Raw genomic sequence first — 72,089 nt, forward strand, 5'->3', positions numbered from 1 at the left:
TGAATCCAAAATGGCAACTTTTCAGATGGGCGTCACCCGGCCTCAAATGTTTCCCCCCTCCCATGTACTAACATGCTACAAACAATAAGGTGATATCAGCAACCACTTCCATTTTATCTTGGTTTATCCATACTTATGGCCCACCCTGTACTATAATACTGCTCCTATGCGCAAGAATATAACTACTATAATACTACTCCTATATACAAGAATATAACTACTGTAATACTACTCCTATATACAAGAATATAACTACTATAATACTACTCCTATGTACAAGAATATAACTACTATAATACTACACCTATGTACAAGAATATAACTACTATAATACTACTCCTATGTACAAGAATATACTATAATACTACACCTATGTACAAGAATATAACTACTATAATACTACTCCTATGTACAAGAATATAACTACTATAATACTGCTCCTATGTACAAGAATATAACTACTATAATACTACTCCTATGTACAAGACTATAACTACTATAATACTGCTCCTATGTACAAGAATATAACTACTATAATACTGCTCCTATGTACAAGAATATAACTACTATAATACTACTACGGTACTATGTACAAGAATATAACTACTATAATACTGCTCCTATGTACAAGAATATAACTACTATAATACTGCTCTTATGTACAAGAATATAACTACTATAATACTGCTCCTATGTACAAGAATATAACTACTATAATACTACTCCTATGTACAAGAATATAACTACTATAATACTACTCCTATGTACAAGAATATAACTACTATAATACTGCTCCTATGTACAAGAAAATAACTACTATAATACTACTACGGTACTATGTACAAGAATATAACTACTATAATACTGCTCCTATGTACAAGAATATAACTACTATAATACTGCTCCTATGTACAAGAATGTAACTACTATAATACTACTACGGTACTATGTACAAGAATATAACTACTATAATACTGCTCCTATGTACAAGAATATAACTTCTATAATACTACCTCGTGTGTATAAGAATATAACTACTATAATACTACTCCTATGTACAAGAATATAACTACTATAATACTGCTCCTATGTACAAGAATATAACTACTATAATACTGCTCCTATGTACAAGACTATAACTACTATAATACTGCTCCTATGTACAAGAATATAACTACTATAATACTGCTCTTATGTACAAGAATATAACTACTATAATACTGCTCCTATGTACAAGAATATAACTACTATAATACTACTCCTATGTACAAGAATATAACTACTATAATACTGCTCCTATGTACAAGAATATAACTACTATAATACTACTCCTATGTACAAGAATATAACTACTATAATACTGCTCCTATGTACAAGAATATAACTACTATAATACTGCTCCTATGTATAAGAATATAACTACTATAATACTGCTCCTATGTACAAGAATATAACTACTATAATACTACTACTATGTACAAGAATATAACTACTATAATACTGCTCCTATGTACAAGACTATAACTATTATAATACTACCTACTATGTACAAGAATATAACTACTATATTACTACTCCTATGTACAAGACTATAACTACTATAATACTACCTACTATGTGCAAGAATATAACTACTATAATACTACTCCTATGTACAAGAATATAACTACTATAATACTACCTCCTATGTACAAGAATATAACTACTATAATACTAATCCTATGTACAAGAATATAACTACTATAATACTACTCCTATATACAAGAATATAACTACTATAATACTAATCCTATGTACAAGAATATAACTACTATAATACTACTCCTATATACAAGAATATAACTACTATAATACTGCTCCTATGTACAAGAATATAACTACTATAATACTACTCCTATATACAAGAATATAACTACTATAATACTTCTATGTACAAGAATATAACTACTATAATACTACTCCTATGTACAAGAATATAACTACTATAATACTGCTCCTATGTACAAGAATATAACTACTATAATACTGCTCCTATGTATAAGAATATAACTACTATAATACTGCTCCTATGTACAAGAATATAACTACTATAATACTACTACTATGTACAAGAATATAACTACTATAATACTGCTCCTATGTACAAGACTATAACTACTATAATACTACCTACTATGTACAAGAATATAACTACTATAATACTACTCCTATGTACAAGACTATAACTACTATAATACTACCTACTATGTGCAAGAATATAACTACTATAATACTACTCCTATGTACAAGAATATAACTACTATAATACTACCTCCTATGTACAAGAATATAACTACTATAATACTACCTCCTATGTACAAGAATATAACTACTATAATACTAATCCTATGTACAAGAATATAACTACTATAATACTACTCCTATATACAAGAATATAACTACTATAATACTAATCCTATGTACAAGAATATAACTACTATAATACTACTCCTATATACAAGAATATAACTACTATAATACTGCTCCTATGTACAAGAATATAACTACTATAATACTACTCCTATATACAAGAATATAACTACTATAATACTTCTATGTACAAGAATATAACTACTATAATACTACTCCTATGTACAAGAATATAACTACTATAATACTGCTCCTATGTACAAGAATATAACTACTATAATACTACTCCTATGTACAAGAATATAACTACTATAATACTGCTCCTATGTACAAGAATATAACTACTATAATACTACTCCTATGTACAAGAATATAACTACTATAATACTGCTCCTATGTACAAGAATATAACTACTATAATACTACTCCTATGTACAAGAATATAACTACTATAATACTAATCCTATGTACAAGAATATAACTACTATAATACTACTCCTATATACAAGAATATAACTACTATAATACTAATCCTATGTACAAGAATATAACTACTATAATACTACTCCTATATACAAGAATATAACTACTATAATACTGCTCCTATGTACAAGAATATAACTACTATAATACTACTCCTATATACAAGAATATAACTACTATAATACTTCTATGTACAAGAATATAACTACTATAATACTACTCCTATGTACAAGAATATAACTACTATAATACTGCTCCTATGTACAAGAATATAACTACTATAATACTACTCCTATGTACAAGAATATAACTACTATAATACTGCTCCTATGTACAAGAATATAACTACTATAATACTACTCCTATGTACAAGAATATAACTACTATAATACTGCTCCTATGTACAAGAATATAACTACTATAATACTGCTCCTATGTATAAGAATATAACTACTATAATACTGCTCCTATGTACAAGAATATAACTACTATAATACTACTACTATGTACAAGAATATAACTACTATAATACTGCTCCTATGTACAAGACTATAACTACTATAATACTACCTACTATGTACAAGAATATAACTACTATAATACTACTCCTATGTACAAGAATATAACTACTATAATACTACCTCCTATGTACAAGAATATAACTACTATAATACTAATCCTATGTACAAGAATATAACTACTATAATACTACTCCTATATACAAGAATATAACTACTATAATACTAATCCTATGTACAAGAATATAACTACTATAATACTACTCCTATATACAAGAATATAACTACTATAATACTGCTCCTATATACAAGAATATAACTACTATAATACTTCTATGTACAAGAATATAACTACTATAATACTACTCCTATGTACAAGAATATAACTACTATAATACTACACCTATGTACAAGAATATAACTACTATAATACTACTCCTATGTACAAGAATATACTATAATACTACACCTATGTACAAGAATATAACTACTATAATACTACTCCTATGTACAAGGATATAACTACTATAATACTACTCCTATGTACAAGAATATAACTACTATAATACTACCTCCTATGTACAAGAATATAACTATTATAATACTACTCCTATGTACAAGGATATAACTACTATAATACTACTCCTATGTACAAGAATATAACTACTATAATACTACCTCCTATGTACAAGAATATAACTATTATAATACTACTCCTATATACAAGAATATAACTACTATAATACTACTCCTATATACAAGAATATAACTACTATAATACTTCTATGTACAAGAATATAACTACTATAATACTACTCCTATGTACAAGAATATAACTACTATAATACTACACCTATGTACAAGAATATAACTACTATAATACTACTCCTATGTACAAGAATATACTATAATACTACACCTATGTACAAGAATATAACTACTATAATACTACTCCTATGTACAAGGATATAACTACTATAATACTACTCCTATGTACAAGAATATAACTACTATAATACTACCTCCTATGTACAAGAATATAACTATTATAATACTACTCCTATGTACAAGAATATAACTACTATAATACTGCTCCTATGTACAAGAATACAACTACTATAATACTACTCCTATGTACAAGAATACAACTACTATAATACTACCCCTATGTACAAGAATATAACTACTATAATACTACTCCTATGTACAAGAATACAACTACTATAATACTACTCCTATGTACAAGAATACAACTACTATAATACTACTCCTATGTACAAGAATACAACTACTATAATACTACTCCTATGTACAAGAATACAACTACTATAATACTACTCCTATGTACAAGAATACAACTACTATAATACTACTCCTATGTACAAGGATACAACTACTATAATACTACTCCTATGTATAAGAATATAACTAGTATATTACTACCATACTACTGCCCCCTTGTGTACAGATGTATGACTACTATAATACTGCCCCCCTGTGTACAGGTCTATGACTACTACTGTATAATACTTCCTCCTGGTGTACAGGTATATAACTGCTATACTACTGCCCCCCTGTGTACAGATGTATGACTAATATATACTGCCTCCCGGTGTGCAGGTATATAACTACTATACTACTTCCCCCCTGTGTACAGATGTATGACTACTAATTTTGCCTCCCAATGTACAGGTATATGACTACTATGTAGCTCCCCCCATTCATTGTTATTTTGGCACTTCTCTGCAGGTGTGATGCGGTTTGTAGATTTGTGGTCTCTCAGCAATGCATTAATAATCAGGAATTACAGATAATTTCCCACAGGCTACAGGATGTTGCGGCGTTCTCTGCCTTGTTGGGGTTTGTAGGGTAAATCCTGCCCTTTGGGTGAGTTTGCAGTTAGATTCTACATGTGTTGGGGTTGGCGGTACATTGGAAGTTTCTTGATCTGAGTCCAGCAGCCAGAGGTAACAGCCGGGGATCAGTCACAGCATACAGTCTGTCTCTCCGCACCGTCCTGAGTCCTGCGCCAGGTTACAGGTCCTATATAGCTGTGTAGTTGTTGTATTATACCGCCATTGTATTGAGCCTTCCTTTACTGATTGACATCATGTCTGCAGTCACATCCAGAGCTGTATTTCTGCTGCTTTCATGTTAACTCTCATAAACCTGAATCTCAGGTCTCCAATATTCGGTGCAGGGTCCTTCGCCCTCTACATCCCAGCAGATATACTGTCACTCCGTCTTCTCCATCCTATCAGTCCTCTCCTGGTATTGGCTGAAAAAATACAGCTTGAAACTTGAGCCAGGAGGAGATGATACAGGCTTAGAGCCTATAGAAGTTATAGACTGAGGACCTATAGAGGATACAGGCTGAGAACTTATAGAGGGCATAGACTGAGGACGTATAGAGGATACAGGCTGAGAACTTATAGAGGGCATAGACTGAGGACCTATAGAGGATACAGACTGAGGACCTATAGAGGATACAGGCTGATAACTTATAGAGGGCATAGACTGAGGACCTATAGAGGATACAGACTGAGGACGTATAGAGGATACAGACTGAGTACCTACAGAGGATACAGGCTGAGAACTTATAGAGGGCATAGACTGAGGACCTATAGAGGATACAGGCTGAGAACTTATAGAGGGCATAGACTGAGGACCTATAGAGGATACAGACTGAGGACCTACAGAGGATACAGGCTGAGAACTTATAGAGGGCATAGACTGAGGACCTATAGAGGATACAGGCTGAGAACTTATAGAGGGCATAGACTGAGGACGTATAGAGGATACAGGCTGAGGACGTATAGAGGATACAGGATGAGAACTTATAGAGGGCATAGACTGAGGACGTATAGAGGATACAGGCTGAAAACTTATAGAGGGCATAGACTGAGGACCTATAGAGGATACAGACTGAGGACATATAGAGGATACAGACTGAGGACCTACAGAGGATATAGGCTGATAACCTATAGAGGGCATAGACTGAGGACCTATAGAGGATACAGGCTGAGAACTTATAGAGGGCATAGACTGAGGACCTATAGAGGATACAGACTGAGGACGTATAGAGGATACAGACTGAGTACCTACAGAGGATACAGGCTGAGAACTTATAGAGGGCATAGACTGAGGACCTATAGAGGATACAGGCTGAGAACTTATAGAGGGCATAGACTGAGGACCTATAGAGGATACAGACTGAGGACCTACAGAGGATACAGGCTGAGAACTTATAGAGGGCATAGACTGAGGACCTATAGAGGATACAGGCTGAGAACTTATAGAGGGCATAGACTGAGGACGTATAGAGGATACAGGCTGAGGACGTATAGAGGATACAGGATGAGAACTTATAGAGGGCATAGACTGAGGACGTATAGAGGATACAGGCTGAAAACTTATAGAGGGCATAGACTGAGGACCTATAGAGGATACAGACTGAGGACATATAGAGGATACAGACTGAGGACCTACAGAGGATATAGGCTGATAACCTATAGAGGGCATAGACTGAGGACCTATAGAGGATACAGGCTGAGAACTTATAGAGGGCATAGACTAAGGACCTATAGAGGATACAGGCTGAGAACTTATGGAGGGCATAGACTGAGGACCTATAGAGGATACTGGCTTAGATCCTATAGAGGGCATAGACTGAGGACGTATAGAGGATACAGGCTGAGAAATTATAGACGGCATAGCCTGAGAACCTATAGAGGATACAGGCTGATAACCTATAGAGGGCATAGACTGAGGACCTATAGAGGATACAAGCTTAGAACCTATAGAACTTATATACTAAGAATCTATAGAGGATACAGGCTGAGAACCTATAGAGAGTATACATTGAGAACTTATAGAAGGTATAGGCTGAGAACCTATAGATATTATAGTGTGAGAGCCTATAGAGAACATATATTGCTCCGGTTTGCACGGCCGGGGTCCTCACTTACATTGTTAGTTATTGGTTATTGATATAGATGAGTGAGTAGTAATTGATGGAATTCCTCCCCTGCATAGTTATTGGTGTAATCAGTCGCATAGCACGCGGTAAATGCAGGAAAAATTCGAGTCCCCTCCCTCCTTCTCTAATATCTATGCAGGGGTGGTATCTGATGGAATACTACTCGCTCATCTCTAGTTATTAAGTATCCACCCAGTATGGGGGAGGGGTCACACACACAACCAATCAGCTTGCAGATCTCATTATCCAGAGGCCATTTTTAAAAAGAAGTCTGCATTCTGATTGGTTGATGTGGTGTCCGCACCAAAAATACTTACAAAGAACACAACAATGTGGCCCTAACATGTGCAAGATGGTGCCTGAGTGAGGGGGCAGGAACAATAAGACTGGCATTACGTACACCAGTCTTAGTACAGTCCCAGACAGGTGCAGGGAATGGGAGATTTAGGAGGAGTCTCCGGCTGGTGCCCCAGGGTGAAGGAGATCCATTATAATTCAGTTACAATGACTATGTGACATGAGGCGTCTCCGACCAACTCCACAATGTGACGAGCGATGGAGGGGGTTGTGGTCCACATAGGTGGCACAAGAAAGGGCCGGACAGCAAATGTGCCGTAATAAGTCTGCACACCCGAAATCTGTCATATAGGAATTATATCCCCCCCCCCGTCTCTTCATTACACCCCCTGACCTCTTAGTAGAAGGATATTTGGTGCCCATTACATGTCCTTTCATTGACAACCAGTCACCGTCACCTTCATCTGTTGTCCTGAACAATAACCCTGCGCTGTACAGGCTGGATCCTCTATAGTGATGGGATCTGATGATGGTCGGGTTGGAGTATGGAGGCCTTGTGGTGGGCGCTTCAATCCTGCCTGTACTGTGGGGTGACAGACTGCCCCCTGCTGGTGTGATGATGTGGGGCCATCACATAGGACAGTCCCCCCTAGTAGTGATACAAGGACACAAAGAGCTCACTGATACTTTCATTTGATTCCAAAAACTTGTCATGGTTCTTTACTGATTGTGAGTGATGAATTGTATTATTATTATATAGTATCAGGTAGGTTATTATTATTGTTAGACTTATTATTAATTATGTTACTATTACAGCGCCGCCTCCATCTTCATGTGTCTTCTTCCGGCGCTGGCGGTCAAACTTCTAGGCTTCGGGCCTAGGGCAGAGCCGACTGCGTATGCCCACAGGCCACAAGAAAATGTCCGCTTACTTACTATGTGGCATGTCTTTATCTAAAATAGCGAAAATCCAGTGATATAGAGCCCCTTTAAGGCTATTTCTACGTGTCAATGAGAAAAAATTTGATTTTAATGGTACAATCCCTTTAATAATAGTTCCCCCCCCCCATATATATATATTTATAAGGAGGAACTATTATTACGGGTAATAAGGGGGCTATATACAAGGAGGATTTATTATTAAGGGGAACTTATTGTTACGTATATTATGTGTTATAGTTACACTATTATCTATCACTATTATTATATGTCCATTGTTATTCTGCTCTCAGTTACTCCCCCTTTCGCCCTGCTGTGGTATATATATATACCATTGGCCTCCTTCTGTACGGCGGGCCGGTCTGTACGCAGCTGCACACTCATATATAATGAATCAGTGACGAGAGGCTGACACTCTAATTAAACATCTGTATAGTGCCCTGCCCTGACCCGCTCTCCATTGTGTCCCAGCGCTGCAGGTGTTTATGAGGTCTCTCACCTGCGTCCCACACAATGGTGACATTCAGGGCGGCGGGGTCACTGGGGTCCCCTCCGTCATCCAGCCGGGGCCTGACAGAGATGTGTTATGTTTATGAAGTTCATTTACTTTCTAGACAGCTGCTGTTATCAGGAGGAGAAAACTGCAGAAACGTACAATGGTGGCTGTGAGAGGAGAAGATGGGGCGCACAATGGACCCACAGTCATGGAGCCCTCCGAACCTACGGCGTCATGGCTGCCCACCTGGACCAAGCTAGGACATAATCCTTGAAGACATTTAACACCAACCAGAATGTTCTCTCCGTTCCAACACCCACCGCAAGAAAGCAGAGCAAATCTCAATAAATCCTACAAGTTATATCAGCATAGTCACCCAGCTTTCCCAAGGTCCTGAACAGCGTATCTGCCTACTTATGCCTTCCTGGACTCCAGCATAGTAATGGAGGCCGCAGTGTTCCCAAATATAGCCGTAGACATTGACTGAGGGGCGCTACCAATGGGGTTGTAATTAGAGGGGAGCACTTTAAATTAACCTATTCATTCCTGGTGATTTCTTTCATTTCAATAGGCTCAGTGAATACTCCACAGTGTCATGGCCGCCCTCACAGCCTTGAGGCGTCCCCATAGCACAGAAGTGTAATAGAAGTAAATGACCCCTTATTAGAAACTTCCTGAGAGTCTTAAGCTCCAAAAACTTCCAAACAAGGACCCTGATCAATAATTGGGAATGACCCCCGAGCGACAGTAAAACACAGCAACTCCCCCGCCCCTAATGGCCACTCAGCTGTGCTATAGGGCTTGGGAGGATAAGTATATACCCTATATACCCAGCATCCTCAAAAAGATTCACTGTACTGTCTGGATAATCCTTAATATGTTATACGGCATCTTTACTCTAACAACCAGCCTCATGTCTAGAAAGGTTGTCATAGCCACGCCCACTGCGCTGACATCAGACTCGCCATCATGGCCATAAGTGTTGACCCTTTGGAACAAGGAAGTCATCTGATGGAACAGGCTTGATGAAACAGAATATTAAGTGTTGCAGTGGCAGAGGAAGAACAGCACACTAAACCCTGACTCAAAGTCACTGCATCACTGTCAGATGGAATATCCTCCCGTGACTCAGATGAGTGAGCTAAGTAATCAAAAATGTCATCTTCATTCTCAGGACCCACAATGATTCTGAACAGCGCCGCACCTCCCATGAGGCGACCTGAAGCGAGCGCTTCAGGCGGCGCTATGCCAGGGCCCCAGGGAGGGCGGCATTTTTGCTAACCTAAGCCAGTCCAAGACAAGCTGTCCTGGACTGGCTTAGCACCGAGCGGTGGTTTGGGAAGGCCACTGGAGCAGCGCTGCTCCAGCGGCCTCCCCTCACGCTGCTCAGGCAGAGAGCAGGCCCTCTCCGTGCCTGCTCTCTGCCGGCGAATGGCGCTAAGCCCCGCCCCCTTCGATTAGTCATGCCCCCTCTGCTCAGCCCCACCCCCGATCCACCCCCTCCTCTGGCGGGGGGGGGGGGCTTTCTGTAGTTCGCCTCGGGCGGCGAAAGGGGCAGGTTCACCCCTGATTCTGAAGCTGCTGAAGATGCCACCAAGACCAGACGTAGTGTTGCTGTTGCACACCATATTCTTACACGCAGTGATGGTGATGGTGTGACAGTAGTCTTTTTCAACGCGCCTGGATCCGCAGGAAATAATACAGACAATTATTTGGCCCAGGAACTCTATGTAATACACCACAATACAGCACTATGAATGGTACCGAACATTAGAACAATTCCTCAGGACATAACACAATAAATGGTTAGCGTTAACAAAAAACAACTTGGCTCAGACGGGCAGTGGCAAAAGCACAGCGGGCGGTCGCGGGAACGGTGGGCACTGTGTACTCAGGAAGAGCTTACCACAGGCTCTTGTCATTACAAACCAAAGCACTTGAGAAATTTGGGTTGAATCTGCTTTGTTACGACCTGGATCTCCAAGCTGTTCTGCTGAGTTACATTCCTTGGTCGATGGTGGCCATCCCTCACCACCATATAACCTCTGTATAACTGCAGGGCTGACCCCAACACTTCACTTTTCCCTTATGTCTCCTTTTTTCTCGTTTTCAGTGTTATTTCCATACCATGCTGTGTATTGGCAGATTTACTCATCGTGTGCTGATCCCGAGTCATGTCTTATGCTCCAGTCACACCCAAATCAGATATACTCCTGTCCTATCCAGAGCTGTCGTCAGAGATGTTACATCATGGCTTATTCTCCAGAGGGAAGATGTAGGAGCCCAATGAGAGTGAAGCAGAGACAACACAGACAACAGCAGCTGCAGCTATTTGTAAGTTTTCTATCTCACCCCAAGTGCTTTAGTCACATTAGTAGAAGCCAGAACTTCTCTGTAATATCTTATATAGTGAGTGAAGGAGGAGAATCGTGTTTTCTCCATGTGCTGTGTATGAGAGACATCATACTAGTAGTCTCCTGCCACCAGCTCTGAGAGAGCTGAGAATTACAGATAATCTCCCCTGTTGTGGGATAACAATGGCGGGCACCTCCTAGTGCTGGATCATCTGGTAGAAGGACCACAGATTAGACTCATTTCATGTGGTCTCGGCAGCCTCGGGCAGTGCAGATCTTTCCTGGCCATTGTTGCTCCTCCTTGGTAGTTCTCCCTTCGCTTCTCTATTTTAGGGCCCTTAGATAAGAAGAGACCCTAGTCAGGGAAAATCACACCAAAAACCTGTCCCAAGTCCACATCTGCAGAGAAAACGCTCGTCCAATGCTTATATATTGGCCCATGGAAGGTTCTAGAAGTCGTAAACCCCACCGCAACTATCTGCAGCTTCTATTAGACTTCACAATGTTTCTCACCAAAGTCGATTCGCTCTGCGCCTATCCCGTCAGTCCACCACGTCCAGTCATTCATACATCCTGAATTCACATTTCCACGACTCCTGGTTTCTTTCTCCTTCTGTCACCGGGACACTGGAGAGGTTTCGGGCCTGAAGAAGGATCCTGGGCTTGACCTCCTTAAAGGGATCCTATCATTAAAACACATTTTTTTCTCACTAACACGTAGGAATAGCCTTAAGAAAGGTTATTATTCTCCTACCTTTAGATGTCTTCTCCACGTCGACATTCGGTAGAAATCCCAGCTTTCGATGGTATGCAAATTAGTTATCTTGCAGCACTGGAATTTTTTCCCCTGAAATAGGGCAATTGGCACGAGCCTCATGGGGTTTTTTGCCTTCCCCTGGATCAACACTGTAGGGATTGTAGGGTTATAGGTTGTACTTGATGGACTAATGTCTTTATCCAACCTCATCTACCATGTAACTGGAGGTGTCCCCATTGCTGCGAGAGAACTCTCCAGTGCCGCCTCCATCTTCTTCAGGAACGGCCTCTTCACGTGTCTTCTTCCTGTGCTGGCGGTCAAACTTCTAGGCCTCGGGCAGAGCCGACTGCACATGCCCACAGACCACAAGAAAATGACCGCTTACTTACTGTGTAAGCGGCCATTTTCTTGTGGCTGCGGACATGCACATTTGGCTCTGCCTAAGGCCCGAGGCCTAGAAGTTTAGACCGCCAGTACAGGAAGAAGACACGTGAAGAGGCCGTTCCTGAAGAAGACGGAGTCGGCGCTGGAGAGTTCTCTCGCAGCAATGGGGACGCCTCCAGTGCTGCGAGAGAACTCATTTGCATACTGACAAAAAACGGGATTTCTACCGAATGGCGGCGCAGAGAAGACAACTAAAGGTAGGAGAAGAAGAGGCTTTCTTAAGGCTATTCCTACGTATTAGTGTGAAAAAATTGTGTTTTAATGATAGGATCCCTTTAAAGAGAGATGTTTTTGTAAATCCCCTCTTCAGACACCTCGTACTATATTGTGTGTCCCACTCCAGTGTTGTCCTTTGTCCGCACCGTAACTGACACCGGTCCTAAATCTGTTGCTCTTCCCCAGCACCAATCTGAAGATCCCTGCTTAGAACATCCCGGGGCCACAGCCCGCCGCACAGGTCCAAACTCAGCAGGAGCCTCAGACATAAAGAGGAGTCTGGCCAGAGTGGACAACCTGAGGCATCATGAATCCCTGAGGCATCGTACATGGAAGAAGAGTCGGCACCTCTCTACCCTTCCCAGTATATTCCCTTACAGGACATATAGATAGGGGCCCGCTGGCTGGAGGCCCCATAAGGTGCTTATTTGTTTCTGGGATGATCCGATGTCTTTGTCTTTTATCTCGTTCATCCCTCACAATGGTTCAGGCCACGCATCAAATATATGGAAGAAACCAGAATGAAAGACTCGCGGCTCCTAATGCAAAACTTACCTTGGGCCCCCTGCAGAGATTCCTCGCGACCGTCAGCGGCATTTACATTTCCTTCTCTATCCGGCCCATACCATCATGAAGCCTTACAACATGTCATTCCCATCCCCTCTCGGCGCCCCCCAGTTATTGCACCCCTTTTTGTGTCACAGACTCCCCCACAAAATCTCTCCTTGGCTATATGCTCTGACCAACTGCAGTGTTTGCCATTAAAGGGTTAATGTTCTCCTTTCTGACAGTGGCAGGCTGTGAATCATAAATCTTCTCCCTCCACCTATGGAGCGCCCTGGATTCTGGCCCTGGTGGCATCTACAACCCCTGAGACCCCATTGGTAAAAAGAAACCCATCATGGAAGTCATTACAGATTACAGGCCTCTGTGGTCGTCTGTGTATAACCCCTCCTACAAGATGGCGGCCGCCCCTACTCCTGGCTGATGAATCTTCTGACAGGCCAATTCAGGGGCCGCGCATGTCTGTCATAACCTGGGATTTCGGGAGGATTATGGTCGCGTGGGTCCTTCATGTGGTTTCTGAATCTCGTAGTCTCTGCAGCCAAGTTAAATAAGTGATCTCATCCTCGCCCAACGTTCTCTCCGAAGACGCGGAAAAGTCAATAATCATCAACCAGCGCCGAGGCTTCAGATCCCAGCGCGCTCCGTGACGTTCCAGGCCTTGCAGTGTTCAGCACAGGGATTACCCTAATCCCAAGGAACAATGGGCGACTCTTCTCCGGATCCAGAGGTAACGGCAGAACGCCCTCAATCACCGGCGCATTACCACAACCTGTCCAAATAGGAATCTTGGCTCAGAGATTTGGCAGAGAAAACGGAGCAGAAGAAGCCAGGCCCGATCCTCGCGATCTCTACGACGGTCAATGGGAATATAACAGAGAAGCGGTGTCACGTGTGACACAGGAATGGCGCCACTTATTAATAAAAACCCATTCGGAGGGCGTCAGACAACTGTACGTAGAGATGAGCAGCCTGGGCCGTAACAAGACGGATTCATTACAAATTTTCCAAAAATTTCAGTTTCAGCAAAAGACAAATTTTTGATGTTTGTCACCCACAAGTCACTGTTATAGTCGGGGGTCTCTTCAGCCCCCGGGGTAGAACAATTACACACCCAGCGGAGGTGCGGAGGCATAATATACAAGCTATGGCGGTCCTCTGGTGTGTGAAGAGGACCCTGAAAAAGACGGACTTCACGGATATTGGTGAAACTAATCTGCTGAGGTTCGTCCATCTGTGCCCATCAGGGGGCGCCACATTTTGATTTAATGCAGATCGCTATTGGCATGCAATGAGGAGGGTTAATACTAGTGATGAGCGAGTAGTATTACCTCACTGGCATAGGTATGCGTGTAATCGGCAGAACACAAAGGGGTTAAACACATCGAATATTCGAAGCGTTTAACCCCTTGGTGTTCGGATGATTACACGCATACCTATGCCGGCAAGGTATTCGATCGAGTACTACTCACTCATCACTAGTTATGGCGTGTGCCAGGTTTATGGGTCTGGGCCCAGGCACCATCTACAGCGCCATGGTGGCAGCACATGGGGCATCTACATGAAGTTCTGCCCCAAGACACCTTCAGTGCGTAAGATATTGGGATAAGACGAGCTCGCTGCCACTGACCGCACAGTAGTCAGACATCTCCGCAGTCCGGACTGGCGCCAAGTCACACACCTCCAACATACAGACATGGCTCCAATGTCTTGAGACAAGTGTCAGATCTTCTGGATTACAAGATGTCCATAGAATTGTGTCACCTCTAAGGGCAGAGGACTGTAAGGCAGACCTGGAGATACCATGTGACCCCAGAAGCCGCTGCCGCCATCTTACTTATTGTAGCAGGTTCTGTGCTCCGGATCAGCGCCGGATTATCGAACTTTCTGGATTATCAGATGTCGGGTGTCTAGGGAAAGCGTTATTATTACCGAGACGTAGAGGGGCGTCCTGAAGATACAGAAATATATAAGGATAACCATCAGCGGAGGTGACGTGTGTAAGAGGGGCGCAACGTCCTGCAGTGGAGGGGCCTCAGCACCGCTATACTGAGAAGTTCTCAGGATTTGTAAGTAAAGCTGAGCGTACAGAACCCGGCCACTAGATGGCGACATCACTCCACTCACATCAATGGAAGAAGATCACAGAGGAACTGAATGGTTATACAGGAGGATGAGCGGCAGTATATATAACAGCACAGGGGCGGGGCTGTGACTACCTCTCAGACATGATATATACAGCTGGTTGTCAGTAACAGGGGGCGGGGCTGTGACTACCTCTCAGACATGATATATACAGGCTGGTTGTCAGTAACAGGGGGCGGGGCTGTGACTACCTCTCAGACATGATATATACAGCTGGTTGTCAGTAACAGGGGGCGGGGCTGTGACTACCTCTCAGACATGATATATACAGCTGGTTGTCAGTAACAGGGGGCGGGGCTGTGACAACTTCTCAGACATGGTATATACAGGCTGGTTGTCAGTAACAGGGGGCGGGGCTGTGACTACCTCTCAGACATGGTATATACAGGCTGGTTGTCAGTAACAGGGGGCGGGGCTGTGACAACTTCTCAGACATGGTATATACAGGCTGGTTGTCAGTAACAGGGGGCGGGGCTGTGACAACTTCTCAGACATGGTATATACAGGCTGGTTGTCAGTAACAGGGGGCGGGGCTGTGACAACTTCTCAGACATGGTATATACAGGCTGGTTGTCAGTAACAGGGGGCGGGGCTGTGACTACCTCTCAGACATGATATATACAGGCTGGTTGTCAGTAACAGGGGGCGGGGCTGTGACAACTTCTCAGACATGGTATATACAGGCTGGTTGTCAGTAACAGGGGGCGGGGCTGTGAATACCTCTCAGACATGATATATACAGGCTGGTTGTCAGTAACAGGGGGCGGGGCTGTGACAACTTCTCAGACATGGTATATACAGGCTGGTTGTCAGTAACAGGGGGCGGGGCTGTGACAACTTCTCAGACATGATATATACAGGCTGGTTGTCAGTAACAGGGGGCGGGGCTGTGACAACCTCTCAGACATGATATATACAGGCTGGTTGTCAGTAACAGGGGGCGGGGCTGTGACAACTTCTCAGACATGATATATACAGGCTGGTTGTCAGTAACAGGGGGCGGGGCTGTGACTACCTCTCAGACATGATATATACAGCTGGTTGTCAGTAACAGGGGGCGGGGCTGTGACTACCTCTCAGACATGATATATACAGGCTGGTTGTCAGTAACAGGGGGCGGGGCTGTGACTACCTCTCAGACATGATATATACAGCTGGTTGTCAGTAACAGGGGGCGGGGCTGTGACTACCTCTCAGACATGGTATATACAGGCTGGTTGTCAGTAACAGGGGGCGGGGCTGTGACTACCTCTCAGACATGGTATATACAGCTGGTTGTCAGTAGTAATAGATGAATAGCTGTACTGTAGTATAAGGTGTGTAGACTCCACAATATAATATTTTAGCACATGGCGCGGCGGCCATTTTAATTCCTTCGAGCCAAATCCCCAATAGATCAGTGCCATTAAAAACCGAACATTTTAGGATATTCAGGGCGGTGCGAGGACGGTTCGCCCATCTCCTGTAATAATAACCGCGGCATCAGTCAGATATTGACGCCTATTACGGCGGATGTGTCGCCACTTCTCTCCTATACAATAATTTCTGGGGATCTCCCCTCCCCCACTATTATTATTTCTTGTTTGATGTAAGAGTCTTCTCTGCTGCTGTCAGGGTTCTCACCCAGCTTTCCCAGGCTCCTGAGTGCTGATTCTTCTGTATTATGTCTTGCTCTGGGTTTCTCCTGTGTACACATCCAGAGGTTATACGGCACTTGTCACCAGATGAAAGAGGCGGAAGCTGCGGAGTGACAAGTGGCCCCTCCACTGTAATCTGCCGCTGTCAAGGGCCCTCCAGGAGCGCTGAGGTATGTGCTGACCCCAGGAGTCAATATGGGGAGCCGCTCGTGTATAGTATACGGCGGGACATGGAGGTATATACAGGATCTGTATGGTATATAGCTGTACATTTACCACAGATGTTACACCTGTAGTCTGGATACAAGATGAGATACGGCAGGACATGGAGGTATATACAGGCTGTGTATGGTATATAGCAGTACATTTACCACAGATGTTACACCTGTAGTCCGGATACAAGATGAGATATGGCAGGACATGGAGGTATATACAGGCTCTGTATGGTATATAGCAGTACATTTACCACAGATGTTACACCTGTAGTCTGGATACAAGATGAGATACGGCAGGACATGGAGGTATATACAGAATCTGTATGGTATATAGCAGTACATTTACCACAGATGTTACACCTGTAGTCTGGATACAAGATGAGATACGGCAGGACATGGAGGTATATACAGGATCTGTATGGTATATAGCAGTACATTTACCACAGATGTTACACCTGTAGTCTGGATACAAGATGAGATACGGCAGGACATGGAGGTATATACAGGCTGTGTATGGTATATAGCAGTACATTTACTACTACTGTTAGGAGTTTGACACGTCGCCTCCTGTCCTGTGTCACAATTGTTGGATACATTAGAAACAAGTGAGGACTTATGAGAACACTTGTACAATCTGCCCCTTATAGGCCACGCCCCCTGCGCCACACTGGCAAGCGTTTACACAACTTGCGATAACTTCCGCTCGGCACGGACAGGGCCTTGTTCACATCTATGTGGTTTTAGCTTTGATGATTCGAGTGTTTCCTCTGGTTAAATATTATCTGGAAAATCCACAAGAAGCAACAGGCTGAGCATCAACCTGGAGACTCCTGCACTGCACTGGCCGAGTCATCAACAACCTGGAGACTCCTGCACTGCACCGGCCAAATCATCAACAACCTGGAGACTCCTGCACTGCACCCGCCGAATCATCAACAACATGGAGACTCCTGCACTGCACCGGCCGAATCATCAACAACCTGGAGACTCCTGCACTGCACCGGCCAAATCATCAACAACCTGGAGACTCCTGCACTGCACCGACCGAATCATCAACAACATGGAGACTCCTTCACTGCACCGACCGAATCATCATCAACATGGAGACTCCTGCACTGCACCGACCGAATCATCAACAACATGGAGACTCCTTCACTGCACCGACCGAATCATCAACAACATGGAGACTCCTGCACTGCACCCGCCGAGTCATCAACAACCTGGAGACTCCTGCACTGCACCGGCCAAATCATCAACAACCTGGAGACTCCTGCACTGCACCCGCCGAATCATCAACAACATGGAGACTCCTGCACTGCACCGGCCGAATCATCAACAACCTGGAGACTCCTGCACTGCACCGGCCAAATCATCAACAACCTGGAGACTCCTGCACTGCACCGACCGAATCATCAACAACATGGAGACTCCTTCACTGCACCGACCGAATCATCATCAACATGGAGACTCCTGCACTGCACCGACCGAATCATCAACAACATGGAGACTCCTTCACTGCACCGACCGAATCATCAACAACATGGAGACTCCTGCACTGCACCCGCCGAATCATCAACAACATGGAGACTCCTGCACTGCACCGGCCGAATCATCAACAACCTGGAGACTCCTGCACTGCACCGGCCAAATCATCAACAACCTGGAGACTCCTGCACTGCACCGACCGAATCATCAACAACATGGAGACTCCTTCACTGCACCGACCGAATCATCATCAACATGGAGACTCCTGCACTGCACCGACCGAATCATCAACAACATGGAGACTCCTTCACTGCACCGACCGAATCATCATCAACATGGAGACTCCTGCACTGCACCGACCGAATCATCAACAACATGGAGACTCCTTCACTGCACCGACCGAATCATCATCAACATGGAGACTCCTGCACTGCACCGACCGAATCATCAACAACATGGAGACTCCTTCACTGCACCGACTGAATCATCATCAACATGGAGACTCCTGCACTGCATCGGCCTAATCATCAACAACATGGAGACTCCTTCACTGCACCGACCGAATCATCGTCAACATGGAGGCTCCTGCACTGCACTGGCCGAGTCATCAAAACATGGAGACTCCTGCACTGCACCGGCCAAATCATCAACAACCTGGAGACTCCTGCACTGCACCGGTCGAATCATCAACAACATGGAGACTCCTGCACTGTACCGACTGAATCATCATCAACATGGAGACTCCTGCACTGCACCGGCCGAATCATCATCAACATGGAGAGTCCTGTACTGCACCGGCCAAATCATCAACATGGAGACTCCTGCACTGCACCGGCCGAATCATCATCAACATGGAGACTCCTGCACTGCACCGGCCGAATCATCAACAACATGAAGACTCCTGCACAGCACCGACCGAATCATCATCAACCTGGAGGCTCCTGCACTGCACCGACCAAATCATCATCAACATGGAGACTCCTGCACTGCACCGCCCGAATCATCAACAACATGGAGACTCCTTCACTGCACCGACCGAATCATCATCAACATGGAGACTCCTGCACTGCATCGGCCGAATCATCAACAACATGGAGAGTCCTGCACTGCACCGGCCAAATGATCAACATGGAGAGTCCTGCACTGCACCGGCCGAATCATCAACAACATGGAGGATCCTGCACTGCACCGGCAGAATCATCATCAACCTGGAGACTCCTGCACTGCACCGGCCGAATCATCAACAACATGGAGACTCTTGCACTGCATCAGCCGAATCAACAACAACATGGAGACTCTTGCACTGCAGCGGCCAAATTATCAACAACATGGAGACTCCTGCACTGCATCGGCCGAATCAACAACATGGAGACTCCTGCACTGCATCGGCAGAATCATCATCAACCTGGAGACTCCTGCACTGCACCGGCAGAATCATCATCAACCTGGAGACTCCTGCACTGCACCGGCTGAATCATCATCAACATGGAGACTCCTGCACTGTACCGGCCGAATCATCAACCTGGAGACTCCTGCACTGCAGCGGCCGAACCATCAACAACATGGAGGCTCCTGCACTGCACCGACTGAATCATCATCAACATGGAGGATCCTGCACTGCACCTCATCATCAACCTGGAGACTCCTGCACTGCACTGGCCGAGTCATCAACAACATGGAGACTCCTGCACTGCATCGGCCGAATCATCAAACTGGAGGCTCCTGCGCTGTATCAGCCGACTTATCAACAACATGGAGGATCCTGCACTGCACCGGCCGAATGATCAACTTGGAGGATCCTGCACTGCACCGGCCAAATCATCAACAACCTGGAGACTCCTGCACTGCATTGGCCAAATCATCAACAACCTGGTGGCTCCTGCACTGCACCGGCCGAATCATCAACCTGGAGACTCCTGCACTTCACCGGCAGAATCATCATCAACCTGGAGACTCCTCCACTGCACCGGCCGAATCATAAACAACATGGAGGCTCCTGCACTGCATTGGCCGAATCATCAGCAACATGGAGGCTCCTGCACTGCATCGGCCGAATCATCAACATGGAGACTCCTGCACTGCACCGGCCAAGTCATGAACAACCTGGAGACTGCTGCACTGCACCGGCCGAATCATCAACAACATGGAGGCTCCTGTACTGCACTGGACGAATCATCAACCTGGAGGATCCGGCACTTCATTGGCCAAATCATCAACAACCTGGAGACTCCTGCACTGCACCGGCCGAATCATCAACCTGGAGACTCCTGCACTGTACCGGCCGAATCATCAACAACATGGAGACTCCTGCACTGCACCGGCCGAATCATCAACCTGGAGACTCCTGCACTGCACCAACCGAATCATCAACAATATGGAGGCTCCTGTACTGCACTGGACGAATCATCAACCTGGAGGATCCGGCACTTCATTGGCCAAATCATCAACAACCTGGAGACTCCTGCACTGCACCGGCCGAATCATCAACAACATGGAGACTCCTGCACTGCACCGGCCGAATCAACAACCTGGAGGATCCTGCACTGCACCGGCCAAATCATCAACAACCTGGAGACTCCTGCACTGCACCGGCCGAATCATCAACAACATGGAGGCTCCTGCACTGCACCGGCCGAATTATCAACAACCTGGAGACTACTGCACTGCACCGACTGAAACATCAACAACATGGAGACTCCTGCACTGTACCAGCCAAATCATCATCAACATGGAGACTCCTGCACTGCATCGGCCGAATCATCATCAACATGGAGACTCCTGCACTGCACCGGCCGAATCATCATCAACATGGAGACTCCTGCACAGCACCGGCCGAATCATCAACACAGAGAGTCCTGCACAGCACCAGCCAAATCATCATCAACCAGAGGATCCTGCACTGCACCGGCCAAATCATCAACAACCTGGTGGTTCCTGCACTGCACCGGCCGAATCATCAACAACATGGAGGCTCCTGCACTGCACCGGCCGAATCATCAACAACCTGGAGACTCCTGCACTGCACCAGCCGAATCAACAACCTGGAGACTACTGCACTGCACCGGCCGAATCATGAACAACATGGAGACTCCTGCACTGCACCGGCCGAATCATCAACACGGAGAGTCCTGCACTGTACCGGCCAAATCATCATCAACATGGAGACTCCTGCACTGCACCGGCCGAATCATCATCAACATGGAGACTCCTGCACAGCACCGGCCGAATCATCAACACGGAGAGTCCTGCACAGCACCAGCCAAATCATCATCAACCAGAGGATCCTGCACTGCACCGGCCAAATCATCAACAACCTGGTGGTTCCTGCACTGCACCGGCCGAATCATCAACAACATGGAGGCTCCTGCACTGCACCAGCCGAATCATCAACAACCTGGAGACTCCTGCACTGCACCGACCGAATCATCAGCAACATGGAGTCTCCTGCACTTTACCGGCCAAATCATCATCAACATGGAGACTCCTGCACTGCATCGGCCGAATCATCATCAACATGGAGACTCCTGCACAGCATCGGCCGAATCATCAACAACATGGAGACTCCTGCACTGCACCGGCCGAATCATCAACCTGGAGGATCCTGCACTGCAACGGCCAAATCATCAACAACATGGAGGATCCTGCACTGCACCGGCGGAATCATCAACAACATGGAGACTCCTTCACTGCACCGGCCAAATCATCAACAACATGGAGACTCCTTCACTGCACCGGCCGAATCATCAACATGGAGACTCCTGCACTGCACCGGCCGAATCATCAACATGGAGACTCCTGCACTGCACCAGGCAAATTCACAGAGATATGGCCACAGATTCTGAAAATAAGGAGCTGGACATACATCCCGCCCACCTGACCCAGGGACCTAGCATCAATCGACCTTCCCACTCATGTCAGCCATCATGTCATCCTGTCACTATCTTCCAATCTTTAGTCTTACAGTAAGTGATGTCACTACACATGTGATGATGTCACTAATCCAAGGGCCCGATCCAGCCATGTTGTCCTTATATGCAGCTCTTATATTCTAGTGATATAATGTGCAGGATCTGGAACATTCTTTCATATGAGTAACCTAAGAAAGGTACAAAGTCCTGACATGAAATATTCGGCGTGAAGTTAATCAGCTCTCACTGTGTCCCCCGGGGCCAAAAATGTCCAGATGACCCCGGCGCTTACACATCTCTTTAGATGCTCTGATTCTAGTCTCCAAATTCTACCTGAGGCCTCAACACGTCATTGTCCTCGCCCCCCGCACTGGTGTATTTCTGGGGAAGGAATCGCTGGAGCAATTAGCTAAGTGTTCTCCCACTTTTATCTCCCTGATCTGACATGCTTCTAGAATTATCTATGGGGCAGGAAATCATGTTCTATGGGAGGTCAATGCAAAGTCTGTAACCTCACAAGTGTCCTAGTGAAATCTCTGAGAGACAGCTGTCAGGAGACCATGACAGAGATGACAAGAGAAGAGACAGACGAGTCAAGTCATTATCTATCTATCTATCTATCTATCTATCTATCTATCTATCTATCTATCTATCTAATATCTTTCTATGTATCCATTTATCTGACTCCTCTCTCTCTCTCTGACTCCTATCTGTCTCTGTCACTCTCTCTCTCTGACTCCTATCTGTCTCTGTTACTCCTATCTCTCTGAATTCTATCTGTCGCTGTGACTCCTATCTCTTTCTGACTCCTATCTGTCTCTGTGACTCCTCTCTCTCTGAATCCTATCTGTCGCTGTGACTCCTATCTCTCTCTCTGACTCCTATCTGTCTCTGTGATTCATATATCTCTCTGTGACTCCTATCTCTCTCTCTGACTCCTGTTTCTGTGACTCCTATCTGTCTCTGTGACTCCTATCTGTCTCTGTGACTCCTATATGTCTCTGTGACTCCTATCTTTCTCTCTCTCTGACTCCTTTCTCTGACTCCTATCTGTCTCTGTGACTCCTATCTCTCTCTCTGTCTCCTTTCTCTGACTCATATATATCTCTCTGACTCCTATCTGTCTCTGTGACTCCTATCTGTCTCTGTGACTCCTATCTGTCTCTGTGACTCCTATTTCTCTCTGACTCTTTTCTCTGACTCCTATCTGTCTCTGTGACTCCAATCTGTCTCTGTCTCCTTTCTCTGACTCTTATCTCTCTCTGTGACTCCTATCTCTTTCTCTGACTCCTATTGTGCTCTCTCTCATTTTTAGCTCTCTGTGACTCCTATCTCTATTGACACATTGGCATATTGTACGTATACAAGGTGTAGGTCAGGCACATTGTACATATACAAGGTGTAGGTCAGGCATATTGTACGTATACAAGGTGTAGGTCAGGCACATTGTACATATACAAGGTGTAGGTCAGGCACATTGTACGTATACAAGGTGTAGGTCAGGCACATTGTACGTATACAAGGTGTAGGTCAGGCACATTGTACGTATACAAGGTGTAGGTCAGGCACATTGTATGTATACAAGGTGTAGGTCAGGCACATTGTACGTATACAAGGTGTAGGTCAGGCACATTGTACGTATGCAAGGTGTAGGTCAGGCACATTGTACGTATGCAAGGTGTAGGTCAGGCACATTGTACGTATGCAAGGTGTAGGTCAGGCACATTGTACGTATGCAAGGTGTAGATCAGGCACATTGTACGTATACAAGGTGTAGGTCAGGCACATTGTACGTATACAAGGTGTAGGTCAGGCACATTGTACGTATACAAGGTGTAGGTCAGGCACATTGTACGTATACAAGGTGTAGGTCAGGCACATTGTACGTATACAAGGTGTAGGTCAGGCACATTGTACGTATGCAAGGTGTAGGTCAGGCACATTGTACGTATACAAGGTGTAGGTCAGGCACATTGTACGTATGCAAGGTGTAGGTCAGGCACATTGTACGTATGCAAGGTGTAGATCAGGCACATTGTACGTATACAAGGTGTAGGTCAGGCACATTGTACGTATACAAGGTGTAGGTCAGGCACATTGTATGTATACAAGGTGTAGGTCAGGCACATTGTACGTATACAAGGTGTAGGTCAGGCACATTGTACGTATACAAGGTGTAGGTCAGGCACATTGTACGTATACAAGGTGTAGGTCAGGCACATTGTACGTATACAAGGTGTAGGTCAGGCACATTGTACATACTGTGGAGTAGCTATCTGGGTAGCAGCAGTGGTCCGGACCCAAACAATCAGAGACAGGGACACAAAATGCAGCAAACTGGTTTATTTAGTAGAAACAGGAAAAACCTTCACATCAGGCAAACACAAAATAAGCCCTCCCTCTCCACAATGCTATAATGTCTCTCCAGGGGTGTAAGCTTCCTACTCAGGTCGGTGACTGGGGGGCTCTTCCTCTTGCCCGGCCGGTATCTTATAGTTTACTTCCCCCACTCTTTCAATAATCTCATATGGCCCTTACCATTTGGCCAGAAATTTACTTCCTACCATGGGAACCATGGAGCTCCGGCATCTCGGGAACTACCTCCTGACCTTCAGCATCACCAGATAACACAGACAGGGGGATCATTACCATCTGGGGTCCCCTCTACAGCTGGGGTGTCCCTGTCAGGATCACAAGGTTCAGGGGTCACCTTAGGCCAGACATTATTCACATTTTCAGGACATGGCGGTTTCTGCTTTCTCCACATATCCCAGAACAGAGGGAAATCCCTCCCTATAATCCCACTATGGAACAGGGACCTAACCACGCCCACTTTGTGAGAGGCGGGGCCAGAGGTGGTTTTTATGGAGACCTCTGCTATAGGATCCCCCTAGTTTACACAAGACCCCAATAGTTTGTCCATTGTACAGTGCAGGGTCGCCCAGATCATGGTGCACCAGGGTTACAGGAGAGCCAGTCCCGCACGCCGTGATATAGTCACAGTACACATCTGGGGTTCAATCACTGTTTCTTTTGAACAAGCGGGTTGAGCACACAGGGACACCGGCCTAGAACTGCTGCAGTCTATGGGCTCAGTCGTCAGGACAGTAGGCATCAATGTGACCCAGTTCATGGCACCGCCAACATCTGAGACGGTATGGGGCTCCATTCTGAGACCTGGGCTTGACGCTTTCAGTCCCAGCTTCCTGTTCCCTCTCTGAGTGTCCTCCCATCACAACCTTCCTCACCCCTACAGTAGTCGGTACAGTCTTACCCATCTTGGGGGTAACAGGTCTGGGAGACGTCTGCAGTGTCTCCTCGGTGGCTCGGTACCGTTCCACCAAACACACCAGCTGGTCAGCCGTTGTAGGTCCTGCTTGTCCCACCCAGTGCTGAACCTTAGGTGGATCTGGTGGATATGGTGTATTTGTCCAGTACCACTCTCTCCACCATCTGTGCCGGAGTGGCCTCCTCAGGATGAAGCCATTTCTTGACCAGATACACCAGGTCATGCATCTGGGATCGGAGTGGGAGACTCTCAGAGAAAGTCCAGTGGTGCACTCTCCCAACATGTACATGCATGTTCACACCAAGAAGTGCCAGGATCTCATCTCTCAGTCTGGAGTCGTCCTTAGCCTCTTGTTCACACAGGTCATAGTAGGCCTTCTGAGGTTCCCCAGTGAGAAACGGCCCACTGATCCCTTGGCAACTTCTCCTGTTCGGCCACTCGCTTAAAAGCCTAAGGATGTCATCTTTTGCAGGGCACTATGCACGGCTCCTCTGGTTGACCAGAGCCTTGCTGAGCTGTGTCAGCATCTCCATAAGCTGCAAGTTCACCTCCTGTTGATGCGCTTGCACTTGCTGCTGTCGCTTCTCGTCTTCAATCGGGACTTGTTGCTGCTGTGCCTGAGTCTGCTATTGCTGTAGGATGAACTGCCCAAACTGTTTTACACAGTCCTCCATGCTGGTGATCTCCTTTTTAATCTCTCCTGCAGTTTTTACCCAGGATATAGGAGAGGGGAAAAAAAATTGGTGCATGTCTCTTTAAGACTTAACTTGGGTTTGCCCACATCTGAAGCACCATATGTGGGAATGTTAGCTCGGTAGAAGCCGTGGTGCGAACCAAACAGTCAGACACAGGGACACGAAATGTGCAGCAAACTGGTTCACTAACCAAAAACCAGGGAAATAAATAAACCTTGACTTCAGGCACAAAATGAGCAAAAAAAATCCAGCCTTAACTTCAGGCAAAAACAAAATAAATCCCTGCTTGTCTGAGCCAGTAACTAAACAGAATGGATAACCTAACTATACATGTGGCTTACTACCAGCCACACCAAAAAACAGGAGCAATATAGTGTCACCGGACTCAGGGTTGCAGGACAGACCCGGCACCTCCTCTCTCACCTCATGGAACTGCCATGAACTGCAGCCTTTTCTGGCCCAGTAATGAGCCCGGGATCTACACCTGTGCTGAGGCTACTCCAGATCCGCCCTGGACCTCACATATGTCAGAGACCAGATGGAGATATACCTGGACTCCAGCACTCCGCATGTCACTTTCTAACAATAGGTGCAATCAGGTACATTGTGATCAGATACCTGCTCTTTACGCTCTCCCCATCACACTTGTGTTACCTGTGACATACCTGCTCTGTATGTTCTCCCCATCACACCTGTGTTACCTGTGATATACCTTCTCTGTACGCTCTCCCATCACACCTGTGTTACCTGTGACATACCTGTTCTGTATGTTCTCCCCATCACACCTGTGTTACCTGTGATAAACCTTCTCTGTATGCTCTCCCCATCACACCTGTGTTACCTGTGACATACCTGCTCTCGCTCTCCCCATCACACCAGTGTTATCTGTGACATACCTGCTTTGTACGCTCTCCCATCACACCTGTGTTACCTGTGACATACCTGCTTTGTACGCTCTCCCATCACACCTGTATTACCTGTGACATACCTGCTCTGTGCACTCTCCCATCACACCTGTGTACCTGTGACATACCTTCTCTGTACGCTCTCCCATCACACCTGTATACCTGTGACATACCTGCTCTGTATGCTCTCCCATCACACCTTTGTTACCTGTGACATACCTTCTCTGTACACTCTCCCCATCACACCTGTGTACCTGTGACATACCTGCTCTGTACGCTCTCCCCATCACACCTGTGGTACCTGTAACATACTTGCTCTGTACGCTCTCCCAATCACACCTGTGTTACCTGTGACATACCTGCTCTCGCTCTCCCATCACACTTGTGTACCTGTGACATACCTGCTCTGTACGCTCTCCCATCACACCTGTGTTACCTGTGACATACCTGCTCTGCACGCTCTCCCCATCACACCTGTGTTACCTGTGACATACCTGATCTGTACGCTCTCCCATCACACCTGTGTTACCTGTGACATACCTGCTCTCGATCTCCCATCACACCTGTGTCCCTGTGACATACCTGCTCTGTACACTCTCCCCATCACACCTGTGTTACCTGTGACATAGCTTCTCTGTACACTCTCCCCATCACACCTGTGTACCTGTGACATACCTGCTCTGTACACTCTCCCCATCACACCTGTGTTACCTGTGACATACCTTCTCTGTACGCCCTCCCCATCACACCTGTGTTACCTGTGACATACCTGCTCTGTACGCTCTCCCCATCACACTTGTGTACCTGTGACATACCTGCTCTGTACACTCTCCCCATCACACCTGTGTTACCTGTGACATACCTGCTCTATACGCTCTCCCCATCACACCTGTGTTACCTGTGACATACCTGCTCTGTACGCTCTCCCCATCACACCTGTGTTACCTGTGACATACCTGCTCTGTACGCTCTCTCCATCACACCTATGTTACCTGTGACATACCTGCTCTGTACGCTCTCCCCATCACACCTGTGTTACCTGTGACATACCTGCTCTGTACGCTCTCCCCATCACACCTGTGTTACCTGTGACATACCTGCTCTGTACGCTCTCCCCATCACACCTGTGTTACCTGTGACATACCTGCTCTCGCTCTCCCCTATCACACCTGTGTTACCTGTGATATACCTTCTCTGTACGCTCTCCCCATCACACCTGTGTTACCTGTGACATACCTGCTCTCGCTCTCCCCATCACACCTGTGTTACCTGTGACATACTTGCTCTTGCTCTCCCCATCACACCTGTGTACCTGTGACATACCTGCTCTGTACGCTCTCCCCATCACACCTGTGTTACCTGTGACATACCTACTCTCGCTCTCCCCATCACACCTGTGTTACCTGTGACATACTTGCTCTTGCTCTCCCCATCACACCTGTGTTACCTGTGACATACCTGCTCTGTACGCTCTCCCCATCACACCTGTGTTACCTGTGACATACCTGCTCTCGCTCTCCCCATCACACCTGTGTTACCTGTGACATACCTGCTCTGTACTCTCTCCCCATCACACCTGTGTTACCTGTGACATACCTGCTCTCGCTCTCCCCATCACACCTGTGTTACCTGTGACATACCTTCTCTGTACACTCTCCCCATCACACCTGTGTTACCAGTGACATACCTACTCTGTACACTCTCCCCATCACACCTGTGTTACCTGTGACATACCTACTCTGTACGCTCTCCCCATCACACTTGTGTTACCTGTGACAGACCTTCTCTGTAAACTCTCCCCATCACACCTGTGTTACCTGTGACATACCTGCTCTCGCTCTCCCCATCACACCTGTGTTACCTGTGACATACCTGCTCTGTACACTCTCCCCATCACACCTGTGTTACCTGTGACATCACTGCTCTCGCTCTCCCCATCACACCTGTGTACCTGTGACATACCTGCTCTGTACGCTCTCCCATCACACCTGTGTTACCTGTGACATACCTGCTCTGCACGCTCTCCCCATCACACCTGTGACATACCTGCTCTGTACGCTCTCCCATCACACCTGTGTTACCTGTGACATACCTGTTCTGCACGCTCTCCCCATCACACCTGTGTTACCTGTGACATACCTGCTCTCGCTCTCCCATCACACCTGTGTCCCTGTGACATACCTGCTCTGTACACTCTCCCCATCACACCTGTGTTACCTGTGACATAGCTTCTCTGTACACTCTCCCCATCACACCTGTGTACCTGTGACATACCTGCTCTGTACACTCTCCCCATCACACCTGTGTTACCTGTGACATACCTTCTCTGTACGCCCTCCCCATCACACCTGTGTTACCTGTGACATACCTGCTCTGTACGCTCTCCCCATCACACCTGTGTATCTGTGACATACCTGCTCTGTACACTCTCCCCATCACACCTGTGTTACCTGTGACATACCTGCTCTATACGCTCTCGCCATCACACCTGTGTTACCTGTGACATACCTGCTCTCGCTCTCCCCATCACACCTGTATTACCTGTGACATACCTGCTCTGTACGCTCTCTCCATCACACCTATGTTACCTGTGACATACCTGCTCTGTACTCTCTCCCCATCACACCTGTGTTACCAGTGACATACCTGCTCTGTACGCTCTCCCCATCACACCTGTGTACCTGTGACATACCTGCTCTGTACGCTCTCTCCATCACACCTGTGTTACCTGTGACATACCTGCTCTCGCTCTCCCCATCACACCTTTGTTACCTGTGACATACCTGCTCTCGCTCTCCCCATCACACCTGTGTTACCAGTGACATACCTGCTCTGTACGCTCTCCCCATCACACCTGTGTTACCTGTGACATACCTGCTCTCGCTCTCCCCATCACACCTTTGTTACCTGTGACATACCTGCTCTCGCTCTCCCCATCACACCTGTGTTACCAGTGACATACCTGCTCTGTACGCTCTCTCCATCACACCTGTGTTACCTGTGACATACCTGCTCTGTGCGCTCTCCCCATCACACCTGTGTTACCTGTGACATACCTTCTCTGTACACTCTCCCCATCACACCTGTGTTACCTGTGACATACCTGTCCTGCACGCTCTCCCCATCACACCTGTGTTACCTGTGACATACCTGCTCTCGCTCTCCCATCACACCTGTGTCCCTGTGACATACCTGCTCTGTACACTCTCCCCATCACACCTGTGTTACCTGTGACATAGCTTCTCTGTACACTCTCCCCATCACACCTGTGTACCTGTGACATACCTGCTCTGTACACTCTCCCCATCACACCTGTGTTACCTGTGACATACCTTCTCTGTACGCCCTCCCCATCATACCTGTGTTACCTGTGACATACCTGCTCTGTACGCTCTCCCCATCACACCTGTGTATCTGTGACATACCTGCTCTGTACACTCTCCCCATCACACCTGTGTTACCTGTGACATACCTGCTCTATACGCTCTCGCCATCACACCTGTGTTAACTGTGACATACCTGCTCTGTACGCTCTCCCCATCACACCTGTGTTACCTGTGACATACCTGCTCTGTACGCTCTCTCCATCACACCTATGTTACCTGTGACATACCTGCTCTGTACGCTCTCCCCATCACACCTGTGTTACCTGTGACAAACCTGCTCTGTACGCTCTCCCCATCACACCTGTGTTACCTGTGACATACCTGCTCTGTACGCTCTCCCCATCACACCTGTGTTACCTGTGACATACCTGCTCTCGCTCTCCCCTATCACACCTGTGTTACCTGTGATATACCTTCTCTGTACGCTCTCCCCATCACACCTGTTTTACCTGTGACATACCTTCTCTCGCTCTCCCCATCACACCTGTGTTACCTGTGACATACTTGCTCTTGCTCTCCCCATCACACCTGTGTACCTTTGACATACCTGCTCTGTGCGCTCTCCCCATCACACCTGTGTTACCTGTGACATACCTTCTCTGTACACTCTCCCCATCACACCTGTGTTACCTGTGACATACCTGCTCTCGCTCTCCCCATCACACCTGTGTTACCTGTGACATACCTGCTCTCGCTCTCCCCATCACACCTGTGTTACCTGTGACATACCTGCTCTGTACACTCTCTCCATCACACCTATGTTACCTGTGACATACCTGCTCTGTATGCTCTCCCCATCACACCTGTGTTACCTGTGACATACCTGTTCTGTACGCTCTCCCCATCACACCTGTGTTACCTGTGACATACCTGCTCTCGCTCTCACCATCACACCTGTGTTACCTGTGACATACCTTCTCTGTACGCTCTCCCCATCACACCTGTGTTACCTGTGAGATACCTACTCTCGCTCTCCCCATCACACCTGTGTTACCTGTGACATACTTGCTCTTGCTCTCCCCATCACACCTGTGTTACCTGTGACATACCTGCTCTGTACTCTCTCCCCATCACACCTGTGTTACCAGTGACATACCTGCTCTGTACGCTCTCCCCATCACACCTGTGTTACCTGTGACATACCTGCTCTCGCTCTCCCCATCACACCTGTGTTACCTGTGACATACTTGCTCTCGCTCTCCCCATCACACCTGTGTTACCTGTGACATACCTTCTCTGTACACTCTCCCCATGACACCTGTGTTACCTGTGACATCACTGCTCTCGCTCTCCCCATCACACCTGTGTTACCTGTGACATACCTGCTCTGTACTCTCTCCCCATCACACCTGTGTTACCTGTGACATACCTTCTCTCTCTCTCCCCATCACACCTGTGTACCTGTGACATACCTGCTCTCGCTCTCCCCATCACACCTGTGTTACCTGTGACATACCTGCTCTGTACACTCTCCCCATCACACCTGTGTTACCTGTGACATCACTGCTCTCGCTCTCCCCATCACACCTGTGTTACCTGTGACATACCTGCTCTGTACTCTCTCCCCATCACACCTGTGTTACCAGTGACATACCTGCTCTGTACGCTCTCCCCATCACACCTGTGTACCTGTGACATACCTACTCTGTACACTCTCCCCATCACTCTTGTGTTACCTGTGACATACCTACTCTGTATGCTCTCCCCATCACACTTGTGTTACCTGTGACATACCTTCTCTGTACACTCTCCTCATCACACCTGTGACATACCTGCTCTCGCTCTCCCCATCACACCTGTGTTACCTGTGACATACCTGCTCTGTACACTCTCGCCATCACACCTGTGTTACCTGTGACATCACTGCTCTCGCTCTCCCCATAACACCTGTGTACCTGTGACATACCTTCTCTGTATGCTCTCCTCATCACACCTGTGTTACCTGTGACATACCTGCTCTGCACGCTCTCCCCATCACACCTGTGTTAAAATTAATAGAAAAAAGCAAAAGTCAGTTGCCACTCACCATATAGAAGAAGTTTCTTCGGGGTGCGCGATTCCAACCTCGGGACTTGTCGAGGTATGTGATCAATGAATAGGAAAAAGGTGCGGATGCACAGCCCGACTTCTTAAAAAATAACTTTTAATCCATATTCAGTTTAAAAATAAACAGTGTACAAAAGAAGGAAAACATACAGTGCGAACAGAAGATAAAACAACCGCAGACGCGTTTCGGGTTTAGTATACCCTTAGTCTTAGCATCTCTAATGGGAACATCTTCCCATTAGAGATGCTAAGACTAAGGGTATACTAAACCCGAAACGCGTCTGCGGTTGTTTTATCTTCTGTTCGCACTGTATGTTTTCCTACTTTTGTACACCTGTGTTATCTGTGACATACCTGCTCTCGCTCTCCCCATCACACCTGTGTTACCTGTGACATACCTGCTCTCGCTCTCCCCATCACACCTGTGTTACCTGTGACATACCTGCTCTCGCTCTCCCCATCACACCTGTGTTACCTGTGACATACCTGCTCTGTACGCTCTCCCCATCACACCTGTGTTACCTGTGACATACCTGCTCTGTACGCTCTCCCCATCACACCTGTGTTACCTGTGACATACCTGCTTTCGCTCTCCCCATCACACCTGTGTTACCTGTGACATACCTGCTCTCGCTCTCCCCATCACACCTGTGTTACCTGTGACATACTTGCTCTTGCTCTCCCCATCACACCTGTGTTACCTGTGACATACCTGCTCTGTACGCTCTCCCCATCACACCTGTGTTACCTGTGACAAACCTGCTCTCGCTCTCCCCATCACACCTGTGTTACCTGTGACATACCTGCTCTGTACTCTCTCCCCATCACACCTGTGTTACCAGTGACATACTTGCTCTGTACGCTCTCCCCATCACACCTGTGTTACCTGTGACATACCTGCTCTCGCTCTCCCCATCACACCTGTGTTACCTGTGACATACCAGCTCTGTACGCTCTCCCCATCACACCTGTGTACCTGTGACATACCTGCTCTGTACACTCTCCCCATAACACTTGTGTTACCTGTGACATACCTTCTCTGTACACTCTCCCCATCACACCTGTGTTACCTGTGACATACTTGCTCTCGCTCTCCCCATCACACCTGTGTACCTGTGACATACCTGCTCTGTGCGATCTCTCCATCACACCTGTGTTACCTGTGACATACCTGCTCTCGCTCTCCCCATCACACCTGTGTTACCTGTGACATACCTGCTCTCGCTCTCCCCATCACACCTGTGTTACCTGTGACATACCTGCTCTGTACGCTCTCCCCATCACACCTGTGTTACCTGTGACATACCTGCTCTGTACGCTCTCCCCATCACACCTGTGTTACCTGTGACATACCTGCTTTCGCTCTCCCCATCACACCTGTGTTACCTGTGACATACCTGCTCTCGCTCTCCCCATCACACCTGTGTTACCTGTGACATACTTGCTCTTGCTCTCCCCATCACACCTGTGTTACCTGTGACATACCTGCTCTGTACGCTCTCCCCATCACACCTGTGTTACCTGTGACATACCTGCTCTCGCTCTCCCCATCACACCTGTGTTACCTGTGACATACCTGCTCTGTACTCTCTCCCCATCACACCTGTGTTACCAGTGACATACTTGTTCTGTACGCTCTCCCCATCACACCTGTGTTACCTGTGACATACCTGCTCTCGCTCTCCCCATCACACCTGTGTTACCTGTGACATACCTGCTCTCGCTCTCCCCATCACACCTGTGTTACCAGTGCCATACCTGCTCTGTACGCTCTCCCCATCACACCTGTGTACCTGTGACATACCTGCTCTGTACACTCTCCCCATAACACTTGTGTTACCTGTGACATACCTTCTCTGTACACTCTCCCCATCACACCTGTGTTACCTGTGACATACCTGCTCTCGCTCTCCCCATCACACCTGTGTTACCTGTGACATACCTGCTCTGTACACTCTCCCCATCACACCTGTGTTACCTGTGACATCACTGCTCTCGCTCTCCCCATCACACCTGAGTACCTGTGACATACCTTCTCTGTACGCTCTCCTCATCACACCTGTGTTACCTGTGACATACCTGCTCTGTACGCTCTCCCCATCACACCTGTGTACCTGTCACATACCTGCTCTGTACACTCTCCCCATCACACCTGTGTTACCTGTCACATACCTGCTCTATACGCTCTCCCCATCACACCTGTGTTACCTGTCACATACCTGCTCTGTACGCTCTCCCCATCACACCTGTGTTACCTGTGACATACCTGCTCTGTACGCTCTCCCCATCACACCTGTGTTATCTGTGACATACCTTCTCTGTACGCTCTCTCCATCACACCTATGTTTCCTGTGACATACCTGCTCTGTACGCTCTCCCCATCACACCTGTGTTACCTGTGACATACCTGCTCTGTACGCTCTCCCCATCACACCTGTGTTACCTGTGACATACCTGCGCTGTACGCTCTCCCCATCACACCTGTGTTACCTGTGACATACCTGCTCTGTACGCTCTCCCCATCACACCTGTGTACCTGTGACATACCTGCTCTCGCTCTCCCCATCACACCTGTGTTACCTGTGACATACCTGCTCTGTACGCTCTCCCCATCACACCTGTGTTACCTGTGACATACCTGCTCTCGCTCTCCCCATCACATCTGTGTTACCTGTGACATACTTGCTCTCGCTCTCCCCATCACACCTGTGTACCTGTGACATACCTGCTCTGTGCGCTCTCCCCATCACACCTGTGTTACCTGTGACATACCTTCTCTGTACGCTCTCCCCATCACACCTGTGTTACCTGTGACATACCTGCTCTCGCTCTCCCCATCACACCTGTTACCTGTGACATACTTGCTCTCGCTCTCCCCATCACACCTGTGTACCTGTGACATACCTGCTCTGTGCGCTCTCCCCATCACACCTGTGTTACCTGTGACATACCTTCTCTGTACACTCTCCCCATCACACCTGTGTTACCTGTGACATACCTGCTCTCGCTCTCCCCATCACACCTGTGTTACCTGTGACATACCTGCTCTCGCTCTCCCCATCACACCTGTGTTACCTGTGACATACCTGCTCTCGCTCTCCCCATCACACCTGTGTTACCTGTGACATACCTGCTCTGTACGCTCTCCCCATCACACCTGTGTACTTGTGACATACCTGCTCTGTACGCTCTCCCCATCACACCTGTGTTACCTGTGACATACCTGCTCTCGCTCTCCCCATCACACCTGTGTTACCTGTGACATACTTGCTCTCGCTCTCCCCATCACACCTGTGTACCTGTGACATACCTGCTCTGTGCGCTCTCCCCATCACACCTGTGTTACCTGTGACATACCTGCTCTCGCTCTCCACATCACACCTGTGTTACCTGTGACATACCTGCTCTCGCTCTCCCCATCACACCTGTGTTACCTGTGACATACCTGCTCTGTACGCTCTCCCCATCACACCTGTGTTACCTGTGACATACCTGCTCTGTACGCTCTCCCCATCACACTTGTGTTACCTGTGACATACCTGCTTTCGCTCTCCCCATCACTCCTGTGTTACCTGTGACATACCTGCTCTCGCTCTCCCCATCACACCTGTGTTACCTGTGACATACTTGCTCTTGCTCTCCCCATCACACCTGTGTTACCTGTGACATACCTGCTCTGTACGCTCTCCCCATCACACCTGTGTTACCTGTGACATACCTGCTCTCGCTCTCCCCATCACACCTGTGTTACCTGTGACATACCTGCTCTGTACTCTCTCCCCATCACACCTGTGTTACCAGTGACATACTTGCTCTGTACGCTCTCCCCATCACACCTGTGTACCTGTGACATACCTGCTCTGTACACTCTCCCCATCACACCTGTGTTACCTGTCACATACCTGCTCTATACGCTCTCCCCATCACACCTGTGTTACCTGTGACATACCTGCTCTGTACGCTCTCCCCATCACACCTGTGTTACCTGTGACATACCTGCTCTGTACGCTCTCCCCATCACACCTGTGTTACCTGTGACATACCTGCTCTCGCTCTCCCCATAACACTTGTGTTACCTGTGACATACCTGCTCTCGCTCTACCCATCACACCTGTGTTACCAGTGACATACCTGCTCTGTACGCTCTCCCCATCACACCTGTGTACCTGTGACATACCTGCTCTGTACACTCTCCCCATAACACTTGTGTTACCTGTGACATACCTTCTCTGTACACTCTCCCCATCACACCTGTGTTACCTGTGACATACCTACTCTTTACGCTCTCCCCATAACACTTGTGTTACCAGTGACATACCTTCTCTGTACACTTTCCCCATCACACCTGTGTTACCTGTGACATACCTGCTCTCGCTCTCCCCATCACACCTGTGTTACCTGTGACATACCTGCTCTGTACACTCTCCCCATCACACCTGTGTTACCTGTGACATCACTGCTCTCGCTCTCCCCATCACACCTGTGTACCTGTGACATACCTTCTCTGTACGCTCTCCTCATCACACCTGTGTTACCTGTGACATACCTGCTCTGTACGCTCTCCCCATCACACCTGTGTACCTGTGACATACCTGCTCTGTACACTCTCCCCATCACACCTGTGTTACCTGTGACATACCTGCTCTCGCTCTCCCCATCACACCTGTGTTACCTGTGACATACCTGCTCTGTACGCTCTCCCCATCACACCTGTGTACCTGTGACATACCTGCTCTGTACACTCTCCCCATCACACCTGTGTTACCTGTCACATATCTGCTCTATACGCTCTCCCCATCACACCTGTGTTACCTGTCACATACCTGCTCTGTACGCTCTCCCCATCACACCTGTGTTACCTGTGACATACCTGCTCTGTACGCTCTCCCCATCACACCTGTGTTACCTGTGACATACCTTCTCTGTACGCTCTCTCCATCACACCTATGTTTCCTTTGACATACCTGCTCTGTACGCTTTCTCCATCACACCTGTGTTACCTGTGACATACCTGCTCTGTACGCTCTCCCCATCACACCTGTGTTACCTGTGACATACCTGCTCTGTACGCTCTCCCCATCACACCTGTGTTACCTGTGACATACCTGCTCTCGCTCTCCCCATCACACCTGTGTTACCTGTGACATACCTGCTCTCGCTCTCCCCATCACACCTGTGTTACCTGTGACATACCTGCTCTGTACGCTCTCCCCATCACACCTGTGTTACCTGTGACATACCTGCTCTCGCTCTCCCCATCACATCTGTGTTACCTGTGACATACTTGCTCTCGCTCTCCCCATCACACCTGTGTACCTGTGACATACCTGCTCTGTGCGCTCTCCCCATCACACGTGTGTTACCTGTGACATACCTTCTCTGTACACTCTCCCCATCACACCTGTGTTACCTGTGACATACCTGCTCTCGCTCTCCCCATCACACCTGTGTTACCAGTGAAATACCTGCTCTCGCTCTCCCCATCACACCTGTGTTACCTGTGACATACCTGCTCTTTACTCTCTCCCCATCACACCTGTGTTACCAGTGACATACCTGCTCTGTACGCTCTCCCCATCACACCTGTGTACCTGTGACATACCTGCTCTGTACGCTCTCTCCATCACACCTGTGTTACCTGTGACATACCTGCTCTGTACGCTCTCTCCATCACACCTTTGTTACCTGTGACATACCTGCTCTCGCTCTCCCCATCACAACTGTGTTACTAGTGACATACCTGCTCTGTACGCTCTCCCCATCACACCTGTGTACCTGTGACATACCTGCTCTGTACGCTCTCTCCATCACACCTGTGTTACCTGTGACATACCTGCTCTGTGCGCTCTCCCCATCACACCTGTGTTACCTGTGACATACCTTCTCTGTACACTCTCCCCATCACACCTGTGTTACCTGTGACATACCTGCTCTCGCTCTCCCCATCACACCTGTGTTACCTGTGACATACCTACTCTTGCTCTCCCCATCACACCTGTGTTACCTGTGACATACCTGCTCTGTACTCTCTCCCCATCACACCTGTGTTACCAGTGACATACCTGCTCCGTACGCTCTCCCCATCACACCTGTGTTACCTGTGACATACCTGCTCTGTACGCTCTCCCCATCACATCTGTGTTGCCTGTGACATACCTGCTCTCGCTCTCCCCATCACACCTGTGTTACCTGTGACATACCTTCTCTGTACGCTCTCCCCATCACACCTGTGTTACCTGTGACATACCTTCTCTGTACACTCTCCCCATCACACCTGTGTTACCTGTGACATACCTGCTCTCGCTCTCCCCATCACACCTGTGTTACCTGTGAAATACCTGCTCTCGCTCTCCCCATCACACCTGTGTTACCTGTGACATACCTGCTCTGTACTCTCTCCCCATCACACCTGTGTTACCAGTGACATACCTGCTCTGTACGCTCTCCCCATCACACCTGTGTACCTGTGACATACCTGCTCTGTACGCTCTCTCCATCACACCTGTGTTACCTGTGACATACCTGCTCTCGCTCTCCCCATCACACCTGTGTTACCTGTGATATACCTTCTCTGTACGCCCTCCCCATCACACCTGTGTTACCTGTGACATACCTGCTCTGTACGCTCTCTCCATCACACCTTTGTTACCTGTGACATACCTGCGCTCGCTCTCCCCATCACACCTGTGTTACTAGTGACATACCTGCTCTGTACGCTCTCCCCATCACACCTGTATACCTGTGACATACCTGATCTGTACGCTCTCTCCATCACACCTGTGTTACCTGTGACATACCTGCTCTGTGCGCTCTCCCCATCACACCTGTGTTACCTGTGACATACCTTCTCTGTACACTCTCCCCATCACACCTGTGTTACCTGTGACATACATGCTCTCGCTCTGCCCATCACACCTGTGTTACCTATGACATACCTGCTCTTGCTCTCCCCATCACACCTGTGTTACCTGTGACATACCTGCTCTGTACTCTCTCCCCATCACACCTGTGTTACCAGTGACATACCTGCTCCGTACGCTCTCCCCATCACACCTGTGTTACCTGTGACATACCTGCTCTGTACGCTCCCCCCATCACATCTGTGTTACCTGTGACATACCTGCTCTGTACGCTCTCCCCATCACACCTGTGTTACCAGTGACATACCTGCTCTGTACGCTCTCCCCATCACACCTGTGTACCTGTGACATACCTGCTCTATACGCTCTCTCCATCACACCTGTGTTACCTGTGACATACCTGCTCTGGCTCTCCCCATCACACCTGTGTTACCTGTGACATACCTGCTCTGTACTCTCTCCCCATCACACCTGTGTTACCAGTGACATACCTGCTCCGTACGCTCTCCCCATCACACCTGTGTTACCTGTGACATACCTGCTCTGTACACTCTCCCCATCACACCTGTGTTACCTGTGACATACCTGCTCTCGCTCTCCCCATCACACCTGTGTTACCTGTGACATACCTGCTCTCGCTCTCCCCATCACACCTGTGTTACCTGTGACATACCTGCTCTGTACGCTCTCCCCATCACACCTGTGTTACCTGTGACATACCTGCTCTCGCTCTCCCCATCACACCTGTGTTACCTGTGACATACTTGCTCTCGCTCTTTCCATCACACCTGTGTACCTGTGACATACCTGCTCTGTGCGCTCTCCCCATCACACCTGTGTTACCTGTGACATACCTGCTCTCGCTCTCCACATCACTCCTGTGTTACCTGTGACATACCTGCTCTCGCTCTCCCCATCACACCTGTGTTACCTGTGACATACCTGCTCTGTACGCTCTCCACATCACACCTGTGTTACCTGTGACATACCTGCTCTGTACGCTCTCCCCATCACACCTGTGTTACCTGTGACATACCTGCTCTGTACGCTCTCCCCATCACACCTGTGTTACCTGTGACATACCTGCTCTCGCTCTCCCCATCACACCTGTGTTACCTGTGACATAATTGCTCTTGCTCTCCCCATCACACCTGTGTTACCTGTGACATACCTGCTCTGTACGCTCTCCCCATCACACCTGTGTTACCTGTGACATACCTGCTCTCGCTCTCCCCATCACACCTGTGTTACCTGTGACATACCTGCTCTGTACTCTCTCCCCATCACACCTGTTACTAGTGACATACTTGCTCTGTACGCTCTCCCCATCACACCTGTGTTACCTGTGACATACCTGCTCTCGCTCTCCCCATCACACCTGTGTTACCTGTGACATACCTGCTCTCGCTCTCCCCATCACACTTGTGTTACCAGTGACATACCTGCTCTGTACGCTCTCCCCATCACACCTGTGTACCTGTGACATACCTGCTCTGTACACTCTCCCCATCACACGTGTGTTACCTGTGACATACCTTCTCTGTACACTCTCCCCATCACACCTGTGTTACCTGTGACATACCTGCTCTCGCTCTCCCCATCACACCTGTGTTACCTGTGAAATACCTGCTCTCGCTCTCCCCATCACACCTGTGTTACCTGTGACATACCTGCTCTGTACGCTCTCCCCATCACACCTTTGTTACCAGTGACATACCTGGTCTGTACGCTCTCCCCATCACACCTGTGTACCTGTGACATACCTGCTCTGTACGCTCTCTCCATCACACCTGTGTTACCTGTGACATACCTGCTCTCGCTCTCCCCATCACACCTTTGTTACCTGTGACATACCTGCTCTCGCTCTCCCCATCACACCTGTGTTACCAGTGACATACCTGCTCTGTACGCTCTCCACATCACACCTGTGTACCTGTGACATACCTGCTCTGTACGCTCTCTCCATCACACCTGTGTTACCTGTGACATACCTGCTCTGTGCGCTCTCCCCATCACACCTGTGTTACCTGTGACATACCTTCTCTGTACACTCTCCCCATCACACCTGTGTTACCTGTGACATACCTGCTCTCGCTCTCCCCATCACACCTGTGTTACCTGTGACATACCTGCTCTGGCTCTCCCCATCACACCTGTGTTACCTGTGACATACCTGCTCTGTACTCTCTCCCCATCACACCTGTGTTACCAGTGACATACCTGCTCCGTACGCTCTCCCCATCACACCTGTGTTACCTGTGACATACCTGCTCTGTACGCTCTCCCCATCACACCTGTGTTAACTGTGACATACCTGCTCTGTACGCTCTCCCCATCACATCTGTGTTACCTGTGACATACCTGCTCTCGCTCTCCCCATCACACCTGTGTTACCTGTGACATACCTTCTCTGTACGCTCTCCCCATCACACCTGTGTTACCTGTGACATACCTGCTCTCGCTCTCCCCATCACACCTGTGTTACCTGTGACATACCTGCTCTGTACGCTCTCCCCATCACACCTGTGTTACCTGTGACATTCCTTCTCTGTACACTCTCCCCATCACACCTGTGTTACCTGTGACATACCTGCTCTCGCTCTCCCCATCACACCTGTGTTACCTGTGACATACCTGCTCTCGCTCTCCCCATCACACCTGTGTTACCTGTGATATACCTTCTCTGTACGCCCTCCCCATCACACCTGTGTTACCTGTGACATACCTGCTCTGTACGCTCTCTCCATCACACCTTTGTTACCTGTGACATACCTGCGCTCGCTCTCCCCATCACACCTGTGTTACTAGTGACATACCTGCTCTGTACGCTCTCCCCATCACACCTGTATACCTGTGACATACCTGCTCTGTACGCTCTCTCCATCACACCTGTGTTACCTGTGACATACCTGCTCTGTGCGCTCTCCCCATCACACCTGTGTTACCTGTGACATACCTTCTCTGTACACTCTCCCCATCACACCTGTGTTACCTGTGACATACCTGCTCTCGCTCTGCCCATCACACCTGTGTTACCTGTGACATACCTGCTCTTGCTCTCCCCATCACACCTGTGTTACCTGTGACATACCTGCTCTGTACTCTCTCCCCATCACACCTGTGTTACCAGTGACATACCTGCTCCGTACGCTCTCCCCATCACACCTGTGTTACCTGTGACATACCTGCTCTGTACGCTCCCCCCATCACATCTGTGTTACCTGTGACATACCTGCTCTGTACGCTCTCCCCATCACACCTGTGTTACCAGTGACATACCTGCTCTGTACGCTCTCCCCATCACACCTGTGTACCTGTGACATACCTGCTCTATACGCTCTCTCCATCACACCTGTGTTACCTGTGACATACCTGCTCTGGCTCTCCCCATCACACCTGTGTTACCTGTGACATACCTGCTCTGTACTCTCTCCCCATCACACCTGTGTTACCAGTGACATACCTGCTCCGTACGCTCTCCCCATCACACCTGTGTTACCTGTGACATACCTGCTCTGTACACTCTCCCCATCACACCTGTGTTACCTGTGACATACCTGCTCTCCCTCTCCCCATCACACCTGTGTTACCTGTGACATACCTGCTCTCGCTCTCCCCATCACACCTGTGTTACCTGTGACATACCTGCTCTGTACGCTCTCCCCATCACACCTGTGTTACCTGTGACATACCTGCTCTCGCTCTCCCCATCACACCTGTGTTACCTGTGACATACTTGCTCTCGCTCTTTCCATCACACCTGTGTACCTGTGACATACCTGCTCTGTGCGCTCTCCCCATCACACCTGTGTTACCTGTGACATACCTGCTCTCGCTCTCCACATCACTCCTGTGTTACCTGTGACATACCTGCTCTCGCTCTCCCCATCACACCTGTGTTACCTGTGACATACCTGCTCTGTACGCTCTCCACATCACACCTGTGTTACCTGTGACATACCTGCTCTGTACGCTCTCCCCATCACACCTGTGTTACCTGTGACATACCTGCTCTGTACGCTCTCCCCATCACACCTGTGTTACCTGTGACATACCTGCTCTCGCTCTCCCCATCACACCTGTGTTACCTGTGACATAATTGCTCTTGCTCTCCCCATCACACCTGTGTTACCTGTGACATACCTGCTCTGTACGCTCTCCCCATCACACCTGTGTTACCTGTGACATACCTGCTCTCGCTCTCCCCATCACACCTGTGTTACCTGTGACATACCTGCTCTGTACTCTCTCCCCATCACACCTGTTACTAGTGACATACTTGCTCTGTACGCTCTCCCCATCACACCTGTGTTACCTGTGACATACCTGCTCTCGCTCTCCCCATCACACCTGTGTTACCTGTGACATACCTGCTCTCGCTCTCCCCATCACACTTGTGTTACCAGTGACATACCTGCTCTGTACGCTCTCCCCATCACACCTGTGTACCTGTGACATACCTGCTCTGTACACTCTCCCCATCACACGTGTGTTACCTGTGACATACCTTCTCTGTACACTCTCCCCATCACACCTGTGTTACCTGTGACATACCTGCTCTCGCTCTCCCCATCACACCTGTGTTACCTGTGAAATACCTGCTCTCGCTCTCCCCATCACACCTGTGTTACCTGTGACATACCTGCTCTGTACGCTCTCCCCATCACACCTTTGTTACCAGTGACATACCTGCTCTGTACGCTCTCCCCATCACACCTGTGTACCTGTGACATACCTGCTCTGTACGCTCTCTCCATCACACCTGTGTTACCTGTGACATACCTGCTCTCGCTCTCCCCATCACACCTGTGTTACCAGTGACATACCTGCTCTGTACGCTCTCCACATCACACCTGTGTACCTGTGACATACCTGCTCTGTACGCTCTCTCCATCACACCTGTGTTACCTGTGACATACCTGCTCTGTGCGCTCTCCCCATCACACCTGTGTTACCTGTGACATACCTTCTCTGTACACTCTCCCCATCACACCTGTGTACCTGTGACATACCTGCTCTGTACGCTCTCTCCATCACACCTGTGTTACCTGTGACATACCTGCTCTGTGCGCTCTCCCCATCACACCTGTGTTACCTGTGACATACCTGCTCTGTACGCTCTCCCCATCACACCTGTGTTACCTGTGACATACCTGCTCTCGCTCTCCCCATCACACCTGTGTTACCTGTGACATACCTGCTCTGGCTCTCCCCGTCACACCTGTGTTACCTGTGACATACCTGCTCTGTACTCTCTCCCCATCACACCTGTGTTACCAGTGACATACCTGCTCCGTACGCTCTCCCCATCACACCTGTGTTACCTGTGACATACCTGCTCTGTACGCTCTCCCCATCACACCTGTGTTAACTGTGACATACCTGCTCTGTACGCTCTCCCCATCACATCTGTGTTACCTGTGACATACCTGCTCTCGCTCTCCCCATCACACCTGTGTTACCTGTGACATACCTTCTCTGTACGCTCTCCCCATCACACCTGTGTTACCTGTGACATACCTGCTCTCGCTCTCCCCATCACACCTGTGTTACCTGTGACATACTTGCTCTCGCTCTCCCCGTCAAACCTGTGTACCTGTGACATACCTGCTCTGTGCGCTCTCCCCATCACACCTGTGTTACCTGTGACATTCCTTCTCTGTACACTCTCCCCATCACACCTGTGTTACCTGTGACATACCTGCTCTCGCTCTCCCCATCACACCTGTGTTACCTGTGACATACCTGCTCTCGCTCTCCCCATCACACCTGTGTTACCTGTGACATACCTGCTCTGTACACTCTCCCCATCACACGTGTGTTACCTGTGACATACCTTCTCTGTACACTCTCCCCATCACACCTGTGTTACCTGTGACATACCTGCTCTCGCTCTCCCCATCACACCTGTGTTACCTGTGAAATACCTGCTCTCGCTCTCCCCATCACACCTGTGTTACCTGTGAAATACCTGCTCTCGCTCTCCCCATCACACCTGTGTTACCAGTGACATACCTGCTCTGTACGCTCTCCACATCACACCTGTGTACCTGTGACATACCTGCTCTGTACGCTCTCTCCATCACACCTGTGTTACCTGTGACATACCTGCTCTGTGCGCTCTCCCCATCACACCTGTGTTACCTGTGACATACCTGCTCTGGCTCTCCCCATCACACCTGTGTTACCTGTGACATACCTGCTCTGTACTCTCTCCCCATCACACCTGTGTTACCAGTGACATACCTGCTCCGTACGCTCTCCCCATCACACCTGTGTTACCTGTGACATACCTGCTCTGTACGCTCTCCCCATCACACCTGTGTTAACTGTGACATACCTGCTCTGTACGCTCTCCCCATCACATCTGTGTTACCTGTGACATACCTGCTCTCGCTCTCCCCATCACACCTGTGTTACCTGTGACATACCTTCTCTGTACGCTCTCCCCATCACACCTGTGTTACCTGTGACATACCTGCTCTCGCTCTCCCCATCACACCTGTGTTACCTGTGACATACTTGCTCTCGCTCTCCCCGTCAAACCTGTGTACCTGTGACATACCTGCTCTGTGCGCTCTCCCCATCACACCTGTGTTACCTGTGACATTCCTTCTCTGTACACTCTCCCCATCACACCTGTGTTACCTGTGACATACCTGCTCTCGCTCTCCCCATCACACCTGTGTTACCTGTGACATACCTGCTCTCGCTCTCCCCATCACACCTGTGTTACCTGTGACATACCTGCTCTGTACGCTCTCCCCATCACACCTGTGTTACCTGTGACATACTTGCTCTCGCTCTTCCCATCACACCTGTGTACCTGTGACATACCTGCTCTGTGCGCTCTCCCCATCACACCTGTGTTACCTGTGACATACCTGCTCTAGCTCTCCACATCACACCTGTGTTACCTGTGACATACCTGCTCTCGCTCTCCCCATCACACCTGTGTTACCTGTGACATACCTGCTCTGTACGCTCTCCCCATCACACCTGTGTTACCTGTGACATTCCTGCTCTGTACGCTCTCCCCATCACACCTGTGTTACCTGTGACATACCTGCTCTGTACGCTCTCCCCATCACACCTGTGTTACCTGTGACATACCTGCTCTCGCTCTCCCCTTCACACCTGTGTTACCTGTGACATACTTACTCTTGCTCTCCCCATCACACCTGTGTTACCTGTGACATACCTGCTCTGTACGCTCTCCCCATCACACCTGTGTTATCTGTGACATACCTGCTCTCGCTCTCCCCATCACACCTGTGTTACCTGTGACATACCTGCTCTGTACTCTCTCCCCATCACACCTGTGTTACCAGTGACATACTTGCTCTGTACGCTCTCCCCATCACACCTGTGTTACCTGTGACATACCTGCTCTCGCTCTCCCCATCACACCTGTGTTAGCTGTGACATACCTGCTCTCTCTCTCCCCATCACACCTGTGTTACCAGTGACATACCTGCTCTGTACGCTCTCCCCATCACACCTGTGTACCTGTGACATACCTGCTCTGTACACTCTCCCCATAACACTTGTGTTACCTGTGACATACCTTCTCTGTACACTCTCCCCATCACACCTGTGTTACCTGTGACATACCTACTCTTTACGCTCTCCCCATAACACTTGTGTTACCTGTGACATACCTTCTCTGTACACTCTCCCCATCACACCTGTGTTACCTGTGACATACCTGCTCTCGCTCTCCCCATCACACCTGTGTTACCTGTGACATACCTGCTCTGTACACTCTCCCCATCACACCTGTGTTACCTGTGACATACCTGCTCTCGCTCTCCCCATCACACCTGTGTTACCTGTGACATACCTGCTCTCGCTCTCCCCATCACACCTGTGTTACCTGTGACATACCTGCTCTGTACGCTCTCCCCATCACACCTGTGTTACCTGTGACATACCTGCTCTCGCTCTCCCCATCACACCTGTGTTACCTGTGACATACTTGCTCTCGCTCTTCCCATCACACCTGTGTACCTGTGACATACCTGCTCTGTGCGCTCTCCCCATCACACCTGTGTTACCTGTGACATACCTGCTCTCGCTCTCCACATCACACCTGTGTTACCTGTGACATACCTGCTCTCGCTCTCCCCATCACACCTGTGTTACCTGTGACATACCTGCTCTGTACGCTCTCCCCATCACACCTGTGTTACCTGTGACATTCCTGCTCTGTACGCTCTCCCCATCACACCTGTGTTACCTGTGACATACCTGCTCTGTACGCTCTCCCCATCACACCTGTGTTACCTGTGACATACCTGCTCTCGCTCTCCCCATCACAATTGTGTTACCTGTGACATACTTACTCTTGCTCTCCCCATCACACCTGTGTTACCTGTGACATACCTGCTCTGTACGCTCTCCCCATCACACCTGTGTTATCTGTGACATACCTGCTCTCGCTCTCCCCATCACACCTGTGTTACCTGTGACATACCTGCTCTGTACTCTCTCCCCATCACACCTGTGTTACCAGTGACATACTTGCTCTGTACGCTCTCCCCATCACACCTGTGTTACCTGTGACATACCTGCTCTCGCTCTCCCCATCACACCTGTGTTACCTGTGACATACCTGCTCTCTCTCTCCCCATCACACCTGTGTTACCAGTGACATACCTGCTCTGTACGCTCTCCCCATCACACCTGTGTACCTGTGACATACCTGCTCTGTACACTCTCCCCATAACACTTGTGTTACCTGTGACATACCTTCTCTGTACACTCTCCCCATCACACCTGTGTTACCTGTGACATACCTACTCTTTACGCTCTCCCCATAACACTTGTGTTACCTGTGACATACCTTCTCTGTACACTCTCCCCATCACACCTGTGTTACCTGTGACATACCTGCTCTCGCTCTCCCCATCACACCTGTGTTACCTGTGACATACCTACTCTGTACACTCTCCCCATCACACCTGTGTTACCTGTGACATCACTGCTCTCGCTCTCCCCATCACACCTGTGTACCTGTGACATACCTTCTCTGTACGCTCTCCTCATCACACCTGTGTTACCTGTGACATACCTGCTCTGTACGCTCTCCCCATCACACCTGTGTACCTGTGACATACCTGCTCTGTACACTCTCCCCATCACACCTGTGTTACCTGTCACATACCTGCTCTATACGCTCTCCCCATCACACCTGTGTTACCTGTCACATACCTGCTCTGTACGCTCGCCCCATCACACCTGTGTTACCTGTGACATACCTGCTCTGTACGCTCTCTCCATCACACCTATGTTGTCTGTGACATACCTGCTCTGTACGCTCTCCCCATCACACCTGTGTTACCTGTGACATACCTTCTCTGTACGCTCTCTCCATCACACCTATGTTGTCTGTGACATACCTGCTCTGTACGCTCTCCCCATCACACCTGTGTTACCTGTGACATACCTTCTCTGTACGCTCTCTCCATCACACCTATGTTGTCTGTGACATACCTGCTCTGTACGCTCTCCCCATCACACCTGTGTTACCTGTGACATACCTGCTCTGTACGCTCTCCCCATCACACCTGTGTTACCTGTGACATACCTGCTCTGTACGCTCTCCCCATCACACCTGTGTTACCTGTGACATACCTGCTCTGTACGCTCTCCCCATCACACCTGTGTTACCTGTGACATATCTTCTCTGTACGCTCTCTCCATCACACCTATGTTTCCTGTGACATACCTGCTCTGTACGCTCTCCCCATCACACCTGTGTTACCTGTGACATACCTGCTCTGTACGCTCTCCCCATCACACCTTTGTTACCTGTGACATACCTGCTCTGTACGCTCTCCCCATCACACCTGTGTTACCTGTGACATACCTGCTCTCGCTCTCCCCATCACATCTGTGTTACCTGTGACATACTTGCTCTCAGTCTCCCCATCACACCTGTGTTACCTGTGACATACCTGCTCTGTACGCTCTCCCCATCACACCTGTGTTACCTGTGACATACCTGCTCTGTGCGCTCTCCCCATCACACCTGTGTTACCTGTGACATTCCTTCTCTGTACACTATCCCCATCACACCTGTGTTACCTGTGACATACCTGCTCTCGCTCTCCCCATCACACCTGTGTTACCTGTGACATACCTGCTCTGTACTCTCTCCCCATCACACCTGTGTTACCAGTGACATACCTGCTCTGTACGCTCTTCCCATCACACCTGTGTACCTATGACATACCTGCTCTGTACGCTCTCCCCATCACACCTGTGTACCTGTGACATACCTGCTCTGTACGCTCTCCCCATCACACCTGTGTTACCTGTGACATACCTTCTCTGTACGCTCTCCCCATCACACCTGTGTACATGTGACATACCTGCTCTGTACGCTCTCCCCATCACACCTGTGTTACCTGTGACATACCTGCTCTGTACGCTCTCCCCATCACACCTGTGTTACCTGTGACATACCTGCTCTGTATGCTCTCCCCATCACACCTGTGTTACCTGTGACATACCTGCTCTGTATATTCTCCCCATCACACCTGTGTTACCTGTGACATACCTGCTCTGTACGCTCTCCCCATCACACCTGTGTACCTGTGACATACCTGCTCTCGCTCTCCCCATCACACCTGTGTTACCTGTGACATACCTGCTCTGTACGCTCTCCCCATCACACCTGTGTACCTGTGACATACCTGCTCTGTACGCTCTCCCCATCACACCTGTGTACCTGTGACATACCTGCTCTGTACGCTCTCCCCATTACACCTGTGTTACCTGTGACATACCTGCTCTCGCTCTCCCCATCACACCTGTTTCCTGTGTCATACTTTCTCTGTACGCTCTACCCATCACACCTGTGTTACCTGTGACATACCTGCTCTGTACGTTCTCCCCATCACACCTGTCTTACCTGTGACATACCTTCTCTGTACGCTCTCCCCATCACACCTGTGAACTTGTGACATACCTGCTCTGTACGCTCTCCCCATCACACCTGTGTTACCTGTGACATACCTGCTCTGTACACTCTCCCCATCACACCTGTGTTACCTGTGACATACCTGCTCTCGCTCTCCCTATCACAACTGTGTACCTGTGACATACCTGCTCAGTTCACTCTCCCCATCACACCTGTGTTACCTGTGACATACCTTCTCTGTACACTCTCCCCATCACACCTGTGTTACCTTTGACATACCTGCTCTCGCTCTCCCCATTACACCTGTTACCTGTGAAATACCTGCTCTGTACTCTCTCCCCATCACACCTGTGTTACCAGTGACATACCTGCTCTGTAAGCTCTCCCCATCACACCTGTGTACCTGTGACATACCTGCTCTGTACACTCTCTCCATCACACCTGTGTTACCTGTGACATACCTGCTCTCGCTCTCCCCATCACACCTTTGTTACCTGTGACATACCTGCTCTCGCTCTCCCCATCACACCTGTGTTACCAGTAACATACCTGCTCTGTACGCTCTCCCCATCACACCTGTGTACCTGTGACATACCTGCTCTGTACGCTCTCCCCATCACACCTGTGTACCTGTGACATACCTGCTCTGTACGATCTCCCCATCACACCTGTGTTACCTGTGACATACCTGCTCTGTACGCTCTCTCCATCACACCTGTGTTACCTGTGACATACCTGCTCTGTGCGCTCTCCCCATCACACCTGTGTTACCTGTGACATACCTGCTCTCGCTCTCCCCATCACACCTGTGTTACCTGTGACATACCTGCTCTTGCTCTCCCCATCACACCTGTGTTACCAGTGACATACCTGCTCTGTATGCTCTCCCCATCACACCTGTGTTACCTGTGACATACCTGCTCTGTACGCTCTCCCCATCACACCTGTGTTACCTGTGACATACCTGCTCTGTACGCTCTCCCCATCACACCTGTGTTACCTGTGACATACTTGCTCTCGCTCTCCCTATCACACCTGTGTACCTGTGACATACCTGCTCAGTACACTCTCCCCATCACACCTGTGTTACCTGTGACATACCTTCTCTGTACACTCTCCCCATCACACCTGTGTTACCTTTGACATACCTGCTCTCGCTCTCCCCATCACACCTGTTACCTGTGAAATACCTGCTCTGTACTCTCTCCCCATCACACCTGTGTTACCAGTGACATACCTGCTCTGTAAGCTCTCCCCATCACACCTGTGTACCTGTGACATACCTGCTCTGTACACTCTCTCCATCACACCTGTGTTACCTGTGACATACCTGCTCTCGCTCTCCCCATCACACCTTTGTTACCTGTGACATACCTGCTCTCGCTCTCCCCATCACACCTGTGTTACCAGTGACATACCTGCTCTGTACGCTCTCCCCATCACACCTGTGTACCTGTGACATACCTGCTCTGTACGCTCTCCCCATCACACCTGTGTACCTGTGACATATCTGCTCTGTACGCTCTCCCCATCACACCTGTGTTACCTGTGACATACCTGCTCTGTACGCTCTCTCCATCACACCTGTATTACCTGTGACATACCTGCTCTGTGCGCTCTCCCCATCACACCTGTGTTACCTGTGACATACCTTCTCTGTACACTCTCCCCATCACACCTGTGTTACCTGTGACATACCTGCTCTCGCTCTCCCCATCACACCTGTGTTACCTGTGACATACCTGCTCTTGCTCTCCCCATCACACCTGTGTTACCAGTGACATACCTGCTCTGTACGCTCTACCCATCACACCTGTATTACCTGTGACATACCTGCTCTGTACGCTCTCCCCATCACACCTGTGTTACCTGTGACATACCTGCTCTGTACGCTCTCCCCATCACACCTGTGTTACCTGTGACATACCTGCTCTCGCACTCCCCATCACACCTGTGTTACCTGTGACATACCTTCTCTGTACGCTCTCCCCATCACACCTGTGTTACCTGTGACATACCTGCTCTCGCTCTCCCCATCACACCTGTGTTACCTGTGACATACCTGCTCTTGCTCTCCCCATCACACCTGTGTTACCAGTGACATACCTGCTCTGTACGCTCTCCCCATCACACCTGTATTACCTGTGACATACCTGCTCTGTACGCTCTCCCCATCACACCTGTGTTACCTGTGACATACCTGCTCTGTACGCTCTCCCCATCACACCTGTGTTACCTGTGACATACCTGCTCTCGCTCTCCCCATCACACCTGTGTTACCTGTGATATACCTGCTCTGTACGCTCGCCCCATCACACCTGTGTTACCTGTGACATACCTGCTCTTTACGCTCTCCCCATCACACCTGTGTTACCTGTGACATACCTTCTCTGTACGCTCTCTCCATCACACCTATGTTGTCTGTGACATACCTGCTCTGTACGCTCTCCCCATCACACCTGTGTTACCTGTGACATACCTGCTCTGTACGCTCTCCCCATCACACCTGTGTTACCTGTGACATACCTGCTCTGTACGCTCTCCCCATCACACCTGTGTTACCTGTGACATATCTTCTCTGTACGCTCTCTCCATCACACCTATGTTTCCTGTGACATACCTGCTCTGTACGCTCTCCCCATCACACCTGTGTTACCTGTGACATACCTGCTCTGTACGCTCTCCCCATCACACCTTTGTTACCTGTGACAGACCTGCTCTGTACGCTCTGCCCATCACACCTGTGTTACCTGTGACATACCTGCTCTGTACGCTCTCCCCATCACACCTGTGTTACCTGTGACATACCTGCTCTCGCTCTCCCCATCACATCTGTGTTACCTGTGACATACTTGCTCTCAGTCTCCCCATCACACCTGTGTACCTGTGACATACCTGCTCTGTGCGCTCTCCCCATCACACCTGTGTTACCTGTGACATTCCTTCTCTGTACACTATCCCCATCACACCTGTGTTACCTGTGACATACCTGCTCTCGCTCTCCCCATCACACCTGTGTTACCTGTGACATACCAGCTCTGTACTCTCTCCCCATCACACCTGTGTTACCAGTGACATACCTGCTCTGTACGCTCTTCCCATCACACCTGTGTACCTATGACATACCTGCTCTGTACGCTCTCTCCATCACACCTGTGTTACCTGTGACATACCTGCTCTCGCTCTCCCCATCACACCTTTGTTACCTGTGACATACCTGCTCTCGCTCTCCCCATCACACCTGTGTTACCAGTGACATACCTGCTCTGTACGCTCTCCCCATCACACCTGTGTACCTGTGACATACCCGTTTTGTACGCTCTCTCCATCACACCTGTGTTACCTGTGACATACCTGCTCTGTGCGCTCTCCCCATCACACCTGTTTTACCTGTGACATACCTTCTCTGTACACTCTCCCCATCACACCTGTGTTACCTGTGACATACCTGCTCTCGCTCTCCCCATCACACCTGTTACCTGTGAAATACCTGCTCTGTACTCTCTCCCCATCACACCTGTGTTACCAGTGACATACCTGCTCTGTAAGCTCTCCCCATCACACCTGTGTACCTGTGACATACCTGCTCTGTACACTCTCTCCATCACACCTGTGTTACCTGTGACATACCTGCTCTCGCTCTCCCCATCACACCTTTGTTACCTGTGACATACCTGCTCTCACTCTCCCCATCACACCTGTGTTACCAGTGACATACCTGCTCTGTACGCTCTCCCCATCACACCTGTGTACCTGTGACATACCTGCTCTGTACGCTCTCCCCATCACACCTGTGTACCTGTGACATATCTGCTCTGTACGCTCTCCCCATCACACCTGTGTTACCTGTGACATACCTGCTCTGTACGCTCTCTCCATCACACCTGTGTTACCTGTGACATACCTGCTCTGTGCGCTCTCCCCATCACACCTGTGTTACCTGTGACATACCTTCTCTGTACACTCTCCCCATCACACCTGTGTTACCTGTGACATACCTGCTCTCGCTCTCCCCATCACACCTGTGTTACCTGTGACATACCTGCTCTTGCTCTCCCCATCACACCTGTGTTACCAGTGACATACCTGCTCTGTACGCTCTCCCCATCACACCTGTATTACCTGTGACATACCTGCTCTGTACGCTCTCCCCATCACACCTGTGTTACCTGTGTCATACCTGCTCTGTACGCTCTCCCCATCACACCTGTGTTACCTGTGACATACCTGCTCTCGCACTCCCCATCACACCTGTGTTACCTGTGACATACCTTCTCTGTACGCTCTCCCCATCACACCTGTGTTACCTGTGACATACCTGCTCTCGCTCTCCCCATCACACCTGTGTTACCTGTGACATACCTGCTCTTGCTCTCCCCATCACACCTGTGTTACCAGTGACATACCTGCTCTGTACGCTCTCCCCATCACACCTGTATTACCTGTGACATACCTGCTCTGTACGCTCTCCCCATCACACCTGTGTTACCTGTGACATACCTGCTCTGTACGCTCTCCCCATCACACCTGTGTTACCTGTGACATACCTGCTCTCGCTCTCCCCATCACACCTGTGATACCTGTGATATACCTGCTCTGTACGCTCTCCCCATCACACCTGTGTTACCTGTGACATACCTGCTCTGTACGCTCTCCCCATCACACCTGTGTACCTGTGACATACCTGCTCTGTACACTCTCCCCATCACACCTGTGTTACCTGTCACATACCTGCTCTATACGCTCTCCCCATCACACCTGTGTTACCTGTCACATACCTGCTCTGTACGCTCGCCCCATCACACCTGTGTTACCTGTGACATACCTGCTCTGTACGCTCTCCCCATCACACCTGTGTTACCTGTGACATACCTTCTCTGTACGCTCTCTCCATCACACCTATGTTGTCTGTGACATACCTGCTCTGTACGCTCTCCCCATCACACCTGTGTTACCTGTGACATACCTGCTCTGTACGCTCTCCCCATCACACCTGTGTTACCTGTGACATACCTGCTCTGTACGCTCTCCCCATCACACCTGTGTTACCTGTGACATACCTGCTCTGTACGCTTTCCCCATCACACCTGTGTTACCTGTGACATATCTTCTCTGTACGCTCTCTCCATCACACCCATGTTTCCTGTGACATACCTGCTCTGTACGCTCTCCCCATCACACCTGTGTTACCTGTGACATACCTGCTCTGTACGCTCTCCCCATCACACCTTTGTTACCTGTGACAGACCTGCTCTGTACGCTCTGCACATCACACCTGTGTTACCTGTGACATACCTGCTCTGTACGCTCTCCCCATCACACCTGTGTTACCTGTGACATACCTGCTCTCGCTCTCCCCATCACATCTGTGTTACCTGTGACATACTTGCTCTCAGTCTCCCCATCACACCTGTGTACCTGTGACATACCTGCTCTGTGCGCTCTCCCCATCACACCTGTGTTACCTGTGACATTCCTTCTCTGTACACTATCCCCATCACACCTGTGTTACCTGTGACATACCTGCTCTCGCTCTCCCCATCACACCTGTGTTACCTGTGACATACCTGCTCTGTACTCTCTCCCCATCACACCTGTGTTACCAGTGACATACCTGCTCTGTACGCTCTTCCCATCACACCTGTGTACCTATGACATACCTGCTCTGTGCGCTCTCTCCATCACACCTGTGTTACCTGTGACATACCTGCTCTCGCTCTCCCCATCACACCTTTGTTACCTGTGACATACCTGCTCTCGCTCTCCCCATCACACCTGTGTTACCAGTGACATACCTGCTCTGTACGCTCTCCCCATCACACCTGTGTACCTGTGACATACCCGTTTTGTACGCTCTCTCCATCACACCTGTGTTACCCGTGACATACCTGCTCTGTGCGCTCTCCCCATCACACCTGTGTTACCTGTGACATACCTTCTCTGTACACTCTCCCCATCACACCTGTGTTACCTGTGACATACCTGCTCTCGCTCTCCCCATCACACCTGTGTTACCTGTGACATACCTTCTCTGTACACTCTCCCCATCACACCTGTGTTACCTGTGACATACCTGCTCTTGCTCTCCCCATCACACCTGTGTTACCTGTGACATACCTGCTCTGTACGCTCTCCCCATCACACCTGTGTTACCTGTGACATACCTGCTCTCGCTCTCCCCATCACATCTGTGTTACCTGTGACATACTTGCTCTCGCTCTCCCCATCACACCTGTGTACCTGTGACATACCTGCTCTGTACGCTCTCCCCATCACACCTGTGTTACCTGTGACATACCTGCTCTGTACGCTCTCCCCATCACACCTGTGTTACCTGTGACATACCTGCTCTGTACGCTCTCCCCATCACACCTGTGTTACCTGTGACATATCTTCTCTGTACGCTCTCTCCATCACACCTATGTTTCCTGTGACATACCTGCTCTGTACGCTCTCCCCATCACACCTGTGTTACCTGTGACATACCTGCTCTGTACGCTCTCCCCATCACACCTTTGTTACCTGTGACAGACCTGCTCTGTACGCTCTGCCCATCACACCTGTGTTACCTGTGACATACCTGCTCTGTACGCTCTCCCCATCACACCTGTGTTACCTGTGACATACCTGCTCTCGCTCTCCCCATCACATCTGTGTTACCTGTGACATACTTGCTCTCAGTCTCCCCATCACACCTGTGTACCTGTGACATACCTGCTCTGTGCGCTCTCCCCATCACACCTGTGTTACCTGTGACATTCCTTCTCTGTACGCTCTCCCCATCACACCTGTGTTACCTGTGACATACCTGCTCTCGCTCTCCCCATCACACCTGTGTTACCAGTGACATACCTGCTCTGTACGCTCTTCCCATCACACCTGTGTACCTATGACATACCTGCTCTGTACGCTCTCTCCATCACACCTGTGTTACCTGTGACATACCTGCTCTCGCTCTCCCCATCACACCTTTGTTACCTGTGACATACCTGCTCTCGCTCTCCCCATCACACCTGTGTTACCAGTGACTTACCTGCTCTGTACGCTCTCCCCATCACACCTGTGTACCTGTGACATACCCGTTTTGTACGCTCTCTCCATCACACCTGTGTTACCTGTGACATACCTGCTCTGTGCGCTCTCCCCATCACACCTGTGTTACCTGTGACATACCTTCTCTGTACACTCTCCCCATCACACCTGTGTTACCTGTGACATACCTGCTCTCGCTCTCCCCATCACACCTGTGTTACCTGTGACATACCTGCTCTTGCTCTCCCCATCACACCTGTGTTACCTGTGACATACCTGCTCTGTTCCCTCTCCCCATCACACCTGTGTTATCTGTGACATACCTGCTCTGTACGCTCTCCCCATCACACCTGTGTTACCTGTGACATACCTGCTCTGTACACTCTCCCCATCACACCTGTGTTACCTGTGACATCACTGCTCTTGCTCTCCCCATCACACCTGTGTTACCTGTGACATACCTGCTCTGTACGCTCTCCCCATCACACCTGTGTTACCTGTGACATACCTGCTCTCGCTCTCCCCATCACACCTGTGTTACCTGTGACATACCTGCTCTCGCTCTCCCCATCACACCTGTGTTAACTGTGACATACCTGCTCTTGCTCTCCCCATCACACCTGTGTTACCTGTGACATACCTGCTCTGTACTCTCTCCCCATCACACCTGTGTTATCTGTGACATACCTGCTCTGTACGCTCTCCCCATCACACCTGTGTTACCTGTGACATACCTGCTCTGTACGCTCTCCCCATCACACCTGTGTTACCTGTGACATCACTGCTCTTGCTCTCCCCATCACACCTGTGTTACCTGTGACATACCTGCTCTGTACGCTCTCCCCATCACACCTGTGTTACCTGTGACATACCTGCTCTCGCTCTCCCCATCACACCTGTGTTACCTGTGACATACCTTCTCTGTACGCTCTCCCCATCACACCTGTGTTACCTGTGACATACCTGCTCTCGCTCTCCCCATCACACCTGTGTTACCTGTGACATACTTGCTCTCGCTCTCCCCATCACACCTGTGTTACCTGTGACATACCTTCTCTGTACGCTCTCTCCATCACACCTGTGTTACCTGTGACATACCTGCTCTGTACTCTTTCCCCATCACACCTGTGTTACCTGTGACATACCTTCTCTGTACACTCTCCCCATCACTCCTGTGTTACCTGTGACATACCTGCTCTCGCTCTCCCCATCACACCTGTGTTACCTGTGACATACCTGCTCTCGCTCTCCCCATCACACCTGTGTTACCTGTGACATACCTGCTCTCGCTCTCCCCATCACACCTGTGTTACCTGTGACATACTTGCTCTCGCTCTCCCATCACACCTGTGTACCTGTGACATACCTGCTCTGTTCTCTCTCCCCATCACACCTGTGTTACCAGTGACATACCTGCTCTCGCTCTCCTCATCACACCTGTGTTACCTGTGACATACTTGCTCTCGCTCTCCCCATCACACCTGTGTACCTGTGACATACCTGCTCTGTGCGCTCTCCCCATCACACCTGTGTTACCTGTGACATACCTTCTCTGTACGCTCTCCCCATCACACCTGTGTTACCTGTGACATACCTGCTCTCGCTCTCCCCATCACACCTGTGTTACCTGTGACATACCTGCTCTCGCTCTCCCCATCACACCTGTGTTACCTGTGACATACCTGCTCTCGCTCTCCCCATCACACCTGTGTTACCTGTGACATACCTGCTCTGTACGCTCTCCCCATCACACCTGTGTTACCTGTGACATACCTGCTCTCGCTCTCCCCATCACACCTGTGTTACCTGTGACATACCTGCTCTCGCTCTCCCCATCACACCTGTGTTACCTGTGACATACCTGCTCTCGCTCTCCCCATCACACCTGTGTTACCTGTGACATACCTGCTCTCGCTCTCCCCATCACACCTGTGTTACCTGTGCCATACCTGCTCTGTACGCTCTCCCCATCACACCTGTGTTACCTGTGACATACCTGCTCTCGCTCTCCCCATCACACCTGTGTTACCTGTGACATACCTGCTCTCGCTCTCCCATCACACCTGTGTTACCTGTGACATACCTACTCTCGCTCTCCCCATCACACCTGTGTTACCTGTGACATACCTGCTCTCGCTCTCCCCATCACACCTGTGTTACCTGTGACATACCTGCTCTGTACGCTCTCCCCATCACACCTGTGTTACCTGTGACATACCTGCTCTCGCTCTCCCCATCACACCTGTGTACCTGTGACATACCTGCTCTCGCTCTCCCCATCACACCTGTGTTACCTGTGACATACCTGCTCTGTACGCTCTCCCCATCACACCTGTGTACCTGTGACATACCTGCTCTGTACGCTCTCCCCATTACACCTGTGTTACCTGTGACATACCTTCTCTCGCTCTCCCCATCACACCTCTGTTTCCTGTGTCATACCTTTTCTGTACGCTCTACCCATCACACCTGTGTTACCTGTGACATACCTGCTCTGTACGCTCTCCCCATCACACGTGTGTTACCTGTGACATACCTTCTCTGTACGCTCTCCCCATCACACCTGTGTACATGTGACATACCTGCTCTGTACGCTCTCCCCATCACACCTGTGTACCTGTGACATACCTGCTCTGTACGCTCTCCCCATTACACCTGTGTTACCTGTGACATACCTGCTCTCGCTCTCCCCATCACACCTCTGTTTCCCGTGTCATACCTTTTCTGTACGCTCTACCCATCACACCTGTGTTACCTGTGACATACCTGCTCTGTACGCTCTCCCCATCACACCTGTGTTACCTGTGACATACCTTTTCTGTACGCTCTCCCCATCACACCTGTGTACATGTGACATACCTGCTCTGTATGCTCTCCCCATCACACCTGTGTTACCTGTGACATACCTGCTCTGTATATTCTCCCCATCACACCTGTGTTACCTGTGACATACCTGCTCTCGCTCTCCCCATCACACCTGTGTTACCTGTGACATACCTTCTCTGTACGCTCTCCCCATCACACCTGTGTACCTGTGACATACCTGCTCTCACTCTCCCCATCACACCTGTGTTACCTGTGACATACCTGCTCTGTACGCTCTCCCCATCACACCTGTGTACCTGTGACATACCTGCTCTGTACGCTCTCCCCATCACACCTGTGTACCTGTGACATACCTGCTCTGTACGCTCTCCCCATTACACCTGTGTTACCTGTGACATACCTGCTCTCGCTCTCCCCATCACACCTGTTTCCTGTGTCATACCTTCTCTGTACGCTCTACCCATCACACCTGTGTTACCTGTGACATACCTGCTCTGTACGCTCTCCCCATCACACCTGTGTACATGTGACATACCTGCTCTGTACGCTCTCCCCATCACACCTGTGTTACCTGTGACATACCTGCTCTGTACGCTCTCCCCATCACACCTGTGTTACCTGTGAAATACCTGCTCTGTACGCTCCATCCATCACACCTGTGTTACCTGTGACATACCTGCTCTGTACGCTCTCCCCATCACACCTGTGTTACCTGTGACATACCTGCTCTCGCTCTCCCCATCACACCTGTGTTACCTGTGACATACCTGCTCTCGCTCTCCCCATCACATCTGTGTTACCTGTGACATACTTGCTCTCGCTCTCCCCATCACACCTGTGTACCTTTGACATACCTGCTCTGTGCGCTCTCCCCATCACACCTGTGTTACCTGTGACATACATTCTCTGTACACTCTCCCCATCACACCTGTGTTACCTGTGACATACCTGCTCTCGCTCTCCCCATCACACCTGTGTTACCTGTGACATACCTGCTCTGTACTCTCTCCCCATCACACCTGTGTTACCAGTGACATACCTGCTCTGTACGCTCTCTCCATCACACCTGTGTTACCTGTGACATACCTGCTCTGTACGCTCTCCCCATCACACCTGTGTTACCTGTGAAATACCTGCTCTCGCTCTCCCCATCACATCTGTGTTACCTGTGACATACTTGCTCTCGCTCTCCCCATCACACCTGTGTACCTGTGACATACCTGCTCTGTGCGCTCTCCCCATCACACCTGTGTTACCTGTGACATACCTTCTCTGTACACTCTCCCCATCACACCTGTGTTACCTGTGACATACCTGCTCTCGCTCTCCCCTTCACACCTTTGTTACCTGTGACATACCTGCTCTCGCTCTCCCCATCACACCTGTGTTACCTGTGACATACCTGCTCTGTACTCTCTCCCCATCACACCTGTGTTACCAGTGACATACCTGCTCTGTACGCTCTCTCCATCACACCTGTGTTACCTGTGACATACCTGCTCTGTACGCTCTCCCCATCACACCTGTGTTACCTTTGAAATACCTGCTCTCGCTCTCCCCATCACATCTGTGTTACCTGTGACATACTTGCTCTCGCTCTCCCCATCACACCTGCGTACCTGTGACATACCTGCTCTGTGCGCTCTCCCCATCACACCTGTGTTACCTGTGACATACCTTCTCTGTACACTCTCCCCATCACACCTGTGTTACCTGTGACATACCTGCTCTGTACGCTCTCCCCATCACACCTGTGTTACCTGTGACATACCTGCTCTGTACGCTCTCGCCATCACACCTGTGTTACCTGTGACATACCTTCTCTGTACACTCTCCCCATCAGACCTTTGTTACCTGTGACATACCTGCTCTCGCTCTCCCCATCACACCTGTGTTACCTGTGACATACCTGCTCTTGCTCTCCCCATCACACCTGTGTTACCTGTGACATACCTGCTCTGTACTCTCTCCCCATCACACCTGTGTTACCTGTGACATACCTGCTCTGTACGCTCTCCCCATCACACCTGTGTTACCTGTGACATACCTGCTCTCGCTCTCCCCATCACACCTGTGTTACCTGTGACATACCTTCTCTGTACGCTCTCCCCATCACACCTGTGTTACCTGTGACATACCTGCTCTCGCTCTCCCCATCACACCTGTGTTACCTGTGACATACTTGCTCTCGCTCTCCCCATCACACCTGTGTACCTGTGACATACCTGCTCTGTGCGCTCTCCCCATCACACCTGTGTTACTTGTGACATACCTTCTCTGTACACTCTCCCCATCACACCTGTGTTACCTGTGACATACCTGCTCTCGCTCTCCCCATCACACCTGTGTTACCTGTGACATACCTGCTCTCGCTCTCCCCATTACACCTGTGTTACCTGTGACATTCCTGCTCTGTACGTTCTCCCCATCACACCTGTGTTACCTGTGACATACCTGCTCTCGCTCTCCCATCACACCTGTGTACCTGTGACATACCTGCTCTGTACTCTCTCCCCATCACACCTGTGTTACCAGTGACATACCTGCTCTCGCTCTCCTCATCACACCTGTGTTACCTGTGACATACCTGCTCTCGCTCTCCCCATCACACCTGTGTACCTGTGACATACCTGCTCTGTATGCTCTCCCCATCACACCTGTGTTACCTGTGACATACCTTCTCTGTACACTCTCCCCATCACACCTGTGTTACCTGTAACATACCTGCTCTCGCTCTCCCCATCACACCTGTGTTACCTGTGACATACCTGCTCTTGCTCTCCCCATCACACCTGTGTTACCTGTGACATACCTGCTCTGTACTCTCTCCCCATCACACTTGTGTTACCAGTGACATACCTGCTCTGTACGCTCTCCCCATCACACCTGTGTTACCTGTGACATACCTGCTCTGTACGCTCTCCCCATCACACCTGTGTTACCTGTGACATACCTGCTCTGTACGCTCTCCCCATCACACCTGTGTTACCTGTGACATCACTGCTCTTGCTCTCCCCATCACACCTGTGTTACCTGTGACATACCTGCTCTGTACGCTCTCCCCATCACACCTGTGTTACCTGTGACATACCTGCTCTCGCTCTCCCCATCACACCTGTGTTACCTGTGACATACCTTCTCTGTACGCTCTCCCCATCACACCTGTGTTACCTGTGACATACCTGCTCTCGCTCTCCCCATCACACCTGTGTTACCTGTGACATACTTGCTCTCGCTCTCCCCATCACACCTGTGTTACCTGTGACATACCTTCTCTGTACGCTCTCTCCATCACACCTGTGTTACCTGTGACATACCTGCTCTGTACTCTTTCCCCATCACACCTGTGTTACCTGTGACATACCTTCTCTGTACACTCTCCCCATCACTCCTGTGTTACCTGTGACATACCTGCTCTCGCTCTCCCCATCACACCTGTGTTACCTGTGACATACCTGCTCTCGCTCTCCCCATCACACCTGTGTTACCTGTGACATACCTGCTCTCGCTCTCCCCATCACACCTGTGTTACCTGTGACATACTTGCTCTCGCTCTCCCATCACACCTGTGTACCTGTGACATACCTGCTCTGTTCTCTCTCCCCATCACACCTGTGTTACCAGTGACATACCTGCTCTCGCTCTCCTCATCACACCTGTGTTACCTGTGACATACTTGCTCTCGCTCTCCCCATCACACCTGTGTACCTGTGACATACCTGCTCTGTGCGCTCTCCCCATCACACCTGTGTTACCTGTGACATACCTTCTCTGTACGCTCTCCCCATCACACCTGTGTTACCTGTGACATACCTGCTCTCGCTCTCCCCATCACACCTGTGTTACCTGTGACATACCTGCTCTCGCTCTCCCCATCACACCTGTGTTACCTGTGACATACCTGCTCTCGCTCTCCCCATCACACCTGTGTTACCTGTGACATACCTGCTCTGTACGCTCTCCCCATCACACCTGTGTTACCTGTGACATACCTGCTCTCGCTCTCCCCATCACACCTGTGTTACCTGTGACATACCTGCTCTCGCTCTCCCCATCACACCTGTGTTACCTGTGACATACCTGCTCTCGCTCTCCCCATCACACCTGTGTTACCTGTGACATACCTGCTCTCGCTCTCCCCATCACACCTGTGTTACCTGTGCCATACCTGCTCTCGCTCTCCCCATCACACCTGTGTTACCTGTGACATACCTGCTCTCGCTCTCCCCATCACACCTGTGTTACCTGTGACATACCTGCTCTCGCTCTCCCATCACACCTGTGTTACCTGTGACATACCTACTCTCGCTCTCCCCATCACACCTGTGTTACCTGTGACATACCTGCTCTCGCTCTCCCCATCACACCTGTGTTACCTGTGACATACCTGCTCTGTACGCTCTCCCCATCACACCTGTGTTACCTGTGACATACCTGCTCTCGCTCTCCCCATCACACCTGTGTACCTGTGACATACCTGCTCTCGCTCTCCCCATCACACCTGTGTTACCTGTGACATACCTGCTCTGTACGCTCTCCCCATCACACCTGTGTACCTGTGACATACCTGCTCTGTACGCTCTCCCCATTACACCTGTGTTACCTGTGACATACCTTCTCTCGCTCTCCCCATCACACCTCTGTTTCCTGTGTCATACCTTTTCTGTACGCTCTACCCATCACACCTGTGTTACCTGTGACATACCTGCTCTGTACGCTCTCCCCATCACACGTGTGTTACCTGTGACATACCTTCTCTGTACGCTCTCCCCATCACACCTGTGTACATGTGACATACCTGCTCTGTACGCTCTCCCCATCACACCTGTGTACCTGTGACATACCTGCTCTGTACGCTCTCCCCATTACACCTGTGTTACCTGTGACATACCTGCTCTCGCTCTCCCCATCACACCTCTGTTTCCCGTGTCATACCTTTTCTGTACGTTCTACCCATCACACCTGTGTTACCTGTGACATACCTGCTCTGTACGCTCTCCCCATCACACCTGTGTTACCTGTGACATACCTTTTCTGTACGCTCTCCCCATCACACCTGTGTACATGTGACATACCTGCTCTGTATGCTCTCCCCATCACACCTGTGTTACCTGTGACATACCTGCTCTGTATATTCTCCCCATCACACCTGTGTTACCTGTGACATACCTGCTCTCGCTCTCCCCATCACACCTGTGTTACCTGTGACATACCTTCTCTGTACGCTCTCCCCATCACACCTGTGTACCTGTGACATACCTGCTCTCACTCTCCCCATCACACCTGTGTTACCTGTGACATACCTGCTCTGTACGCTCTCCCCATCACACCTGTGTACCTGTGACATACCTGCTCTGTACGCTCTCCCCATCACACCTGTGTACCTGTGACATACCTGCTCTGTACGCTCTCCCCATTACACCTGTGTTACCTGTGACATACCTGCTCTCGCTCTCCCCATCACACCTGTTTCCTGTGTCATACCTTCTCTGTACGCTCTACCCATCACACCTGTGTTACCTGTGACATACCTGCTCTGTACGCTCTCCCCATCACACCTGTGTACATGTGACATACCTGCTCTGTACGCTCTCCCCATCACACCTGTGTTACCTGTGACATACCTGCTCTGTACGCTCTCCCCATCACACCTGTGTTACCTGTGAAATACCTGCTCTGTACGCTCCATCCATCACACCTGTGTTACCTGTGACATACCTGCTCTGTACGCTCTCCCCATCACACCTGTGTTACCTGTGACATACCTGCTCTCGCTCTCCCCATCACACCTGTGTTACCTGTGACATACCTGCTCTCGCTCTCCCCATCACATCTGTGTTACCTGTGACATACTTGCTCTCGCTCTCCCCATCACACCTGTGTACCTTTGACATACCTGCTCTGTGCGCTCTCCCCATCACACCTGTGTTACCTGTGACATACATTCTCTGTACACTCTCCCCATCACACCTGTGTTACCTGTGACATACCTGCTCTCGCTCTCCCCATCACACCTGTGTTACCTGTGACATACCTGCTCTGTACTCTCTCCCCATCACACCTGTGTTACCAGTGACATACCTGCTCTGTACGCTCTCTCCATCACACCTGTGTTACCTGTGACATACCTGCTCTGTACGCTCTCCCCATCACACCTGTGTTACCTGTGAAATACCTGCTCTCGCTCTCCCCATCACATCTGTGTTACCTGTGACATACTTGCTCTCGCTCTCCCCATCACACCTGTGTACCTGTGACATACCTGCTCTGTGCGCTCTCCCCATCACACCTGTGTTACCTGTGACATACCTTCTCTGTACACTCTCCCCATCACACCTGTGTTACCTGTGACATACCTGCTCTCGCTCTCCCCTTCACACCTTTGTTACCTGTGACATACCTGCTCTCGCTCTCCCCATCACACCTGTGTTACCTGTGACATACCTGCTCTGTACTCTCTCCCCATCACACCTGTGTTACCAGTGACATACCTGCTCTGTACGCTCTCTCCATCACACCTGTGTTACCTGTGACATACCTGCTCTGTACGCTCTCCCCATCACACCTGTGTTACCTTTGAAATACCTGCTCTCGCTCTCCCCATCACATCTGTGTTACCTGTGACATACTTGCTCTCGCTCTCCCCATCACACCTGCGTACCTGTGACATACCTGCTCTGTGCGCTCTCCCCATCACACCTGTGTTACCTGTGACATACCTTCTCTGTACACTCTCCCCATCACACCTGTGTTACCTGTGACATACCTGCTCTGTACGCTCTCCCCATCACACCTGTGTTACCTGTGACATACCTGCTCTGTACGCTCTCGCCATCACACCTGTGTTACCTGTGACATACCTTCTCTGTACACTCTCCCCATCAGACCTTTGTTACCTGTGACATACCTGCTCTCGCTCTCCCCATCACACCTGTGTTACCTGTGACATACCTGCTCTTGCTCTCCCCATCACACCTGTGTTACCTGTGACATACCTGCTCTGTACTCTCTCCCCATCACACCTGTGTTACCTGTGACATACCTGCTCTGTACGCTCTCCCCATCACACCTGTGTTACCTGTGACATACCTGCTCTCGCTCTCCCCATCACACCTGTGTTACCTGTGACATACCTTCTCTGTACGCTCTCCCCATCACACCTGTGTTACCTGTGACATACCTGCTCTCGCTCTCCCCATCACACCTGTGTTACCTGTGACATACTTGCTCTCGCTCTCCCCATCACACCTGTGTACCTGTGACATACCTGCTCTGTGCGCTCTCCCCATCACACCTGTGTTACCAGTGACATACCTGCTCTGTACGCTCTCTCCATCACACCTGTGTTACCTGTGACATACCTGCTCTGTACGCTCTCCCCATCACACCTGTGTTACCTGTGAAATACCTGCTCTCGCTCTCCCCATCACATCTGTGTTACCTGTGACATACTTGCTCTCGCTCTCCCCATCACACCTGTGTACCTGTGACATACCTGCTCTGTGCGCTCTCCCCATCACACCTGTGTTACCTGTGACATACCTTCTCTGTACACTCTCCCCATCACACCTGTGTTACCTGTGACATACCTGCTCTCGCTCTCCCCTTCACACCTTTGTTACCTGTGACATACCTGCTCTCGCTCTCCCCATCACACCTGTGTTACCTGTGACATACCTGCTCTGTACTCTCTCCCCATCACACCTGTGTTACCAGTGACATACCTGCTCTGTACGCTCTCTCCATCACACCTGTGTTACCTGTGACATACCTGCTCTGTACGCTCTCCCCATCACACCTGTGTTACCTTTGAAATACCTGCTCTCGCTCTCCCCATCACATCTGTGTTACCTGTGACATACTTGCTCTCGCTCTCCCCATCACACCTGCGTACCTGTGACATACCTGCTCTGTGCGCTCTCCCCATCACACCTGTGTTACCTGTGACATACCTTCTCTGTACACTCTCCCCATCACACCTGTGTTACCTGTGACATACCTGCTCTGTACGCTCTCCCCATCACACCTGTGTTACCTGTGACATACCTGCTCTGTACGCTCTCGCCATCACACCTGTGTTACCTGTGACATACCTTCTCTGTACACTCTCCCCATCAGACCTTTGTTACCTGTGACATACCTGCTCTCGCTCTCCCCATCACACCTGTGTTACCTGTGACATACCTGCTCTTGCTCTCCCCATCACACCTGTGTTACCTGTGACATACCTGCTCTGTACTCTCTCCCCATCACACCTGTGTTACCTGTGACATACCTGCTCTGTACGCTCTCCCCATCACACCTGTGTTACCTGTGACATACCTGCTCTCGCTCTCCCCATCACACCTGTGTTACCTGTGACATACCTTCTCTGTACGCTCTCCCCATCACACCTGTGTTACCTGTGACATACCTGCTCTCGCTCTCCCCATCACACCTGTGTTACCTGTGACATACTTGCTCTCGCTCTCCCCATCACACCTGTGTACCTGTGACATACCTGCTCTGTGCGCTCTCCCCATCACACCTGTGTTACTTGTGACATACCTTCTCTGTACACTCTCCCCATCACACCTGTGTTACCTGTGACATACCTGCTCTCGCTCTCCCCATCACACCTGTGTTACCTGTGACATACCTGCTCTCGCTCTCCCCATTACACCTGTGTTACCTGTGACATTCCTGCTCTGTACGTTCTCCCCATCACACCTGTGTTACCTGTGACATACCTGCTCTCGCTCTCCCATCACACCTGTGTACCTGTGACATACCTGCTCTGTACTCTCTCCCCATCACACCTGTGTTACCAGTGACATACCTGCTCTCGCTCTCCTCATCACACCTGTGTTACCTGTGACATACCTGCTCTCGCTCTCCCCATCACACCTGTGTACCTGTGACATACCTGCTCTGTATGCTCTCCCCATCACACCTGTGTTACCTGTGACATACCTTCTCTGTACACTCTCCCCATCACACCTGTGTTACCTGTAACATACCTGCTCTCGCTCTCCCCATCACACCTGTGTTACCTGTGACATACCTGCTCTTGCTCTCCCCATCACACCTGTGTTACCTGTGACATACCTGCTCTGTACTCTCTCCCCATCACACTTGTGTTACCAGTGACATACCTGCTCTGTACGCTCTCCCCATCACACCTGTGTTACCTGTGACATACCTGCTCTGTACGCTCTCCCCATCACACCTGTGTTACCTGTGACATACCTGCTCTGTACGCTCTCCCCATCACACCTGTGTTACCTGTGACATACCTGCTCTCGCTCTCCCCATCACACCTGTGTTACCTGTGACATACCTTCTCTGTACGCTCTCCCCATCACACCTGTGTTACCTGTGACATACCTGCTCTCGCTCTCCCCATCACACCTGTGTTACCTGTGACATACTTGCTCTTGCTCTCCCCATCACACCTGTGTTACCTGTGACATACCTGCTCTGTGCGCTCTCCCCTTCACACCTGTGTTACCTGTGACATACCTTCTCTGTACACTCTCCCCATCACACCTGTGTTACCTGTGACATACCTGCTCTCGCTCTCCCCATCACACCTGTGTTACCTGTGACATACCTGCTCTCGCTCTCCCCATCACACCTGTGTTACCTGTGACATACCTGCTCTGTACGCTCTCCCCATCACACCTGTGTTACCTGTGACATACCTGCTCTCGCTCTCCCATTACACCTATGTACCTGTGACATACCTGCTCTGTACTCTCTCCCCATCACACCTTTGTTACCAGTGACATACCTGCTCTCGCTCTCCTCATCACACCTGTGTTACCTGTGACATACCTGCTCTCGCTCTCCCCATCACACCTGTGTACCTGTGACATACCTGCTCTGTATGCTCTCCCCATCACACCTGTGTACCTGTGACATACCTTCTCTGTACGCTCTCCTCATCACACCTGTGTTACCTGTGACATACCTGCTCTGTACGCTCTCCCCATCACACCTGTGTTACCTGTGACATACCTGCTCTCGCTCTCCCCATCACACCTGTGTTACCTGTGACATACCTGCTCTTGCTCTCCCCATCACACCTGTGTTACCTGTGACATACCTGCTCTGTACACTCTCCCCATCATACCTGTGTTACCTGTGACATACCTGGTCTTGCTCTCCCCATCACACCTGTGTTACCTGTGACATACCTGCTCTGTACGCTCTCCCCATTACATCTGTGTTACCTGTGACATACCTGCTCTGTACGCTCTCCCCATCACACCTGTGTACCTGTGACATACCTGCTCTCGCTCTCCCCATCACACCTGTGTTACCTGTGACATACCTGCTCTGTACGCTCTCCCCATCACACCTGTGTACCTGTGACATACCTGCTCTGTACGCTCTCCCCATTACACCTGTGTTACCTGTGACATACCTGCTCTCGCTCTCCCCATCACACCTCTGTTTCCTGTGTCATACTTTTTCTGTACGCTCTACCCATCACACCTGTGTACATGTGACATACCTGCTCTGTACGCTCTCCCCATCACACCTGTGTTACCTGTGACATACCTGCTCTGTACGCTCTCCCCATCACACCTGTGTTATCTGTGACATACCTGCTCTTTATGCTCTCCCCATCACACCTGTGTTACCTGTGACATACCTGCTCTGTATATTCTCCCCATCACACCTGTGTTACCTGTGACATACCTGCTCTCGCTCTCCCCATCACACCTGTGTTACCTGTGACATACCTGCTCTGTACGCTCTCCCCATCACACCTGTGTACCTGTGACATACCTGCTCTTGCTCTCCCCATCACACCTGTGTTACCTGTGACATACCTGCTCTGTACGCTCTCCCCATCACACCTGTGTTACCTGTGACATACCTTCTCTGTACACTCTCCCCATCACACCTGTGTTACCTGTGACATACCTGCTCTCGCTCTCCCCATTACACCTGTGTTACCTGTGACATACCTGCTCTCGCTCTCCCCATCACACCTGTGTTACCTGTGACATACCTGCTCTGTACGCTCTCCCAATCACACCTGTGTACCTGTGACATACCTTCTCTGTACACTCTCCCCATCACACCTGTGTACCTGTGACATACCTGCTCTGTACGCTCTCCCCATTACACCTGTGTTACCTGTGACATACCTGCTCTCGCTCTCCCCATCACACCTCTGTTTCCTGTGTCATACCTTCTCTGTACGCTCTCCCCATCACACCTGTGTTACCTGTGATATACCTGCTCTGTATGCTCTCCCCATCACACCTGTGTTACCTGTGACAT

Source organism: Leptodactylus fuscus, unplaced genomic scaffold (assembly GCF_031893055.1).
Source record: "Leptodactylus fuscus isolate aLepFus1 unplaced genomic scaffold, aLepFus1.hap2 HAP2_SCAFFOLD_207, whole genome shotgun sequence".
NCBI lineage: Eukaryota > Metazoa > Chordata > Amphibia > Anura > Leptodactylidae > Leptodactylus > Leptodactylus fuscus.